This window comes from Tetrao urogallus (genome assembly GCF_951394365.1).
Source record: "Tetrao urogallus genome assembly, chromosome: Z".
Classification (NCBI taxonomy): domain Eukaryota; kingdom Metazoa; phylum Chordata; class Aves; order Galliformes; family Phasianidae; genus Tetrao; species Tetrao urogallus.
In genome coordinates this window covers 35,385,777-35,448,254 of record NC_136816.1, presented here as the reverse complement: position 1 = coordinate 35,448,254, position 62,478 = coordinate 35,385,777, and the positions used below count along the sequence as shown (strand labels likewise).

The window sequence follows — 62,478 nt, the reverse complement described above, 5'->3', positions numbered from 1 at the left end:
AAATTCTGTCCCACATGAGAACCTACAGAAGACTCAGGCTCCTTCTAATAATTAACTCCAGATTTTCTCAAGTACAGACTTCTATTGTAGCCCCAGTATACTCACATATATCAACAGGCAACAATAACAGCATAGCAAAAACCATTACCTAAAAGAATTATTTAAAAGGAATATGACATTTCACTTTTCAAAGATGAAGGAACCAACGTGTAAGCTCATACTGCTCTGTTCAAGTTCACAGAAGTTACAAACAGCATTTCTGACACACAAAGAATTGTATGACATACATATCAGACATTATCCTACTGCACTTCTTTCAAAAAGAAAGAAAGATAGCAAAACCTGGCATATTTTCAGAATAAAACATACTGTGCGACAAATTGTGAATCTACCTGATGCTGACGTTCAGATTCTTTGATCAGATCACAACCACAGACCTAGAGAAAAAAAAATACAAAAAAAAACACAGGTCAAGAGCACCTAACATATAACATCTTGTCATGTTTTAAGTGACAAAAATAGCACAGTAAATACAGATTTTGGGGCACATACATCTGTATGTGTACAAGTATGCAGACATTTAAATATATTTTAATTCTCAGTAACCGTATAGTTATCCAGCTTAGGAGATTAGTTAGAAACGAGAGACTCTGTACTCTTATTAACTGAACATGCAGTAAAATTGGAACCCGAAGATTACAAATGCACCTTCACAGAAAAAAATAAAAATAAAAGGCATCAGAGACAAGTGCTCAGTTGTGCTACACAAAAACTTACAATACTGGATGTTGCTCTTGGCACTAATCAGGTAACACTGAAGACTGCAGACACCTTACTCTATTCGACGCAAGAAAATAAGCTAGTGAAGTACAGTACTCTTCTCAGTAAATGTCTAGAATCTCCAGTCCCTCTCTATTAATTGTGGTATATGTCTTATTTCATGCAAACAGTTAAATGGTACAACACATTATTAAAGTTCACTTTAATAGGCAGCTAGTGGTGGCAGATACATCTGTTTACCCATGCAATCACAAACCATCTCATGTAGATGAAAATCTCCATCATCCTGAAATAGACTGCAAACTCCTTACTCCTTCATCTACAAATACAATACAGTAAGTATACCTTTGCTATCTTAATGTAGTTGGCATGCAGTAAAAGTCCAGCTGACAAGCATATTTAATAAGTACTACCCATGGAATTCTACTGTTACAATTCACTGAAATACAATGGCAATGACAAGATAACAGAAATGTTTATTCCTCAGTTATATTTATTTATATAGAATAGAAATAGATAGAAAAGAGTTTATAAAGGAAACAGCAAACACATGAGATCACTGGTTATTTTTTTAGTTAAGACTAGAAAAGCTGTTAACATTGCTAATTTAGTTAGTAGGACATTTCAATACAACTATTCATATTACAGCAGGATCTAATTACCCCACTTCTGCAACATTTAAAGATAGATACAGTGATTCACTCCAGCCTGCCACCATGCCAGGCTTCAGATTTTAATATCACATCTGCAGATCTGATAGATAATTTAAGTACAGCATTTCAGTTTCAAACTTTGGTTCCCTCTGCCCCCACCTCAGAAAACCAATGGATGGACAACTAAAAAGCTTTCAGCTAATGACAGGCACTTGCTAGCCCACCAACACATCTGTCTGTACCCCTCTCAGTTTCTCCCCAACCCCAGTACAGAACTGCAAGTATTCTTCATTACTATAGACAATCAAAATAAATAAAAAGCACTGCATTCTTGAGCTTGAGACATTGCTTAAAGAAGCTTTTAGATTGCAAAAAGAAAGCGTTCAAGTATCACGGAGAGTTTTGTAGTTCCACAGACCAAGCAAAGAATAGAAACATCACTTTGATTTTTTACAGAGATTCCAAGTAAGAGCCGTGAAGTCTGGTAAAATTTGGGAAGTAACAGTCTGTCACCCAAAGCCTGTTTATCTAAAAACAAGATATTTCCTTTTCCTACTACGTAGATTACAGTGAAAATCTACAAGAGGAGGAAAAGGAAGCAAAACGTGCTTTCAAGCATGTGGTACTGTTTCCACTTGTGTTTTGTGCCAGCAATTATATTGTCACAGATTTCAGAGAAGACTCCAGTGTCTCATAGTGCTATTACTCCTGTACTATTAAGAGATCACTGAGCGATGGATTTCCAAGTTGCAACATCATTATTGCACAGATAGACAGGCAACACCAATTAATAACTCCACTTCAAAGCCTTCTGCTTTGCATATCACTAGCAGACTGAGTCTGTGCAGTCTGTTCCAAACTGCAGGAGTTGTTTGGGACTGTACCCATTGTGCAGTTTTATGCATCACAAACTGAAGATAAGCACTATACATATATACCACATAATTTTAAGGCAACACAGAAGCATATGTTATTACTATCAACCATTAACTTGCTAGCGTTTTATTTATTGGTTATACTCTTCTACAAATCACATCAGTCTCCATGAGCAGATTATTATTACTGTAACCAGAGTTCCAGTAACTTGGAATCCTTACTGTATTGGTGACTCACATTAATCTATAAAGCATGCCAGGCAGCTTATGAAATATTGTAGTTTTAAAGGCTACAGTGAGCTGCCCAGTATACATGCTAAGACACTCACTAACTCAGTTTGAACACCAGCGACTTGCTAGTCTGGGTGCAGCTTTGCATATGAATGCACATATAACTGGTGAGGGTTTGCCCACCACTAAGAATTGAGCAGTATACCACCATCTAGGAGACTCCAGGCCAATTTCAATAGCACGCTTTCAAGCATCTAGGGAATTACAACAGTTTTAAATGTGGTGCTATACTATTCCAAGGAAAACATGCTGAAGAGCTCAAAAACACAGTTTCCTTTTAACCCTCTTTCACTTAATAAAGGCGCATTTTCAGAAACTTAGAAAACAGCATCTTGCTATACATAATCTTCTTGCTTCTTCTACTATTAATACAGTATTTGTGATCATCTGTAATTACTATACAGGCTTAACAAACATGATGAACCTCAGTATTCGCCTGCAAACCTGAGACATCATTAAAACACACAGTACTCGTTGGTGTAAAGGCATAAGTCCATTCTCCGCCAGCTCAGACCAAGTGTTGCTCTTTGTGCTCCTGACCTATTGATCTTTGGCCATTGGTACATTTATTATAACAAGTCCTATATCAACCAGCGCACTTACAGGGAGTTCTGACCCACCCAGCCAGATCACCAGCTTTCCTTTCTTCAGTTACCTTTGTGTTTTATACCAACTGACTATGCAGATACATCAAAGCATTCTAAATCCATGAAGTTACTGAACCCAACTCAAGCCATCCACTTGTCAGTGAGCTCCCCCAGTAACCTCAGTGCCACACAGCCTGCTTCCGAAACCCACACGAAAGCTGCAGCTCCGGCACGCACAGCGGCCACCTATGCACAGCATTTAAAAGGCAAACGGGTTATGGACGAATTTATCACAGCGATTCTCAGAAAGTAGGCGATTTTGAGAGAGGGGGAACGATTTTATAAATCATTCCTTAGGCTCAGGGTGAAAGCGCAGGAGCGACCAGGCAAGTCTGACTTTCACTTCCTTACAGCACGCTGACGAAGCTCGCTCTCCGCAACTTTTGCTCTCCCTTCCCCGAAGAAGTTAACGGAGAGCGAGTTACCGCATTCTGACGGACCCGTGCCCCGCACCCCGGGTGCCGCACGCAGCCGGCACACACCGCGCGGCGCGAGGGGACGGCGGCCGCTGGCAGCGCTCCGTCAAGGACGGGGCAGTCGGGACGGATCGCCGCGGAGTCGCACGGGGCGGCACGGCCGGCGACGGGGCTGTAAACCCGGCCCGGGCCGCCCACCACAGGCGCACGGACGGGACCCGCGAGCTGCCTCCCGCCGCCGCCCAACGCGCCCCGGGACGGACGGAACGGCCGGCGCTTCACCGCCGGGACCCGCTGAGGCCCGCTCAGAAAGAGCCCGAGCTCTCCTTCCACGGCCAGGGGCCCGCCGCGGGCAGAGCAGGACAGGGCAGCCCCGTCTCCGGCCGGCACCGCCGCGGGCAAAGCGGGAGGAACGCAAGGCAGGCAGCCGACAGCCGCGGAGGCAGCGGACGGACGCGACCCGCAGGACACTCACTCCGGTCGCGGCGACGCTGCGAGAAGGCAACAGAGCGACCACAGCCCCTCGGCGGGCGGCTATAACGGCCTGGGGTACGGCGAACGGCAGCCGGACTCGCGCGGCCAGGGGGCGGAGCGCGGCGCGGAGGGGCGGGGCGGGGCGCTGCAGCGCGGGCCGCACGTTTGTTTATCGGCCGCGGCCGCTGGTTGGCCCGGAACTGCGCGGCTGCGTCACGCGCGGCGGCGTTACGGCCGGGCCGGGCCGGGCCGGGCCTCGAGGCGGCCGGGCGCCCTTTACGGGATCCTGCCTGGGTCAAAATAACCCAGGCAGGGTCAAAATAACTCTGCAACGGCAGAGTCGAGGGGGGAGCGGCGCCGGCCGCTAGGCTCGGCCCGGGTGTTGTGGGGCGCAGGCGTGCTCCTGCCGCACGTGTGCCCGCTGCCCGCTTCTCGTGCGGTGGCGGTGAGAGAGGCCTCGGCGCCAGGGCTGAAGTAACGCTAATGGCAGAGAGCCTGGTGCGGGGCTCGAGTCCACTCTGGTCTCCGTAAGCCACGGAGCGATTTACCTGCGCCAGCTGACGTGAAGCGGGAGCCCAAATCCTTGTCCGCTGACTAGCTCCCTCGGAGAGATGTTCTCTGTCAGAGGCATCGCCATAAGAGCGGAGTCGCGGCTGTCCCAGTAGGGGAGGTTTCAACCGCACACAGCGCTGCGCTGTCACCACGGCATCCCGTCCGTCTGGAGAAACAAACCCACCCACCGCCCGAGACCTCCTGCGCCCACGGCCGCGTACCGCAGGGTTTGCCGTTCATCAGTGATGAAAATGTATAGCTAATGGTAGTGCATATGTTGAAAATTAGTGTTTTGTACCTGAGAATTTTGAGAATTTGCTGTATGAAGCAGCGTTCTTGTACTCTTTGGATCTGTTGTACTCAGCATACAAATAAATAGAAAGTATTACTTTTGGAACAATTAATATGTGGCTCAAAACAATTCCTCTTCACTCAGTACTGCCCAGACAAACCAAAAGGTTGGACTAGACCTTTAGCTCTACCGCGTCAGTAGACATCTACTACTGATTGCACTGTACTTTCTTAAATATACCTCTGCTTATTTTATGTTCATCAAGAACAGGCTTTTCATTTTTGGAAACTTCAAAACAAAACAAAATAATATTTATTTGTAGAATAGTGTGAGATATACAATAATATGCAGACTTATCACTAAGCAGAAATGCTTTCACAGTAATTCTTTCAATTAATGTGGAGATGCAGTAAATAAGTATGCATTTTAAACAGTATTTACTTGTTTCTGTTTATTGCTTTTTGTCTACAAACATGGAGTGAAATATACACTAATATTTAACATTAGTAAGACTGTTGTTATTTCCAGGAAAGTAAAAACAATCAAACAAAAAAAGACCCCAGTCTTTATCTCACAACTGAGCTGAACAAGAGAATATAATGCTAACTGTGAATGATGCAATCATTTGACTTGTTAAATGGTTTATCTAACTGATTACAATATAACGTTTTGCAGTCTACTCATAAAATCTTAAATGTGCCACAAGACAATAGGTCCATTTATCATGCTGTTAATATCTTTGTGATACAGACAAAATTGTTCTTTGCTTGCAGCATGTAAAAATGCAGTTCTTTCTTATCTATCGACACATCTGCTATACACAACAACATGCCCAGACAACAGCAGAGTAAAAATTATTCTGCTAAATGTGTCTAATAACCCACATTTCAAACATGACCACTTGAAGTCCACTGCTGAAATAAAATCTATTTTATTTTTAGAAGTTCCTCTTTTTATGCCGGAGAAAGTTATGGATAGAAGTGTCAAATTCATTTAATTGTGGTCCTTCTGTTGTCTGCATTCAAGTCTGTGCAGCTGTTAAGCATATACTTCTCAGTGAGCACAGTACACATACAAAAAAGATTTGCTTTGATTCCTAAGCCGCCTACCAACAACAAACTAATGGACCTGTTTAGTCCTTTCTCTGAAGCAGATAAGAAATCCAAAGATCTGTGTTCTAAATGGAAGGACACAAATAGCGAGGACAAAGAAAATACTGTATTTGTCAATCTAGCTTCCCTAGAAGATGCTGAATTTGGTTTTCTTTTTGTTTCTTTCTTTTCTTTTTTTTTTTTTTTTCCCTACTCTAGTAGTACACAAGCAAATGTCACATATCGAGGTTCCCAAAATTCAATTGTTAAAAAGCCACAACAAACAGCTGTAATATGAAGTAAGCAGTTATCTTCATTTCACAAATAGGCCATAACAACTATTTTGCAAATAAGAATTATTTTTGGAAGGAGGGGAGAGGGACAGGAGGGAGAGTAAAACTTTTATCTCATACAATAAGACTTTTAAATAATAAGACTTTTAAACATCATTTTTTAAAAATCTTTCACATTCAAATAACAAATTTATCTTGAAGCATCAATTTTGATCTTAGGCATGGTTTGCATGAAATGTGTCCATGAAAAAAGCTTAAAGAAGCCAGTCATTATCAATACTGGGCAAGTTTCTGGAAACGGTATCTTCTAGCTATATCTTGAAATAAATTAAGTAATTCACTATTGTTTCTGACACAAGAGAGTAGAACGTTGCTCTAGGAATAGGAAACCTAAATTACACAAGTGCAGTGCACTTCACAGTGCAGTTTTTGAAAAACTGGTTTTTTTTATTTTCCAAATCAGTGAGAAAAAAACTGAAATCATGTAATTTCTACAGTGTTGAAAGGACTTTGAATGATATGCCCATAGATACCATGTTAGTTAAAATCTAATATTCACTGAAACTGTGTGAACATCACATATACCTACTAGCCAGAAGAACCAAAACAGACTTACTGGTTTATCTGCGGCTACTATGTAACAAGATCATCAACAAGGAAATCTAGCAACATTGCTTCAGAAGCAACAGACACTAAAAATGCAATAAAGAGTAACTACGTCTTAGTGGTACTACTTTTTGTCCATTTCAATGGAATCTGGAGCAATAAAACTGACACCAGCCCCAAGGCTTGAACGCCTCGAAGATAATTCAGAGGGAGGGATATGACGTAACTCTCTCCGAGATAGTTTTACAGGGGTTACTCCTTGAAACTGTGTTACAGTCTCTCTTCTCTGGATGACGGAAGGTAAAAGAGAATGAGGCTTCGAAGGCTGAGTTTCCTCTTCTCCTAGTCTGTCATCAGCAATGCTTGACAAGCATTCTTTGTTGCATCCAAATTCTGATACGTCTTCTCCAAGCTTGTACGAATTCTGCCGTGCTCTTAAAACATTTGTTCTCTCTGCTTCTTTTATTTTTCCTGCTTGACTATGGGTTTTCAACTTGAATTCTTCAGATGCAACTTCTGCTTCATCTTGACTGGATGCCTTGTCACCAGCATTGTTATCTAAAATCAAATTTATCAGGAGATACGTAAGTAAAAGTCTGACTTTTCTGAGTACATGACATCAGGAAAAGTTACTGAACTGGTATGGTTTTACACTGTGTGTAACCTGTAGTGTGGTCATCTGAAGTTATATTAATCTCACTTTTTGTCACAGAATAACAGCAGTGCAGAGTTGGAAAGGACCTCAAGAGATCACTGAGTCCAACCCTCTTGCTAAAGCATACATAGGTCACACAGATAGGTGCCCAGATGGGTCTTTAATTTAATCTCCATAGAAGGAGACTCCACAGCCTCTCTGAGCAACCTGTTCCTGTGCTCTACTACCCTTACCACAAAGAAACTGTTCTGCATATTTTTATGGTACTTCCTATGTTCAAGTCTTAGGCCTTTGCTCCTTGTCCTAGGTGACACATCACTGAGAAGAACCTGGCCACATGTACCTGCCTCCCATCTACCTTTAGGTACCTATAAGCATTGATAAGAACTCCCTCCCCTCAGTCTTCTCCACCCCAGGCTGAACAGACCCAGGTTATTCAGTCTTTTCTCATACAGGAGATGGTTCCATCCCTTTATCATCTTTGTGGCCCTCCACTGGAATCCTTCTAGGAGACACCTGTCTTTTTTGAACTGGGGAGCCCAGAACTGGACACAGTGTTCTAAATGTGGTCTCATCAAAGCAGAGTAAAGTCACAGAATCACAGAATCACAGAATTGTAGGGGTTGGAAGGGACCTCCAGAGATCATCGTGATCCCTGCCAAAGCAGGTTCCCTACAGCAGGTAAAGAGGCTGGCCACGATCTGCTGGCCACACTCTTTTTAATGCATCTCAGGATACCATTGGCCATCTTGGCCACCAGGGCACACTGCTGGCTCATGGCCAGCCTGTTGTCCACTAGAACACCCAGGTCCTTCTCTGCAAATCTCAGCTCCAGCAGGTCATTCCCTAACTTACACAGATTGTGTAGTTAATGCTCCCCAGGTGTAAGAGTCTACATTTGCTCTTACTAAACCTCATCAGTTCATTTTTCTTTAAAAGCTTGTTGTCATCTACAAAAACATCACAGGGAATTGCTTTCCTCTTACTCCATTACTTTCCTCTGACTCAATGCTTGTAATACAAGCTTCATGATTCTAACTTGCAATGAACACAGTCTTAAAACAACTCACCCATGACAGTCAAATAAAAAAAAAAAAATTGTGTTTTCAAAAGCAGTCTGCATTTATACTAATAGAACACAGAAAATATATTCTGCAAATGTGACTTTAAGGTACATGGAAGTTTTAAATTATTTTTAAAGTTCACCAACAATTTTTTTAAATTACATTGTATAATGGCTCAAAATATATTCGTATAAAAAGTAACTAAAAATAATTATACAAAAATACAGATCACTCTTTACAAACACTGCAAACATAAGTATTTGTAACAGTTGGAAATTCAAAGGGATCTTCCCTTTCCTTTTGCACTTTGCTACAATTTGGCTAGGATGTGTGTCTCTCCTCAGGGAAACATGTCCAGAACTACACGCTTCTTTGTGAATTAAATACAGAATGATATTTCTCACACTCAGTTATAATCCAGCTCAAGAATATTCGTGTTCACACCATCACAGTGTACTTCAGAGTAATTAACCTTATTTTGCCTTGGGGGCTGAACCTGAGAGCAACATCTGTGATCAATATCTGTGGGCTAGAAGACACAGTATTATCTCAAGTGCAAAACAACAGAAGCATTAGTTGAGAGGAAGACCCAGTTATACTGAGCTTTGAAAAGAAACACAGAGCCATTCTGAGGTGTTTGGTGGTACCATTGTGAGGTGTGAAATATCTAAACTGAATCTTTTTTTCCTCATCATCTCACACAATGTTATTGCTAGTTGTTTTTGTTTGTTTGTTTGTTTTTGTTTTGCTTTTTTTTTTTTGTTTTACAAAGCACAGCTATCACATTAGAAAGGTTATCTTTTCATTACAAATGTCTTTTAGCCTCTATAAAAGTACTTTTTAAGTTTTGAAAGTATGGAGCTCCTCACAGACCATCTCCCAGTAAGTAATTTCTGTGAAATCAAGTGCTAGCAAGAATTAAGTTAATTAAGGTCTTAAAATACTGAGATCTGACGTGTGGCATACTACAAAGCTGTTAACTACCTTGTCATTCACAGACACTCAGGCAGCAAAATACCATTTTCTTCATCACAACAGTGATTAATATATATTAATATATATAACTGCTGAAATTACACTAGAATACAGAGAAAAGTGAACAAGAATGTAGAACACTGATTGATAAATATTACTGCTGCATTTAGAAGCCAGAGTTGTCTCTCCTTTGAAACTGGAGGAGATATAGTATATTCCTGGAGAACAGTTAGTTCAGTGAAAATACAGTTTTTATGTCTGTCTGATGTACATCGTGTTTTCACAAGCCCTCAGGTGGTCTATGGACAATTGCAAAAGCATTTTAAGATAACGTACTTACATTTAGAGGGTGCAAGCAGTTGGTGAGATGACTCGCCAAGGAAGCTTTTCAGTTTCTTCTTCAGCTCTCTGCTGGTTTTCTTGTAGAAAAATAACTCCCTTTCCAGTTGCTGGACTTTCACTTCATACTCTCTTAAGGTTTCTGCAATACTTTCTCCATCTTGTTCTAGGACAAGTAAAATTAGTTTCAGAATGGAACACCTATTCCTCTGTGACAAAAATCAAGATGCCCAGCTAGATAGAATATGTTCTGCATCTTGCTGATACATTGCTTTCTGTGTGTACATGCAAACTAGCACGACACGTGATAAAAAGGCCACGTCAACCTCATTTGCAATTTTAATAGGAGTATTTAGAAAATAAAGATTGATGGGAATTTCAACTTTGCAATATCAGCAAATTCAATACGAAAATATGACAATTCTGATAGTTTTTTAAAAATATTGTTTTTTCTTTTATGCAGGCACCTTGTGTCAGTTCATCAGCATCCTATATAATATCATAATATTAACAGATAAAATGTATCCTTGTACCTCAGATAGGGTTTTTTGTTGTTGTTTTGGGTGGTTTTTTTTTGTCAGGTTTTTTTTTTTTCTAGTGAAAATGCAGTATTTCTCAATAACAGCTAAAGATATTGCTTACTGTACCATCCCTCTGAAAACAAACAAGTAAACACACACCTCTGAAATGATGCAGTATCAACTGTAGTTTTTTCTCATGTTCTTTGTGTTGTAGGGTCAGCTGTCTATCACACTGCAACTTGATGTGTTCAAGTGCAGATTCTAATTCACGTATTATGTTCTCCTGTTCTATGACCTTCATTTCTTGTTCTTCAGTCTGCATTTGTAACTTACGTTCAGTCTCACGCAGGCCAACAATCTAAGAAAGAAACACATTTCATTTATCTAACCATTTTAAGAAAAGAATTTACAGTCCTGCTTAACAGGCTAGTGCATACAAAAGCAATTGTCTCTATAAGCTGTGAGCTTATACTGCAAACAGAGATTTAATACTGAATTTGGAAGAAAAATATATATATATCCATCCCAAAACTAGCTTGAACTTTACAAAGCCTACAGGTGGGAACAATTTTAACATGACACCAATATTTAAGCATATTCATGCTTGAAAAGTGAGCAACACAGAACAGTGGAAAGGAGCAAGGAAATTTCCAGATTTTAAAGACCTTTTTAATCTGGTAACCTCAAAACAAGATACATGAAGTTAACACACAAGCATCCTATTTAAATTAATGTAAAGATTCAAAATACCTTGAGATCACAACAAATGTATGTAACCTGAGTGGACTTTCATGAAGAGCTTGTTAAATTGATTTTTGCTACTTGACACCATTTCATTTCATTAGCTAGAACAGTAACAGATAGTCATAGTCAGATAAAATATTACTCATTAGCCAACTAATACCTTATTAAAATATCTGAAGAGGATAGCTCTAAGTTCAGCAGCAGACAAGGAAACTAGTTTTCCTATTATGTTATCCTCACTCTGTGAAAGGATTTGTGAAGATCTAAGCAAGTGCTGTCGACTCTGAATACTTTCATTCTTGTAATCAATAGCAGCCTCCAGGGCTTCAATTCCTTCTTCTAATTGGAAAAGGATATGTTCCTCCTGCAGAGAAACATGGAGTGAAATCTTCTTAAAAAGTACAAATTTAATCTTTGTGTACATAAGACATCAACTTCATTCTTAAAAGTGAAACGAAATTTCACTGGAATGGGAAAAGTAAGAGGAAGAATAGAAATCTAGAAGTTGTTTTTTCTTCTGCCCTCCAGAACAAATATTTCAAACAATTGCTTCATCACCATAAAAGCATAAATTTTATCCTCCCTTCCTTCCCTCACCACAGTCTGACTTCCACTAATATTTTTTTGGTTGCACCAGTTTTCTGTCAGATTCATGAATGAATCAGATAAGTTAGGAGTTTTGTGACCATGAACTGTTTAGAGAAGTGGTAGAATTGAATAGCCCGAAGCACTGCCGAAGATTCTGTGGAGTGAGATGAACAGGATTCCCTTTAGTACATCATCAGCTCATACACAGGCCCACACTGCTTTTCAAGACATAAAGCAAATCTGTATATTTTATATAAATGTATGCTATACTTTCAACTTAGTTATACTGATAACTCTAGTGTGGAACATCCATACAATAAGGTTTATTTTCAGTGTAATTCTATGGAGGCCTTCAGGTAAAGTTTGCTTTTTCACAACATTCTTTTAAGAGAATCAGGGAATATCACAATAGGAATACTTTACTTTGTCCATGTTCTGACATTATAATCATTGCTTAAGATAAACTGATGTATATCCAGTTCCATTACTTCTAATTTTATAATCCCTAGGGTAGTGGAATTTACCAAAGCACTAGGTAAAGTCTCTCTGAATATAAATTTTATTAACTTGTATGAAAATAGTACTACATAGCAGTATTTTAGCATTATTATTAACCAAAATACCCAACTTCAGTTCCCTGGTTCTAGCTTACCTACTGTTGGGAGACTTAGGCCATGACTGGAACGTTTTGTTACTGCCTAAAACTTCTAAGTTTATTTCATAAATCTATTTGCTTACTTACTTCAGCTGACAACACTTTAGCCTCTTTCAATTTCTCATCCACACTATTTCTTCTTGTGAGCAGCTGATCTCTTTCCTTCTGAAGAACCTGGATTTTTTCCAGAATGTCTGTCCTGTCTTCAGTAGTGCTGCCCTGAAGCTGCATACTTTTATCACACAATTCCTGGTCCAGCATACTTAAGCGAGAAGACAATTTCATGCTATCTTTATTTAAAGCCTAAAAAATACCCAGAAACAATAGGTATAAAATTGAGATACTCCTTCCAGAGGAAACAAGTATGAGTCACTTTCCACAGTGAAAGGCTTGATTCTTGCAATGGGACCCCATACAAATTGAGTAGAGTTATAATAAAATTCACCTAGAAGGTGAAACAAAACCACTCAAATGCATAGTTTCCTACATACATTAAATGAGTTTGATAATGATACTTAAATTTCTATTTCTTTTGCTACTGATAAATAAACAATGTGAAATTTATCTATCTCGTTCTCTAGTATGCAGAAAGATTAAATTATTTTTCGATATAATTATTTAATAATCTGCAAAAACAGTATTCCAGTATTCAATTTTTTGTTTTACTGTTGGAATCTGGGGACAAAATGTGAATACAAGTGATTGTTCTGTATTATTCACATTTAAAATGTTGATTTGCTCAAGCTACACCATAATTTCATGTCACTGCTAGAAGCTCAAGCCACATGGCTTAAACCTCTCCTATTATCTGGTTGCCTCCTTCTATAGTCTTTCAGTCAGCGCTACAATTGTGATGAGTTTCATGTCTTTTTCTTAAAATTACCTGGCTAGATCTCAGTTTCCTGATTTCTAGGTGGCTTTTCTCTTGCAATAGTGCTTCTTTTTTTGCTACGATGGCTTCTCTTTTCTTTAAATCTTCTTCTAGTTCTGCTAATTGTCTGTGCTGTTGGAGAATTCTTTCCATTTCTTCATCCAGCCATTTCTTTTGCTCTTCTAATTTCTGTAATTTAAATAGGGATGCAGAGAGTATTAATGAGGACTTCTTGGGTCAGAATTTTATGATTCTGTTTTCTCATCTTTTAGAGTAACCAATAAACTATATGAGGAAATGGCTTTTCTAATCTTAACATTATATCTGCAACAAAATTTTGATTCTGGATAATACAAAAATTGGGCTGACTTAAAAGGAGGCTCAGCAATGTTATATTGCTACACCTTATTTAAACAATTTTTTACCAGATGCCTTTAATGAAAAATACTCTTTTCCTGTGAAAAAGGTATATAAATAAGTGCCCTATATATAAAGAGACCAACCAGGTTTGGAAGATACCACAAGAATTCAGCTAGCCCTTCCTCCATTATAGTTGTCCCTAGGAAAGACATTTAGTGCAGAATCTAAAATGCTGAAAGACAGAAAATTGAGAGTTCTGATCCTGCTCAGAGAAGTTCCTTCTGAAGTAGTAGTCTATCAGTGGGTATAATACATGTACATCTAACAAGCTACCATTACTTCACTTTGTTTTAAAATTTATTTTCATCTTTAAAGACTTTTGATAATTAATGAAATTCTCATGTCCCAGTGTCCAGATCTGAAATAACGCAGGTAGCAATGTTGCAGAGAGCACCTACTATTCTACCAGAATGATTAGGGATGAATAAAGATTATTTCTTTAATTTTCAGCACCCACACTGGCTTACAGAATATTAGCTACCTCTGACTTCTCTGAAGCTCCTGCAGAATTGTTATTCTTTTTAAATGCAGCAATCTCTTTATCTTTAAGTGTAAGAATCTTCTGTTGTTGCTCCATCTTAAGCTGTAGTTCCTATAAATTAACAAACGGAAAAAAACCACCAAAAAAAGAAACACAAAAAAATTCCTTCTGCCTCAGTCAGTCTGTTTTTAAACATTGTATGTCAGAATCTACGCAAGTATGTAAACTGAAATATCAACCTTAAATTTACCCTTAATTTAAATATATTTAAATAAATAATAATAAATAATTTAAATAAAACTGCAACTCAAAGCTAGACATCACACAATAGCATTTCTTTAAAAATGGTGAGGAAAAGTGTGAATAAAAGATTTCTGTCAAAATATTTATACACAATTTCTTCAGTGAATTTTTCAATGAAGTGATTACATAGAACTACTTAAAATCTGGTAGTATAGTGCATTGTTTTGGGGAAAATAGAGGCAAAATTGGCTGATCTCATTCTTTGTTATACAGAAACAGAAATAGTCCTACTTTAATTTGTTGCTGGTCTCGCTGAATCTCTATTTCTAGTTGCTTCTTTTTTTCATTCTCCTCATGCAGTCTTTTCTCTAGCAAGGTCTGCTGATGCTTCATCTGAACGATGTTCTGCTCAAGTTCTGTTGCTCGTTTTTCACTTTGGTTAGATAACGAAGCCAGTTTCTTAGAGTCTTGCTTCTTTTTCTGTAAGGTCTGAACATTCATGGCAAATTTCATCTTAGTAGCAAGAAAACTTAAAACTGTAATGTGATTCAGGTTTATTCTTTATTTCACTGAGTTCAGACAGTCACCAAGACCAACTAAATTTTACCACAATAATCACTCATTACTTCTGTGGTTTCTAAGCCTTCTGGTAAAATCAGGAAAGAAAGAACTAATTTGAAGCAGCATGAAAAGGCACAGATACAGTTCAGACTTGGTAACATGGTGAAGGTAGTGAACTCCTCCAAAAGCAACAGCTCAGATTAATGTGCAGAGATACGAAGGTTTATCAAGGTTCTGGTCCTGAACTCAGGTGAATATATCAGTTAGAATTTGATGTGCAGTGCTTGTCTGGCCAACCATTCTGGGACCAAAAGGCATGAAGTACTTAAGCTGGCCCACAAGAGAATTTAGAATTAGTTACTGGCTGGTATTGAATCTGGTATTACAAACACATAATCACAAACAATCATAATGACTTGCCCAAAGATAGAATTTATACACTATTTCCAGAAAACAGAAATTTTATTTACAGCAGCTAATAAACTTGTAACCTACTTGTGTACATTCTTGTATGATAGAGTGGTATCTAAGAATTTAATACCATCCATCTCTTCTTACCAGGAATATACCTAACTACATATTTGTTAAGTAGCAATAAGTGTAATTGTACTAACATTTTCATTGGCTACTTCAATCCAACCAGCTTTAGCTGTGTAAGGCTGGTGAGAATCTCACAAGTAGACAGTTCAGATTTTAAGGATGGTATTTAAACAGGTATTTGTAAATATCCTAATGGTCATGCAAAAATACCTGCACTTTCAACTTAGCTGCATCCATCTTCTTCCGGAACTCTTTTTGTAACCTGGCTTTCTCTTGAATATCTCTCATCTCCTTACTCTCCAGCTCTTGAAGCTGCTTTTGTGTTTCAGCCAGTTCCATTTTAGCCTGCTCAGATTCTTGCTCCAGCTCAGATATCTTCAGAGTATATTGCCTGCTTACAGACTGTGCATCCTTACCTTGAACCATATCCAAATCGTTTAAAAACAGCAAGATAATCAGTTGAAATTTCTTAATTAAACATGTAGTTAATCATTATTTACTTCATTCTGGTTAAACTGAAAATTTCTGAGATATTTCTCCAACCCTAATCAAACAATTCCTTTATAATTCTGAGACAGTGATAAACAATGGAATCTTAAATCTGAATTCTTCAATGAGTCATCTGATGTCACCAAATAAAGCATCAACTAAGTGCCAAATAAGGTTCTCCTGCCTATTTCAGTCTTTGACAAACTCTGTATTTCATAGATGATTAATTTTCTTTTTCCCAGAAGATTACGCTATTTATTTATTATTCAACTTCCAACTTGGTAATCAGTAAACAACTTTGGATTGTATTTCTGCCCTCTAATTTTCCCCTAATCTTCCTCATGGTATGATTTTTTGGGGGTACAGAATCTTTCTGAATGCCAAAAGACAGTCTTGAAAGAATTGGTACACAGAAGAAGAGTGTGATTAAAAATAGTAAAGAAAGACCCTTAGGGTCCTCATAATGCTAGTTTCTACCAGGTCAGAGGCTTAATGACATAAGCTCAAAGGGACACTGACCTGTTCCACTTCTGACTCCTGCTTCCCTACTGCTGTGATGGGAATGCCTGCATTCCCTGCACAGTGTCACTTCTTTCCTATCCCAGATACCATGCAACAAATACAAGCACACAAAGCAATCAGCAATTCTAAGCTTACATGGAAAATTACACTGTTAGTGCATAAATTGAATAAGCAGCAAAGCACAAAAAATATTCAACAAAGACATCTACGTATCATAGCAGAATAGGCCATAATAAAAATTTGCAGCCTTCAATGCAGTCATAGCAAGTAATCTATGTAAGTTATGAATTTTCAAGTTACCAGAAGTATTCTTGCATAGAAAAATTATATACAAACTACGACATACAGGATGTCAGAATTTTTTCTACTTTTCTCTTCCTTATTTCTAAATGTCTTCATTTCATGTTGTCCACCCATAGCCACTTACCTGTTCTTACCAATTCCTTAATAAGTTCCTCCTTCATTTTGATATTAAGTGCAAGTTCTCTGATTTTCTGCTGGGCCTCAGTGAGTCTTAACTCTGAATTCTTTAACTTCTGCATGTTAAAAACATGACTTTTCTGGAGGCTGTCAATCTCTTTACCTTGAAATAAACAAAGCAATGTGGAAATGAAGGAAGAAATTGAACATACTGTTTTTCAAAAAGAGAATGTTTTGGAATAGTGTATGTACAGACATCTAGCATATGAAGTGAAAGAACCAAGTGGAAAGAACAGTGCAAATAGCCTTTTCCCTGCCATAGTTCTAACAGAGAAAGAAACAGTAGGATGCATTAACATTTCAAGACCCTGATTAGAAAGTGGAATAGTATTTAAACCTTTTCAGTGCATCTGATAAAATAACAGCAACCTTTCCTTGAATGAGCACTAGAGATTTATATCTAAATAGCTATTGATATGTGAAACACTTTCTGACCATTGAGAATTATTCAAACATTAAGGTGACTGCTGTCAGTTTCAGAAAGAAAAATCTCAAAATACGTTTATGTTGAGCTATAACAAAAGATATTTGTATCAGACATATATTTTATGGGAAAAATAATTAAATGTGATAAACACAATTTTGCATATTACGATGTTATAGTATCTAATTTGACTTACTCTCATAAATTCCATTTTACCTGTGGGTGTGTCATTCTGTAGTGCAGATCTGTTGGACAAACTGGAATTTTCTACTTGACGTTTCATGTCAATTAGCTCAAAGGGAAAGCACATAGAAGCTTGTTTTCGTGTCCATGTACGGTTTATTGAATGCCTAAGGAAGAATGGAAAACATGCATTTCAAACACAAAGGATTATTTTTTTTTTTCTGTTAGCTTCATGCTAAGTACCCAACCTTAAAAGAGAATACCAAACTGAGAAAGCTCACATAAGTATTTTTACCTTCCTCCTCCCCCTCTAGATATTTTCGGTGAATTCTGGCCCAAAACAGAATACACGCAATCTTTATTACATTAAAAAATACATACATTTCTTAAACTAATCTTTGTATCATACCCAGCTCATCTCATAAGTTTACTTTAAATAGCCTCAAAGATGGCCTCACATTCTAGTAGGATTAGGCAGTAGCATTTCATCTGTTATACAGCGGTCTGTAACAAAAAATAAAGAACAAAAAATTACTTAAACGAGCTCTTCTTTTTACTATGTGTATTTTCTTCCTCTCCATCACACTCATCAGAGAGGTGGCAGCGAAGGACTTCATCTTGATCTTCTATGCAGCTCAGTACCATCTGGCTGCGAGCACGGAATCCCGCCATCATCCGAGCCAGGGAGAAGGCAGGGGGACTGGTATATACCTGCCAAAAGCCACCCAAGAAATACTTGTAATAATTTAGTAACTCATTACTGATATTCCAGTAGTTTTTCATTTTGGCAGTCTCTCACTGCCTGAGTTTGTAAACAAGATTACAGATGCTTTCAATAATATTTCTGAATTCCTTTGTAACAGAAGGTTCTTCAAGTGTTTAGAAAAATTGCTCTAAGTGCAGAGGAAGGTGGCAACATCAACTAATTATCCCAAATATTCAATGAATAAATGCAGAATAATCATTCAGTTCTGCTTAGTTTTCATATGTGAAGCCCCAAAAATCCCCAGAAAACACCAGAAAAGACTGCAGTTTTATCACTCTGACAAATTTTGAAAGTTTTCAAAACCAGTTTAGATGGGCTCTGAGCAACCTGAAGTTCTGAAAGATGTCCCTGCCAATGGCAGGGGCTTGGATCAGGTGATTTTTAAAGGTCCCTTTCAACTCTAGTCATTCATGATTCTAAATGCTAGCCCATACATTTTGGACAATTGTGGCATACAATCTGTTGCAATGTTAAAAGTAGTTGTTCAGAGCCTTCAGTAAGGGAAACTGAATAGCAGCTGACTGTAATGTCTAATATAATTATTGAACCATAACCATTAAAAAAAATGTAATATTTAGGCAGATCTTACCTTTCGGCTCTCTGACCCTGAAGGTGGGTGAAGTGAGTGCAGCAGACTCTTTGTAAGTGGGACACTGTACGGCCTCCTTGCAGATGCCACAACAGCAGGCTCATCTTCACAAGCACTTGAGACGTCCAGCGTTTTCACAACTGTAAACTTCTCCAGTTTTTCTTTTAGCTGGTCAATAAGGATCTGCTGTTCCACCATTTTCTCATTCTCATTAGAAAATAAAAGCAAGCAAACAACAACAAAGAAAAGCAAAACTGTTGAGCTGTTGCTGATCATCAGGTTACATCATACTCACCTTTTCAAAATTCATTACAAAGGCCGAGAATCTTGTAAATTATTCATTGACCTTAAATTCTTCTGCAGCGCATAGCCAAATTCTGCAACAAGCTGAAAATTGTCTGGCATATCATTAATGTAATGGATGTAATGTAATAACCTGCTCCCAAACTCCAGTAAATGCTGCTAGAGACATTTTTTTTAGAAGGACCTATCCTAGTTAGGTTAAGTCAGTTTATCCAGTCATCCAGTGAGAAGGCAATGACATGCTTATTAGTCCCAGATTGCTTTATATATGTGTTTATGAAGAAATAAAAAGGTAATTCAAGAAACATGCTCAAAACAAAGATATGGTTCAAGTTTAAATTATAAATTGTGCATAGGCTTCCTCTTCAAGCAGTCTCATTTTAAAGATTATTTTTATTAGTAAACAAAAGCATATATAACCCAAGAGACCAACTACTTCATTCTTTCCTACTCAACTTCAAATGTTTGGTAATGGTAGTTTGAAAAACTTACTCATCTGCCTTTCCTACAGCAGTATCTGCACATTGTTCAAAATTACTTATCTCCACTGAACTAATTCATTCAAGAAGGCCAAGATTGTATCAATTTTCAACTCCCTTTATTCCTTTAAAATCTGGCCTCTAAAATCTGGCCTACCGAAAACAGGGAATCTGAAGAACAGCTGGTGGTAGTCAACCAAATGTATGCATTTGTATTTGTTTTTAACTCTTTTAAGATCCTTTATCCCTGCTACCCTTGTACCTCTCAGCACATATATATACCTGCTATATAAACACGTATGTGTATAAACATTTACAACATGCTACATTCAGTTCTTACTCCACGTATCACTAAAATGCATGTTCCTGTGAATACAACTTTAAACCGTTTGCCCCAAACACTTGCTTTTAATTACAACACTGTTTTTTATATGCTTTTAAATAAAAATATCAGTTTAGTGGATTAAGTACATAAAACTGGTGGCTGGGAGTTCCCAGCATCTCTCTTGTCTCTAGTACTGAAACAGTTGTGACTTTTTTTGCCTAAAATGCAGCTGTTCCTATGCATAAATTCTATCTTGCATAATCGAGAATTAATATTATAAGCATTGTCTTGGTGCAATACACTGACACTATGTTGAGTGGGTTAAAAAAAACAACAAACCTATTCAGATATGACAGAACAAAAAGAGCAAGAAATGGCAGAAAAAAATGATGAGTAGTACACTTACCTTTCATTAATCTACTCTCCCCAAGTCATCAGTAAAGAAGAGGAAAAAGGAGAAGAAGAAGAATAAGGAGAAAAGCACTAACTAGCCATGTTTATGTTTCTCCCTTTCAAAAAGTCAGATCTATCATCCACATGACATGCAGTGCTAGGAGAATATCACAGAATCACAGAATGGCCAGGGTTGGAAGGGACCTCAAGGATCATGAATCTCCAACCCCCCTGCCACATGCAGGGCCACCAACCTCCCCATTTAACACTAGACCAGGCTGCCCAGGGCCCCATCCAATCTGGCCTTGAACACCTCCAGGAATGGGACATCCACAACCTCTCCAGGCAGCTTGTTCCAGCACCTTACCATAGTACTCATAGTAAATGTCCTCCTGACATCCAACCTAAATCTTCCCTCCTTCAACATAAAACCATTTCCTCTTGTCCTGCAGTTATCTACCCTTTCAAAGAATTGATTCCCCTCTTGTTTATGGGCTCCCTTTAGGTACTGAAAGGCTGCAATGAGGTCACCCTGCAGCCTCCCTTCTCCAGGCTGAACAAGCCCAGCTCCCTCAGCCTGTCTTCATACGGGAGGTGCTCCAGTCCCCTGATCATCTTTGTGGCTCTCCTCTGGACCCTCTCCAACAGCTCCTTGTCTTTTTTGTACTGGTGGCTCCAGACCTGGACACAGTACTCCTGATGGGGCTTCACAAGAGCAGAGTAGAGGGGGATCAAGTGTTCTTTCTGTGGTCTCCTAGATCTTTAAGCACTCTGAACTTCCTACCCATTACAATTTTTTTTAGCAAGTGAGGTCAAGAGAGGGAAAGAGGAAAGCAGTGTTTCCACTATATTACTCAGTTTTCTATAATAGTAAACTCAGAAAATAAGGACAAAATTCTGTTTTAGTAAGTACAAAGGCAATAATACTTTACTCTGACACTTAAAGACATAACAAAATATGTTTCTATGCAGCTTTTCAATTAAAGCATTCAGTAGGTGCTTTTCAAGTCTTTTTCATATTCTAAAGAATTTTTGAAGGACTTTCAAAACCTACTCCATTAATTGTCCTGAAACATCTTATCAGCAGTATACATCTGGAGAAAGATGTATGTGGTATGTTTCAAGAAGCACAGAGAAAGAAAATGATTAATGTAAGGTTCTACAGAAAGGCTGTGGCACAGTGAGGCTGAAATATAAACTTTAGGAATCATAATATTGGGCTTCATCCCCCAGAAGACTTGCCTCATTAAGGTATACAGCTCTGATTCAAACAAAGTACTTATAAGATTTGTAGACATATATGTCCCCCAAAATATCCTGAAGGGTCTGTCTTAAAATAATAATTCATTCATACCGTGGAAAGATGGTTCAATATGGATATATGTAATATGTACCAGAGGAAAAATACCTGCAATCTTTGTGTTTCTACAGCCATCTTTAAGGATCCCAGGTGTTCTTCATTTTCCTGTATCAATGCCTTTATCTGATTCTGTAGTATCATTAGTTCATGATCCTTCTGGCTAAATACTTCTTCATCCATGACTAAAGCCTGCTAGATAATAAAAGGAAAGTTCAGCTTGGAAAAAGAAACATTGTTATTCTTGACACTGGAAAATGAAAAATATATACATATTCATTTTCTGTTCAAAGATGTGATTAGAACAGCAAAGTTTTTATGTACGTACACAAACTTCTCCAAACTTCTCCATTCTTCACAGAATGATTAAAGTCGGCAGAGACCTCTGGAGTACATCTGGTCCAGCCTCTCTGCCCAAGCTGAGACATCCAGAGAAGGGAGCCCAGGCCCATATTAAGGCAGTTTTTGAAGATCTCCAAGAATATTCCACAACTTTCCTAAGCAACTTGTGCCAGAGCTCTGTCACCAGTACAGTACAGAAGTGCTTCCTGGTGCTCAGAGGGAATGTCCCATGCTTCAGTTTGTGCCCACTGTCTCCTGTCCTGGCTGAAAGGACTACTGAAAGGAGCCTGGCTCTATGTCCTTTGCATCTTTCTTTCAGGTATTTACGGACATTGATGAGAACCCTCTTCAGCCTCCTCCTTTCTAGGCTGAAAACTCCCATCTCTCACAGCCTCTCTTCAGAGAAGAGGTAGGCGTTCAGTCCCTTCATCATCTTTGTGTTTCTAGATGGGACTCCTTACAGTAGCTCCATGTCTCTCAAGTATTGGTCGCCTCAGAACTGAACAGAAGACAAAATGAATAGAACAGAAAAGTTCATTTGGAAGGGACCTTCAAAAACCTAGTCCAACTGCCTGACTACTGCAGGGCTATCCAACAGTTTAAGCATATTATTGAGGGACTTATGCAAACACTTCCAAAACCCTGCCTCATAGGGCATCAGCAATCTCTCTAGGAATCCTCTGATAGTGTTTAACCATCTTCACAGTACAGAAATGTTTCCTCATGTCCAGACTGGGCCTCTCTTTCCACAGCTTTGTGCTGTTCCCACATCCTGCCATGGGTTCCCAGGAGCAGAGCGTGGCACCTCGCTCTGCTTCCACTCCTCCTTTCCAGGGAGCTGCAAAGGGCCATGCAGTCGCCTCCTGGCCTGTTCTCTAGGCTGGACAATCCTCTACCCTCAGTCATCACAGCACATGTGTGCCTGTTGCCAGCCCCATTGCCAGCTGTGTTACCCTCTAGATACTTGCAAGGACTCTTTTTATACTAAGAGGCCCAGAACCGCATACAATATTCACAGTGTGGCAGCATGAATGCTACATGTAGCAAGAGAATCACCTCTTTTGACTGTCTGGCCATGCTGTGTTTAATGTACCCTACAATGTGGCTTGCAACCACAACTAAAGGCAGTCCTCCAGATACAGCCCCATCAAGAAGGATCACTTGTCTTGACATGCTGGCAGTGCTGGCAAGAATACCATCGGCTTTCTCAGCAACAAAGGCACACTGCTGGCTCATGTTCAGAGGTATCCGCCGGGAGCCCCAGTTCCTTTTCTGCAGAACTGCTTTTCCGCAGAACAGCTGTCAAGATCCCTCTGATTATGATACCGTGGCCCTCTGGAGAAAAAGCTGTTCATCTGTGTTTTCTACCAACTATTTCTTCACTTCTGTTTAGTATCTATTGATTTTCTTCAGACAAATTTCTTTCTCCCAGAGGAAATAATTATTTATTCATTTATTTAATAATTTATTAACATTATGGCGTGCATATTTAAATCCAACTATTTTCTTCAGTGTGCTGTGAGATGTGGCCACAAAATCTCAGCATCAATCAAAGACGCTTCTTGAATGAAAAAATAAGGATGGCCTTCCTCATTTTTATATTAAGGAATCTGCCTACAGGTTAAAGAAACTGTAAGAATACTCTGTCAGGTGTTTTTATGAGAAAATAATTCAATACTGATTGAAGGAGAGTTGTAATGTAGTTAGTCCATGAGAAAACTTGCAGAAACTAAAGACAAAGTACGGAAACATCATATCTCACCATTTTAAAACTGGATTTATCTGCACAACTAGCTTACCTACATCTTTCTTCCACAAAAAGAGAACCCTCTTTTTAAGAGCTTTTTAAGTGTTTCTACGAAAGAACTGAAGAACCAGATTTCTCTTCAGGGGATAGAACTTGTTGCAAAGTGCATGTACCAATACAAATATTTCTACTAAGCTTAGTTGGCAATATCCTGTCTGACAATGGGGCTGTATCATTACTCAGAGCTGAGACAACTGCAGAAGGAAAAAATAAAGGTAGTAGTAAAGAAGATTATACAGAAGATGGTAAGAGAGGGGCAGAATGAAATGATAGAAAAGTAAGCAGCTGCTGTGGTTTAACATTGGCAGTATCATGTGACTGCTCTTTGCTCACCCTCCTCCAAAGGATGGTGGGGTAGAAAATGAAGTGGAGGAAAACTTGAAAGGTTGTTTATTTGTTTGTTTTGTGTGTGTTTTGTTGCTGTTGTGTTTCCGTTCTCTGCTCTGTGTTCCAGAGGATTAGATAAATAAATTGGGAATATATAGTCAAAACTAAATACAGGTTAGGTGTAATTAAGGTTTAACAGTTTTACACGATTCAAAACTGAATTCCAGTTTTAGCAGACTTCTCATAGTTACTGAATGATCAGCTTAAATACCTGGCATTTCTTGAGTTCCCGCTTCAGCTGAAGGACGGTGATATGATGAGGCTCGTGGCTGGTCCCAGTCCTGGTGCCAGCTTGCTGCATGCTGACAGCTTCTTTCCTTACTTCTTGCACCATGGTGATCCAACTCTGCAACCTGTCCCGCTGACTTTTTTTTAAGCTAACATCATCATTCAAGTCAACCAGGAATGGGAAGGCTTCATCTATGCAGTTTTTATAACTGAAGCACTGAACTTGAAGCTGGGTGAGCTGCTCTTCTAGCGAACTGATTCGAATTCTTTCTTGATTTAAGTCATGTGAACACTGATTACTGACTTGCTGGTTCTGCAAAGCTTCTCGGAGCAATCTGATTTCAAGTTCCATTTCATCAATCCGGTCTTGATCAGGGTTGTAGTTTACAACTGGTTTGTTTCTGATGTTTTTGGCTCTGTTGGCATATTTGAGTGAATTTAAAGATTCATCAAAGTCTGATGAGGATGGACTTATACATGTTATCATGACTGTCTTGGCATTTCCTCCTAGGGAGTCTTTCAGAATACGAGTGATTTTAGCATCCCTGTATGGAATGTGCATACTTTTCCTTTTTGGGTCTCCAAGAGCACTGATGACATTTCCCAAGGCCAGCAAACCACTATTGATCTGAATTGATTCTTTGAACCGTTCACCAGTATTTCCAGTCTTTGTCACTCTCTCTGATCCTGCCAAATCCACAAAATGGAACTTCGAAGCAATCATTCTGACCGACTTCCAAGATGGATTCTGCGATACATCAGCACGTTTCTGAGACTCTGCAGATTGTTTCTGACAAATACTGATGGTAAAAATGGCGTGAGATCGACTAGAGTGCTCATTCATTTGTGTTGTGCCTGTGTGACGAGCTGCATTGCCACTTTCCAACAGGCTCATTACTTCATCGGCACATTCTACTTGGAATTCCTTAGCACCAACAATTACTTAAACACCATACCGAAGAAAATAAGAAAAATTATTTTCAGCAACAATTCGTGGCAATCTATAAACACAAATCAAAGAAACGTACAAGCCTGCATTATAAAGTCACAGCACATAGCTAAAGAAAATAGTACATTAACCATGAATTACAGCACATCTGAAGCCCACATGAATTTGTGGTGTGGGTGTATCGCCTCATAGCATTTGTAACAGTACCTTAAACAGAACACACACCTCTAGGCATTTACATGAAGATATATGCAATTTGAAGTGAGCAATCTCACTTACTTTGTGAGTTAAAAAAAGACAGATAAAAGTTCGTAGTAGAAATGATTCCCAGCCTATGTTAGGAGCAGCATATTATGTATAGATCAGGTAGCAAGGCCTTTCAGAGAAGTATCTACCGTTGGAGTAATCTTATAATGTAGAGGTGGTAATTAATGTTCGTAACAGCTGATTTTTTAATCCTTTGTTTTAGTAAAGGATGGAAAATACCACAGCAGGTACACGATCAACTAAAGATGATTCAAATGGTCCTGATGCAGTAGTTTAAATATTACTATGCTTAAATACTACAACAGTATCACACTTGTATATATACATATGTACATGAAGCAATGATACTGTTTGCAGACTAAGGTTTTTACTAACTGCATTTGCATGTAGTGCCTTTTTCCAGCTACAGAGAAGAAAGCCATACTAGCTCAAAACAATAATAATAATAATAACAACAACAACAATAATGTAAAGAATACTAAAATGAAAATATGAAGAATAAAGGAAAAACAAAAACAAAAACGAAATACAAATTACTCAGTTTCAGAATAAAAAGATTCTGTAGTGGATTCTTACAGCATCTTCCTGCAGAGACATGAGAACTATGAGATGTTAATTTCAGAGCTCCTAAAAATATCAGATGATACTATTCTTTGTCCCACTCATTTCAGAGTGAAATGGGTGCTGATATTTACAGTGCAAGTAACTTGACAAATACAACCTTAAAGTGAGAAGGGTTCATTTTAAAATATTTATTCAATTGAATATGTAGGTACCATTGTGTTTCTAGGCAGAATTTGCAGAAGCAGTAACTGTGTTTCTACCATAGCACCTGATGCTATTTCTCTCTTTTCAGGATGGAAAGAATAATTTGGGCATACAACTGAAACCATGTGTATCAAATTTTAGATCCAAAATCCTACCTGTATTCCCCTTTTCATCTTCTCGGATATGCAAATCTTTCACAGAGGTCTCCAACTCCAATAAATCACGAAGTTCTTCCTTGTAGACCTCTATATAAGATACTTTCACACGGAAGTCAATGTTATGGTTTTCAGAAATATGCTGAAATAATTCCTGAATAGCCCGTGGGATTATGCCCTTTTCATCCTCCACAACTGAGGCTAAAATACAAAGAAAGATGCCACAGACACTTGTAGTCATTCTGCTGCATAAATTACAAAGGCTGAAGCTAATGAGAAGTCTGTGATATTTACTACTTGATGGAGTAAGTAATCTGAAGAGCTCAGGGCTCTCTAGGATTTATGAAAATACTTGCTTTTCTGTTGATAAGAATATTTGTTTTAATCCGTTAATAGGACTTAAAGTTAAGTTCTAAATTATTCCAGAAACTTCAATTTAGAGAAGGCTTTGGGAAAAGGCCTTATAGCAGCTTTCTAGTATTCAAAGGGAGCCTAGAAGAAAAATGGGGAAGAATGCTGTCAGGAGGTACAGTGGTAGGACAAGGGGGAATGGTTTTAAATCAAAAGAGGAGAGGCTTAGGTCAGATGTTAGGAGGAAATTCTTTACACATTGTGCAGTGAGGCACCGGCACAGGCTGCCCAGAAAAGCTGTGGGTGCCCCATCCCTGGAAATGCTAAAGGCCAAGTGGGAAGGGGCCCTGGGCAGCCCGATCTGGCATGCGGCAGCCCTGTCCATGGTAAGGAGTTGAAACTGGGTGGACTTTAATGCCCTTCCAAGTCAAACCATCCTGTGATTCTGTGAATTGATTCTGTGAAACTTAAACATGAAATTAATACCTTTGCCAGATTCTCAAAAGAAACCAATAGAGAGTAAACAAACCATTGCCTAAAGCAGATATTTTCTCAGTAAGGTAAAAGCATTGAGAATTTCTAAAGCACTGCATGTAGTCATGGATTTCAGAAAGGAGTTACAGTTTAAGTTGCATGTTAAAATGCAAAAAACAAAACAAAGCAAAAACATAAAAAACCAACCAACAAACAAACAAAAACTCAAATTGTTTCTTTCTCCAGTACTTTTCTTACAGCTTAATGTATACAGAATTTGTGTTTAGAACATTTCAATTGTTTCATACACTTTGGATATTTTTGTGTTTTCTTTTTTTTTTTTTCTATTATACTGATTTTCACGACCCCTTCATTCTCCACCTCCATCCGCTATGCATTAATTACTTAATTTGTACAAGTGCATTGTACACAAGTGAAAAAAAAGGAACACAACAAGATAACGTACCAATGTGACCACCTCCAATGGTGTAAGTTTTCCCAGAGCCTGTCTGCCCATATGCAAATACTGTAGCATTGTATCCCTCCGTTAAAGACAGTAGAAGAGGCTTAATGCAAACTGTATAAACTTCTCCTTGGGTTGAGTTTTTGCCAAATACATAATCAAAAGTGAAGGCACGGTCTTTTCCAATGATAATTTGTTGTGTATTTGGAACTAATCTCACACACACTTGGTGATTATGAAGTACTTCCTTGGAAAGGAGAGGTCGGATCCTTACTGCAACTTTAACTGGGATTTCCTCCATGCCAGCCTCCATTTCTGTGCTCCACACTTGGTATTCACACAGTCACTGCAAATGTCACAGTTTGTGTGCTCATCTCATTCACTATTTCTGCAACTAAAAAAAAAAATGTTTTCTGAGTTATTTAATAAGAATTAATTCCCTACTGAGGTAGAATGTCAGAGTTTCCTAACAATACAAAGTGTCTTTAAATTCTAAAAACTGTGACAGAAAAACAACAATATTAATAACTGTTAAATGAATTAATAACTTAATTTTGTTACTATTAGTTTCTGAGCAGATTTAAGCCTGAAAGTTGCCTGACTTTCTCTATGAACTCAATAAAGCCAAATGAAGAAACAGTATTGCAAGGCCTTATTCACAAACATTGATAAGACAGGTCCTTATGAGGAATCTTACTTTCCTACTGCTACATTCCTGCTGCATAGGCCACAGAAACCAAACAACCCCTTTTTCTCCTGTTATATGTATATACATATATATACACCTTAGAAGCCTCTTCCACTTCAGAAGGATCACATATTTATAACCTGAGAAATGCAGAGCAGGCTGTTGTGCTGCCTGCAAGGCAGGATGGTTTCACACATTGCCAATTACTACATACAAAGCATTCATCTGATTTAATCTGCCTCTTTATGCCTATATGTAATTAACTTCTATTAATTATATATTTTAGCATGCACGCTTCCTGATACCATCCCCTGCATGCTCATTCTTAACATATCAGCACTGCAGAGCAGCACAAAGAAAAGCGTCAAAGAACAGCATTTCCTTAAATCTGTCTGTTGGGAACATTGCTGGATCCTCAGCACAGCTTTTGGTTAAGGCAGTTCTCAGCAGCTTTATGAGGCGAGGGAAACTTGCAGAGCTCCTGCCTAGCAGAACTCATCTGCTAAGCACATGACACTCAGGTTTCCTGATATATTTATAAGTGAGTTTTAGAGACGTGTTGTTTTGTGGTTGCAAAAGGAGGAGCTTTTGCACCTCGCTCAGTCTTATTTAGTTTGGAGCTGAGGAACTCTATCTGGGGGCTGAAGAAAAGCCCCATTTTGTTAATCCGAGCAGCTGGAAGTCAAACAGGCAAAGCTGGGGTTGGAACCGTCCTCGTATCACAAAGGACGGGACAACCAGGAGTGACTGTATGACTGCACGCACAGCCGAGCCACATATTGGCCTACGTCCGCTTTTAACTACCTGGGGGCCCTCCTTTTATCCCCGGCAAGGACAGCCCCACAAAGCTGCCACTCCCCTCTTTAAAGTTATTCTAAAAAAAAAAAAGTAAATAACAGAGGTCACTGCAAGGCAGAGAGGGAGAGCCAGCCACCCTATGCACTACCCCCTAACAACGGGCGAATGCCAGAAGGCGCCGCACGCCAAACCAAGGAACGCCGCGGTGCCGGGAAGCAGCGAGCGGGCGGGCAGCGCTGCGGCAGCGGCCCAGCCTCTTTCCAAACCTGCTGAGCTCGGGACCGGACGCCTCCAGGAGCTCTCACTAAGGAAGAACCGCTCAGCCCGGCGATACCGCCGAGCGGAGAAGAAAGGACGGAGGGCGGCGCGGCCGGGAGGCGGAGACAGCCTGCCAACTCCCGTTGCGGCCGCCGCGCCCGCGCTGCCCGCTGTTGACAGCGCCTCGCTAGGCAACGGCAGCAACGTCCGGCGGCGGCTCCGCGGCACCGCCCGCAGCGCCCCCCTGCGGCGGGAGGCGCGGCGGCCCCGGAGCTCCCCGGAAGGACGAAGGCGGCGCCTGCTTACGCTCTGCACGCTTTATTACAAGAGTTGCGCTGATCGCTTTAATAATAAAGCTTAGGAGTGTAAGGCGAGCTTTTCCCAGACAAAAGGAAGGACAGGTCACTTCAGTGTGGTAAGGTACATTCTGACACGGCATCACTGCCACCGAAGGGCTGCGTACGCACCCATGTGCGTGTACGGGGCTGCTCAAAAGCAATGCATCCTATTTTATTGCACTGGCTCGTGCTATCAGAGGTGAATGCTGGTGGTACAACAGGAGGCTGAACCTTCCCCCCAGCATCCCGTTACACTTTGCTGGTCTGCAACAGATAGGAGCAGAGGGGCAGTCTGACAGAATGGTGTCTGACACAGAAGCGTGCGTTAAGCAAAGGGATGGAAATGAATTCCTCCATGCAGAAAAGGTGGCACCCACCAACATTCACCAACATTTGCTGAACATTTCTGGAGACCAATCTGTGAATGTGGGCACAGTCAGGTGGCAGGTGGTGTGATCCAGCAGTAGAGACAGTGCCAGTGGGCCACCTCCCCTGGTGCAGATTTTTACAGGCCTGGCATGCTGATTCTTGTTTGCTGCTGGCAAAAATGTATAGCTACCTGGGGCCACCTTCTGGAAAAAACAGTACCTTGTTGCTGAGAATCTGATCTGTCAAACAGTGCCGTTCTTTGTACCTGCTATAGTTTTCATGGAAATAAACAGGAGGCATTACTTTCAGAGCAACCTACACTTATACATGTACATATACACGACTGTATGTATGTAGATACATGTACATACCCATACACAAAAGCAAGAGTAATAAAATCTGTATCACTAAAAATCTACAAATTTTCCAGCAGTATTATATTATTAACTCCAACCTCAATCAGCATGTGACTCACAGAAATCAAGCAAATTATTCATATGTCATCAGAAGGTGCTTGTTTGATTTAGCAAGTTCCAAACTAGTACATGATAAATCACTGTACGAAAAAAGGAACTGTAATTGAAAAGGAAACACAACAATACAGTAGCTATCCTGCTGGACTTAGTAATATATACACCGTACTCGGTGAAATGGAATATCTTTCATATCTTCCCTGTGATCCCTGGCATAGTCCCAGAGATAGTAATCCAGTAAAACTGCGTTGATCTGATCACGCATGTCTTGACCCTTCTTCTCATAGAGCTCCAGCAAGTGACTGCAGATCAGCGTGCAGCACCAAATCGAACAACCACGGATCTCCACCTCCTCTCTGTCTCCGGACTTGAAAACAGTTCCTGTAGGACACGAGACAGCAATCATTTACATTCAGGAGACAGAATCCCCAGATGTCCAGGATTCTCCCTTTTTGTTTCACATTTAAGCTACTCCAGGACCACAATTTCCACCCCTTGCACTGCAACTACTATGTTACTGTACATTTTCTGTGGATTACTTTAACATTACTGTATTTGTTAAGTTTGCTTCCCTTTCATCTAAGAAGCCATCCCGAACTCTAAAATACTGAGCTTGGGGTGAGAACAGCTGGCTTGGCTGTACATATATGACTGTTTCATTTCTGGAGTCAAAAGGGATACTCAAACATAATTCCCATCGGGTATTTTCTGCAAGGGGTAATTCTACTCTTCACTGAGATCAAATATCAAGCAGATCACAATATTCTATGACACATTTACCATCACAGAACAATTTATCTTTTCCATTAATCTTGCTATGGTCATTTCCACTGCAGCCATTCAAACATATGGGTCATTTGTTCTATCTTGCTGTGCAACTTGAAAATCACTAACAATAGTCATACCTATAAACACATTCGTTGCGCAGTAGGAAAAGGACTGGTTTATGCTTTTATTCATTCAAGCTCCTAGTTAATAAGTATTATAAGATGGAATCAGGCCTGTGCAATTATCTTCTTTAAAGGCAATGGCTTGTTTTCTTAAAGTGGATGTTTATCTTACTACCTTGTTTGTTGCTCTTGATTACAGCAAGTCTGGTTGAGTACTGACAAACAAGAATCCTCATGCTTTTCCACGTTCTTTGAACTGATGAAGAAATCACTGATTCTACTATCTAAATCTCAAAATCACAACCACAGTCATGCTGGAAAATGCTGCCGTCAACAGTGCCACTTCTGAAACTCTGCAATCAACCCCTAAGAGTCTCTTTATGCATACTTTGCCAGTGTTTAACCCTAGGAATAGACAGATTAAAAACATAAGAGTATTTTACAATATAAGGAAGGAACAAACCTTCACGTAGCTTTTTCATTAGATCTTCAGAATATTTCATGGCTTTTAAATGAACAAGAACTTGAGGAATTCTGTAGTCAGCAAATACAGTCAGGCTAGAAATGTCTCCAAAAAAGCCATCTCCCTTGCCTTCCAATACACTCCATGTATCAGCCACAAGTATTTGTGCCCGTTTGTAGAAAGACACCTTCTTTTTCTGATGAAAAAAAATGAAATACTTTAAGTGCTAGGGACGCTTCAATAAATACAGAAAATGAAAACAGAGGAAAATAGGTAAGTTATGTTGCTCTACAAAACACAACAAAAGATGTATCTTACTAAGAAAATATTAACTAAAGCAATAAAAGTGCAATGCTAAAAGTACCTTAAAATCTAAATACCGAACTGCACACAAGTGCAATCCTCATTAAAAACAGCAGTGGAATAAAAAATTATTTATATTTTAAAAATGCTCAGATAACAGAAAACATTAATGCTGGTTTACTTCTACTTCACAAACAGCAGTCAAAGTCATGCAAACACTTTTTCTGAAGCCCCAGAGCTCGTAGAGCATCCAAGCTAAGTAGCAGGTATCAAACAGTTCACATGTTTCATGTACTTCCTTTAAGAACTCAATATTAAGAAAAAGAATTTTGCTGAAAACTATAGCACATGATGCTCAGTGCTGTCTAGTGCATCTTGCTTATTATAAAGAGGACAGAGAAAAAAATAATTTCAGTAATTCAGTATTCACAAGTATAAGGTTTTCTTTAACACTGGCTGGGTCTATTACTATTACATTCTTTTTTGTGCTGGTGTAATCCCCGCAAAAATTTGCATACTTTTTTGACTACTCACAAGGGGAAAAACTAACAGTGTGCTGAAATCCGTATGGAGTTGAGATTTATTTTATGATAAACATAATGTGAATTCTGTTTTTTTTTTTTTCCTTCATTTTATAGACCAAATTTTCAACTTTTGAGGTATGGTTAACAGTGTGATGTAACTGAAACAGTTAAGCAAAAGTATAGACGGGGATTTTATTTACTTGAAGTTCTGTTCTAGCACACTTCATATAGCCACAATTCATAAATGGAATTTTTAAAGAGTATTTCATTTTATATTACTGCTCAGATTTTACAGACCATTCCTCTTGCCAAGAAATGCTACTGTACAGAAACATTGAAAACAAGATCTACAACAACATTTCACAGAACACCTTCTGCAAATATTCTGAAAACATTCTCTGTGCTTCATTCCCCTCTCGACACAGATGCACACATTTCCTTCTACAGAATTATACATTTCCTCTATTAAATAATGAAATACTGTTCAAAACTCTCTAGGGCAAATAAATAAAATAATAATAATAGACCAAATTCCATCACAGCTCCCAGTATCCTGGAGCTAATGAAAACCAAGGTCATCGCTCTTTTAGTAGTGTTAAGATTTTTCCAATGCAATAAGCAACAGCACCACATCATTTTACAAAAGCAATGTGGAAGAGACACTTCAGATTGAACTTTCCGTCTTGTGTTGCAGTTTAGCTTGGAAGAAAAATACTGTGTAGGACTTCTTATGGATTTATGATCTCATTGGTTCAGTTGGTAGTTTTTACGATGCACAGATCTGAAGTTTGCAAAAATTTTCTATATGGAAAAGACAATCAAGCTTTTATAAATTTTTTTATAAATTTTCCCACCATTCTTTTCAACAGAGAGCAAGAAAAGCACTGGGTGAAAGGTACTACCTCTCAAAGACTGCAATTTCTCCAAAAACTGAACATTTTACCCGATGGTGACAAACCTACACTTATTTTCAACAACTTTTCTGCCCTTACATTCTAAGAAAAGCTACTACTTCTCATTCACCACTCCACTACCTTCACAACCTGATACTTCAAGAAGGAGACAGAGCTAATTTGGGCCTATGGATATTAAAAGAAAGAAGAGATACTGTGTCGGCAAATATATAAACATGATGGCACAACTAGGAAGAAAAGCTGAGAATAGGAAGAGCAAACAAATCTAACCACCTCTATAAAAAATGATGGGAAACAAAAAAGTGCATACACGCAGCATTGATGACTGGAAGCTTGGAAGGACTCAAACATATGTCAGAACATGAAAATCCTGATGCATAATTTTGATTTTAAAGTTCTGCTAGTATTTAAAGTCAGCACAATGTCTAAATACGAAATGCCCATACTAGGACAAAAAGATTTCAGGGGCTTGGGTTTGCACCTCACTGCACTGAAGCAAGAGAACATAGCCAATACGTAATGACATTCAGTAATGTGTGCCTGTGACAAATTTTTAGCATACAGTTTTGGTAAGACATGCAGCCAATAAATTGTCTTTATTTTACACGTTCCTCCAGAAGGTCAGACCATAGGAGAGCTGTAGCAGTCTGTGATAGTATGATTTACTGCAGTACAGAATTTATTCTTACACACGTTTCTATTACAGAGAATAAGTGAAAAACACCGGTATGTTGCCAGATACCTACATTTAGTTCTCTTTGTAATGAAGGCAAATCTTTACTTGTGAGATCTCAACTGGCTGCATAGAAATGGTGTTGATAAAACAATCCATTTCACCTCATATTATGTTTTCTTAAAAAATATATTACAGAACAAATAAAGCGTAAACCTCATCTGTATTATTTCATCCACCTTCAAAACACACAGCTTGCTTAGTGAAAGTAGAAAAACAGCTTCTGTGTTTATGCAATAGACTTCACTACTACGTCAGTGCTTACAGGCTGGAATCATTTTTGGAACAGCTTTTCATTCTGTAGTCTATTGCTGCTTTTAGAGAGCCTTGCTTTATAAAGCACTCAGCACCATCTCATGAAAGACAGTACGTCAATGAATAGTCACTGTAAAGAAAGAAAATACTCTATTTACCACTTGAAAAATGCATCCTTTTTTTGATCACAGAAGTCATTATAAAATGACCTCATATGTAAAAATCTCAATAAATTAAACCAGTAACATCACCGATAAGTTACAGAGAATCTCTGATTTTTCAAGTTAATATGGTATCTTCACAGTAGGAGACAAGGAAGTAAAAAATGATGCCACCTACACAACATCACAGGTAAGTGAAAAAAGCAGTTGGTTCAGAGGCACAACGAACACAGCTGCAGGGCACTACTTCCAAAGGCCTGTACAAGCTATCACTTAGCACAGGCTGCACTGGAGATAGAATAAGGTGTTCTGTTGATGTCATGTCTGAATAGTACCACAGATGGAACAGAGGACAGGAGCAGCTACATGTCACCAAGGTTTAAAAAAAGGTGCTCGCATAGGGACAACTGGAGACACCAAACACACTCTACTTCCCATCTTTCAGAGAAACTGCTGCAAAAAGCTTATGCACTGTTCAACTCTGAAATAAGTGGTGTGACGTTTAGGGTTAATTCTGTCCTGTAGCCATTTCTGCAAGGTCTACTGAACTAACAGCAGTTACAGACTCCTGGTAGTCAGTTGTACATTTTCATAATACTATTGGAGTCTCCATTTTCCTCCGTAAGATGCAACGATCCTCATGGTAAGTGAAGAAAAAGAGAGAGAGAGGTACAAACTTAAGGAAAAAAAGACAAGAAAAACAAAGATTCTGATTTGCTAGGCAAAAATTATGTCACGCATTTATAAGACATAAAATAGAATTGTGCTCAAACTTGGAGTATATCAAAATAGATTACAACAGAGTGAAGAATACAGCCCACAAAAAGAAAAAAAAAAAAAAAAAGAAACAAAAAAACCAAAAACCGGTTCTCCACTACGGAAAGAAAACAAAACAAAACAAAACAAAAACCCTATGATTATCACTAGATATATTTTCCTGGCCAATTCAGTACTTCAGACGATGGAGATTCATTTGCTGTTAATAAATGGTGTGATGTTGTTTTCAGAAATTTAGACTGATAGAGAAATGGGATCTCAATACCTTTACCCTATCTTTAGAAGAACAAACACTTTGGCCCAAGAGTATTTTATCTTCGCCATCTGTACTATTCGTAAGAATTTACATAATTAGATAACCTGCTCCAAAGTCTGATTTTCATTATGCAGACTAATCCCTATACTGATTTGAAGTGGAATATTAAAATTGTGCTATATTTCTCTTCTACTTCCCTTGAATTTAACTTCTAAATTCCACAGAAATCATTATAGAATCATAGAAACCTGAAGCTGGAAAAGACCTTAAAGATCATTCAGTCCAACCACAACCTAACCATACTAGCCTAACTCTAACAACTCTCTGCTAAATCATGTCTCTGAGCACCACATCCAAATGGTTTTTAAACACATCCAGGGATGGTGACTCAACCACGTACCTGGGGAGCCTATTCCAGTGCATAACAATCCTTTCTATAAAGAAGTTCTTCCTGATATCCAATCTAAACTTACCCTGGTGCAACTTGAGGCCATTTCCCCTTGTCCTGTCACCAGTGAGAAGAGACCAATCCCACTCTTTACTGCAATCACTCAGATATTTGAAGAGAGCAATAAGGTCTCCCCTCAGTCTCCTCTTCCCCAGACTAAACAGCCCCAGTTCCTTCAGTTCCTCCTCATTGGGCACATTCTCTAAGCTCTTCACAAGCCTTACTGTCCTTCTTCGGACCTTATGTTCAGTTTCCCTTCTCCTGTACTAGAAGCTGTGATAAATACACAAATTTTGACACCAATTCTTAACTGTTGCTCCAATAAATAACTAACTAAATAAATAAATCACCATCTATCCTTTAAAGCCACAACCAGGAAAAAGTTCAAGTAAGTTCATATCATACAAAATTCAGTGCTGCTACAAACTTACCTCAAAAACAGCTTCATCTCTGTAAGAAGGAAAGTTTTCCACCACAAGACATAGTAGTTTCTGAGCGCTGTTCTCACTCATTTTAACACAGGTGAGGAAAGAGCCTCCAAACTTCTCCATCAGAACCGTCCCGCTTTCATTCAGCACCCGGTGCCTCTCTTCAAGCAGAGGCATGGGCACCTCTGTGTCGGAGCGGAACACCTGTCTGACCTGGTCCAGCGTCATGGTGGCATAGTATGAGGCACTGGTGATAGGTATTCCTTCAGAAGAGCAAAAACAAGATATTAGGCTGCTGCACTACACCCAGAGACATAAGGCACATACCCACCGCAAACGTAAAACGCAGAGAGCCTCAACTCTTAAAACTGACAGCGTGCAGTGAAGATAACACTCAGACAGCTGCTTAACATAACACCACACGCACTTGGTTGGTGCGCTCCCTACTCGGGTAGGAACTTCTGATATGTAGCCATGGTTCGTTTCTTACTTTCTGCGCATGATTTTCCTCCATGGGTTTGTTTCCATCACTCGGCACGGTGCATACACTGTCCTCCAGCCACATACGGCCATTCCTATCAGTCTTTTTTTGCCTGAGCTCCTCACTGTTACGTACTTACAAGAAGGACCTTATCGCAAGCTCTCCTTTAATTAAAAAGGAAATAAGCAGAAAAGTTACTACAGTTTCCCTCTCACATTCTGATTCTTTTTCTCGTTTTCTCCGAACGAGCTCACCCAGGAGCGCCGAACAGCCCTGCGCAGGCACGTGCTTTTCAGACCCACGGGGCCAACCTAGACGGCTCGCAGCTCGGCGCGGCCTCCTCAAACACCCGAAGGCACAAAGCGCTGACTACAGCCACCCCGAAGCCGTTTATACGCGAGCGGGGACTTCCCTTCCCCCCAGGGCAGCCTCCCACCCACGGAGCGCCCCGCCCGCACTGACCGTCGTCCAGCGCGCGGTTGACGGCGGCGCAGAGCGCCCAGTAGCCGCTGTACGCCTTGCCCTTGTAGCGCACCAGGCACTTCTGCTCGGCGCTGTCGGACCAGAAGGAGAAGTTGAGGGTGTCCACCAGGAACACCCAGCTCACCGCCTCTTCGCTGGCGGCCCGCGGGTTCAGCTCGTGCAGCGCCTTCCATCCCGACAGGCCGAACGCCTCCTCCGACGCTTTATCGAACAGCGACTCGGCCACCTTTCTCGCCCCCTCCTCGTCCACCGACACGTCTCGGCTGCGGCCCGCGATGAACCTGGCGGACTCCAGCGGGGACGGGAGCACCTCCATGCCGCCGACTCCCGCGGGTAGGGAACGGGAGCGCTTTCCGACCGCCACGCCCCGCCGGGCCCCACCTCGAGCGCTGCCGGCCCTCCGGCGGCGGAGCGCCGCTTCCCGCTTCGCACTGCGCAGGCGCGTGGGGCAGCGCGGGTTTGGGCCGCCCCCGGGAGGCGAGCGAGCCGCGGCGCTGAACGCGCACTAAGAAGTTAGAGCGACACACGTCCCGCTTCCTTCGCCCTTACTTATCGGACAGTCGGCTTCGTTTCCTGGACACGAAGCCGCCCCGTAATTGTCTCCGAGGCAGGGCCCGCGAACCCTCCCATCCCACCAAGGCAGGAATTACACCCCGATTAAAAAAACCCAAAAAACTAGGAAAGCAAAGTGTCCTACCTGCACCTGAAGGGAAACAAAGAATCCACTCATACGTATATGCAACTCGGTTTGCAGTTTTTAATTTATTTTTGTTATTTATTTAGGAAGTGAAATTTAGACTCAAACTATAAATACAAAGGTATTACACATGAGATATTCAGGAGGCTTTTCTTTTTTTTTTCTTTTTTTATTTCTCACATATTTTCTATGGCATTAAACATACAGCAGGGAAACCAAACAAGGTTAAGTTTTGTATACAATAAAAACAAGTTACAGAGTTATATACTGTCGCTTTGCCAATTCATAAGAACGCCTACCTCATACAAATGGAAGCTCTGAGAACAGCTAATCAACTGCCATTCTAAGTGTTATTTGCATTAAGCGAGCTGTCTAGAACCAGTGTGCTTTACCACTGCTTACTCAGTGACATCACAGTGTTCTTAAATATTTTATTTATGTACTGTCACCAATATATAGAGGTACTGCAAAGATGGCCAAACACTTGCAGAAAGTCATTTTACACTAAGTTCACATGAACATTTTTGCATTTTATCCCCAAGTAGCAAAGCTGAGCCATCGCTTCACACAGTTTCATCGTTAAAAAAATCCCACATAGCTCCATCTATATCAAAGAAGCATAAAGCAAGCTTAACAGCAAATTTCACTTATGTATTTTCTTGTGGGGGGAAATAAAAGGGTGTATTGATTTTAGGTATTACCTTATTTATATCTAAAGAGAGATGACCACCAAGAATAGGTTCACTAAATTTATTGAAAAATCAAAAATGTTTCTTACAAAAGAGCATTACATTCTGCACACTGCTCTCAAAGGATGCCAAGGACACGTGGACTACCAGTATTCTCCCCCTTCAAAAGGTACAGTGTACATGAAAGCAGGGTGTTCACAACAGTTACAAAGAAACGTTACAATTTACCACCAACAGTGAACAAAAAATGATATTCACTCTCTCTGCTGTTTCAAAATTTCAATGTTAGTCTCACGCGCCCTTTCCCTCCCCCAAAATATTTGTAAGGAACTAAAACATTACATCTGGTGGACAGCAAAGATTCCACTACACCTCAAATGCAGAACACCTATGAAGCAGAGGAATGTTGGCTTTTTAAACAGAAGCAGATAAAAAAAAAAGGTTGCAGGACTCCTTCAGTTCTTCACTAGTCTTAGAAAAACTTTCCAGAATACTGCTTCACACTATAAAAAAGAAAAAATAATCTTGCATTAGAATCCTTCAACATCTGCATACTGCTTCACACTATAAAAGAAAAAGAAAAAAGCATGTATTAGAATGATTGACCATACATCTTGCATCAACATTAACAATGACATTCTTAGAACAGATTACGTTTCAAGAACTTGTAACACAGTAAAAAATAGTTACAAAAGATTAACTGCTAGTAATTATATATATGTACACACATATATATGAATATTTTAGGCACACTTATGCATTAGTGATCTGAAGCCAAACAGTTAAGTTAAACATTAAAATCTACTATGATAGCTAACATGTTAATAAAGCGAAACTTAGCAAATTATATCTGAAGCTGTTATTTGCATTTGGCAGAAATGACAAGGTGACACTAGCAAGGTGTGAAATGCTGCTTAACAGCACCAAATTGTCCTGATTTCAACTTGTCCTGTAGAGGCATGATCTGTGCCATATGGCAGACTGCGATTTGTTGTCAATTTAATTATCTAAAAACAACAAAATCACTAGTCTTCCACACAGAACTAGACCAACATCCACTGAATCTTCTACATTTTCTACAGGCTCTATGTAATTTATTACAAGTAGTTTGTTTGGGTTTTTTTGTTTGTTTTGCAGCAGTTTTCACCAGAGAAATCAGAGGACTGCTTGGTTAAGGTGTCTTCCAGCAAATTAGTTTTGAGGGTGTCTTCATTTTAGTTAGAATGGAAAACAGAGGAGAGTCAAGGCAGAACTACTGCTGGAGAAGTTAGTTTCAAACAGTTACTTAAAACCTGCCTTCCAAGAACCTCTATTACAAAGAAGAAACTTAGAATGCACCAGGAAAAAAAAAAATCAATTTAAAACTGACAGTGAGAACAACATTAAACTTCAACTTGCCTGTTCTGCAGTAAATATTGTGCATTTTGTATCTGGTCCTGTGTTCCCGTAATAGTTATAATCCGATCTTCTGAGCCTTCTAGTGGTTCATCAATTTTGATTGAAGCTCCAGACTCATGCCGTATTTGTTTGATTCTCTGGCCTCCCTTTCCAATAATAGATCCTGCCAGCTAAGGGAGAAAGCAAAGCATTCATTTACTGATGTGTCTTGACATAACAACTATTAGAAAATGCCTGTCAGTGTTTGCGCATGAGTTTAATTTTAAGCTTCCTTCTTTACAGTCACAAAACACCTCCACCCCCCCCACAATACCAGGTACAGACATGCATCTGGGATAAAACTGGAGAACTGGTATTTTAAAAAGAAGCTGCGTGGACCATTTTTTATTATTTGATATTAACTACTAACATTGCTCTGAGTGTCTCTGTGACTTCATCTTAAATAAACAAATTAAAAGCAAGATCACTTTACTTACATCTTTGGGAATCGTTACTTGTGTTGTGATGATAGGTCCTCCAAGATCTCCATATGAACCACGTCCCCCTGCATAGGAATAGTCTGATTTAAATGTATGTACCAAGCCCTTTGAAACTTCATAATTAGTTATGTATCAAGGTTCTGTAAAAAAACTTACCATATCCAGAGCCACCCTCAAACTGTAACAGAAAGAGAAAGATACTGTTCATTACTTACACGCTTCATTAACACGTTTACAATTTAAGTAACACACTGCTAACTCTGCCTATTTTATACATAAATCTCAACCCCCCATGTTACTAGCAATTTAAAAGTGCTAAAATATAACAGTCATCTTTCCCCAGTAAACCTCTAATGGCAAAATGAAACAAGAGGTGCAAATCTCATTAACCTCTCGTCCCACCTTGTCAAAAACTTCAAGGAGGTGAGACAGAAAATGAGATTAACAATCCAGACATAGCAGTTTACCAAGCAATCTTTCTAATTTATCTGCTGATGGACAGCTCAATGCTTACGTACTACAAACTTTCAAATCAAGAGATTTGAGAACAGCTTCATTAATACTATCAGTATAGCTCAGGAGAGAAAAAAGCCTCATTTTGTTCACCAAAAGTTTGCCAGTGACTGTCAGCCCTCCTACTCCATTCATCTATATCTTAAAACACAACTTTAAATATACCTCTGTAACTTGCCTCTCAATTATGCTATAGTCCTTTCATTCTTAAAACAAGACAGCCTTTCTTAAAACATGACATGAGTTACTTCTGTCCTGCGAAAACACCATATATCAAATCCAAACCACTGTTATAAGCACTGCTGGCATATTTCAGGATTCAGACTAGTACTTGATATCCAAGTGTTTAATTTCATGTAGTGCCGTTTAAATGCACAAAACCTCATTTTATTCTTTCCCTATAAAAGCATTTCTCTAGAATTTAATTTTTGGAGTGCAGATGCTGAAATGGCTTCTGTGAGAAGAAACCAGAACTGCTTCTGTGCACAGATACAGCCAGTTCCAGCTGGCTCCAAAACACCCACAACCCACTGCTGGCGAGAGCTGAACCTACCAGCAGATTCCATGGCACTTCTGTGATACCATATTTAAGAAAGGGAAGTAGGTAAATAAATAAATGCCATGTACCATCTGTGAGAAAGAGGAATAACAAAGGAAAGATGCGTGAGAGATTACTGCAGACACCAAGGACAGGAGGACTACAGTATGGTAGTATGGGCAGGAAGTGCTCCAGACCACCAGAGCAGGTTTCTCCGCAGTCTGTGAAGGAGATCATCACTTACTTCACTACAGTCTATGGAGGATCACGTGAGAGCCAATACCCAAACTGCAGTTTGTAGAGACATCATGCCACAGCTGGCAGACATGCCCTGAAGGAAACTGTAGGCCACAGAGAGCCTGCACAGGAGTTCCCTCTGGCAGGAACTACTGCTCACGTCAGGAGTTCAGACAGAAACACATTTTTCTGGTAGGAACACGGGTCCAGTAGAGGACCCATACTGGAGCAGACTGTTCCCAAATGATTGGGAAGTCCCATTCTGAAGCAGCTCATGAAGAACTGCAGCCTGTGCAAAGGACCTGCTCTGCTGTAGTTAGGGAAAGATGGTAAACCAGTTGAGGTCCCATATTATGGAGCAAGGAAAAGTGAGAGGAGGAAGGAGTGACAGAGAGGAACTGTTGAAGAACTGGCTACCACCCACCAAAGCCCATCCTCCCTGCACTGCTTGGGCTGAGAAGAAGGTGAAAGAGTCAAGAATGAAGGACTGAAGTTAAGCCTGGAAAGATGATTTCAGAGGGAAATCTCACCATTCTTGCAGTTTCAAGGCAACAAGCAACAAGAATTTTCCCCAAACTGGGTAACAGCACTTGATAATTTGTCTCCTTGTCTTTACCTCATCTCATGAGCTTTTTAATCTTAGTTTCTGCCTTTGTCTTGTTGAGGAAGGAAAGCGAGAGCACAGCTGAGACAAAGCCTAGCAGCCAGCTAAGGTCGACCCATCACAACTGCCAGACTGAGAAAATTGTAATGCAACAACTTTTCTCAAAAAAAAAAATTTATCTTCTACTTTCTTGGAACATTAAAATTAAAGCTGTTTGTACCAAATTCTTCAGCTTATCACAAAATGGCTGAGGTTGGCAGGGACCTCTGGGTCACCGCTTCAGACTTAATTGAGAGAGCAATCAGAGTAGCATGCTGCAGATTTACAAACAGATCTCCGCTGTTGTTTACCCTTTTTTAGGCAAAACTGCTATAAAGAACAATCCTTTATCATTTCTGCTACTCCTCCCAAGACTACGGGACAGCAAATGAATTTGACTGCAGTTAAGTAATACAACTGCAGTGTTTGTGTGAGCTGAGAACTGATATTTAATGTCTGCTGTCACTTTTGACAATTTCTAGTACAAATACTTGATGAATCCTGTCAGAACTTTCCTTCCTAAAACCTGTTGTTCAAACTGAATATGCTCACATACACAAACAATAAGAGGCAACTTTTAATATCTCCTATTTAATATAGGAGAAAGCAACATAACAGAATCAATACAAAATACATATCCTAAGTATTAGCAATTATAATGCATCAGTTATGGATTAAACATTACTGTTTAAAATACCAAAACAGCTTATAAAAGATACAGTGGAATAGAAAAAATTCCTGTCTTCTGACTGTAATGCTACATAGCTTTGTATTTCTGTCAACAGAACATGTACATGACACACTGTTAGGACAAGCTGCCAGAAAGTTCTGAATCAGAAGATTTACTATTTTCAACAGATGGAAACTGCTACTGACTGTATTCAAGCACAAAAAAAACCTTTACCACTTAACCAATTCAATGAAAGTTCTTGGAAAAAAAGACTAGGGACACTCACCAGCTCTGGTGGCTGCATGTCATCACAGGCATCTACATGACACTGCATCATCTTCCAGACAAAACATAAGAGGAAAAAAGGAAGAACAGGTATAAGTCCATGTCTTAGAGACTTAAAGGTTAGTTGCAACCAAATCCAATATAAGCTGGTACCAAGAAACTCTTTTCTGAACTACCTCTATACAACAGAGACAAAGAAAGTATGAGGCTTAGACAAACTACAAGACTTGTTACCTTCTACTTTCAGCATAATGGAACTGCTCACTCTCACCTCTACTGCAGTGTAACGTATTTTCCTCTAACGGAAGTAGACAAACAACGAGCAGCAAAGCATGAACAGACTTATTTTTTGGTTTTGTTTTTTTTTTTCCCCTCTTTTTTAAACCTCTTCTTAAAGTACTAAATTCATACATGAAAAAGTGTTATTCTGATGTAAAAATAACATTTATCCTGTATGTTTTTAAAAAAGGTTTATTAATGCTAAACTATCAGAGATCACCTTGATGCCAGGAGCAGATCAAGGACACTGCTTCTTATGTTCTACTAATTGATTTCTATTTACCTAATATAACCAATATTTTAGCAATACACTGCTTCCTATCTACATTAGAAATTTAGTTATGTTTTTACAACACACAATATATAGAACTTTCAGAATTATATAGAAAAGACTGAAAAAAGATTAACAGGAGATTATAAAAATATAGTTTCTGAACTACTATTAAGGCATAGCCCTTTGCAGAGTTAAGAATGACGCAAGACACAGAAGATAAGCAGCATACAGACAGAAAGTTCACCTCATAATTTAAAAACAGCTTCTAAAACCCTAGCTGCATGTCTTAAGACACATAACCAAATCCTCTGGTCTGTAGACTTACTGGTGCTAACAACTACTGGTACCAGAATGGAAATCAGATGAAACACTGTCTGGGCAAGGCAGTGTAAGTGCCATATGAATAATAATGTATTCACTTTTTACAGAAGATGCATGCAGTCCTTGTCAATGTCAAAATCTGTTAAAATTATTTTAACTTTCATCCATCCTATAAATTTTCATTTTTTCCCTATGTAGGTAAATTAAAGAGATGTCTGATATTCTTCCTTTACTGATTTTTACATGGTTTGTATTATTAATGTTTAAGACATTTGATATTTGCAATCAGAATTGTATGAACTTTTACTGCAGTGTCTATACAGGAATATACATATATATGCATGCCTAAGTTTAAAAAAAAAAAAAAAAGAACTAGGAATCATATGAAGGAGCAAATTATGGAAATACATGCCATGAAAGTTTTCTGAAGATGCACCCCATTTAAGAGATGTACTTCATTTTAATTCTCTATAAACCTCAATTTATAATGTTTACTACTGTAAAAATTATTTTTAAGCTAAAAGGGGGAGGAGAGAAAGTAGAGCAAATAAAGTGGCTCATTTTTCTACCAGTTTGAGCTGAGATGGAGCTAATTTTCTTCACAGTAGCTTGTATGATACTATGCCTTAAGTTTATGCTTTAGATTTTTGATAAGAACAACCTGATAACTCTGTATTTTTTAGTTACTAATGAGCAGCGCTTACAGAGTCAAGGTCTTCTCTGATTTTCACACTGCTCCTCCAGTGAGCAGGCTGCAGGTGCACAAGTAGTTGAAATGCAGCAAAACCAAACTGACCAAATGGAAGGATATTCCACACTATACAATACTGCGCTCAGCAACAAAAGCTGGGCGCGGATGGAAGGAGCATTTCCCAATGTCCTCCTACAGGTTTGTCTTCCCAAGAAACCATTAGGTGTGTTGGAATTCTGCTTTCCTGGAAATGGCTGAGTATCTGCCAGCCATTAGGAAGCAGCGAATGAATTCCTTAGTTTGCTTTTGCTGTGTGCAGGTTTTGCCTTACCTACTGAACTGTCTTTATCTTGATCCACAAGTTCACATTTTCACCCTCCCAATTTTCCACCTATCCACAGCAGAATGGAAATGAGCGAGTGGCTATGTGCTGCTTCCCTGCCTAGGGGGTTCATCCACAACCACTGCTGATAGTTTTGTGTGCATTTATGTATTTGAAAGAGCCACGGGAATTGAGGTGTTAAAAAAAAAGAAAAAACATATTCAATTTTTTTTCCAGTTGTCTGAATAGTTCTCATGGTCCACAGGCATTTGATCTGGAGTAGTTACAGCCTACAATGTATAGCTGTTTAGGAGAAACAATATAGATCTGTTTTTCAGAAAAAACTTTCAGAACAGAGAAAGTATGCCAAATGAACCCTTGCAAAAAGCAGCACACAATTACAACTGTAAGCCAGGCAAAGACAATTAACATTATTTTAAAATGAAAATTCTTTCATCTCAAAATTTACAAGGCCGTCAATGTCTTCTCTCAGCATCCCAAAAATGAATGGTTCAACATTCAGCCTCAGTGGTCTTTTTACTACTGCAAATTTACTCCTTTACAAGAAAATAAAACTGGCAAAACAGGACGTTTTATCTCTAAGATTTTGGAGATGTCTGCCTGAGAAAAGCATCTACTGTTGCCTTTTTGTTTTATCTACATAATGCACAAAGCAGTGGTTTTGGTCTATGAAAATGAACACGTGATTACACTTTCTTATGGACATTCAAGTCAAGAAAGTAAAGGTCAACTTTCAGATTAACAGACCAAACAGGAATCCACACAATTTTTCTATTCTAGCTGGAAGGGAACAAAGCTAGAAGACATTACCACTTGGGAATAAAGCTAAGCGAGACTGCTGAACCAGATGCACAAGAAAGGGCAAGCTGCTACATTTGTGATCAGCTTCACGAACTGTAAATATGAAAACACAAAAACTTGGCTTTGACAACCTATGAATACATGTAAATAATTAGTTTGGTATATTTCTTGATTCTTCCAGTTTATTAGGATATTAAGTAGTGTAGGCAACGCTTCTTAGTATCTGTTACGTGCAAGACTTTAATTTCAACACTTCTAGTGAGTATCCAGCATCCTTGTAATATGTACTTCCAGTAACTCTTACTCCCAGAAGGTAGAGATGTATAAAACCCATTTATTGATACTTCCTCTTTATTTCTTCTTCATTCATTAATTTTAAGAATATTTTTTAAAAATCTGAAAAAAAATCTCATCTGTCATTTTAAGAAAGGTACCCAACAAAGCTAAAGAAAAAAAAATGTTACCACAGACAGCTATGATTTTTCTTCCTATTACAAGTACAGGAATCTATTACAACTACAGATGATTGCTGGAGAAGTTACACATCAGGATAGTTTTAAAAGTTTACATAAACTATGATTCCACTCTCCTTTCCCTTTCCTCCCAAGCAGTTATTAGCACTAATATGGTTAAAAGTACTTAATTTAATATAATAAAGTTCAGTAAAAATATAAATTACTACTGATCTTTAGTTGCCTTTTTAACATGTGTGTTAAGACATCCATGAATAAAATAAGGTAATTGTTTTGACACGTTTTCTTTGTTTGAAAAGCCTAGCATCTCCTGTTTCTGTGATTTTCCCTAAAACAAAAGTCTAAAAGAAAGTCAGTGCATGATAAAGCACAGTAGAACTCGCTGTGACACTGATGGCAGAAGCAGGCAACAGGAGAGGTTAAGGTTATTGTCCTACATAATCCTTATTTTCTAAACACTCCTTTGAAAGAGGGACTGCTTTTATAGAGAAAAGACTATGTAAGTGCTTGTGTTTAACAATAGTACCTTCAGACAGTCATGTGCTGAACTGTGCTTATAAAATATGAGAATGTGAACTTTAAACTCCTACCATTCCATCGTAACGGTCTCCTGGTCTGCCTCTTCTGTCGTAAGACATCAGATCTCTGAAATGAAAAAACATCTCGTAAATCACATCATAAGCCAGTTTCCTACATTCTCATTCACATTTTCACATTCATGAAATGTAACTACTTTAGCAAGGCAGTGAATGACAAAAAGAACTCTACAATGGCCACCATTCTAGCAGCCTCCATGCTGCAGTACGAAAAATAAATTCCAATACATTTCAAAGTGCTTCAGAGGAATATATACACAGTCTTCAAAATGAGCATGGAAGTGTGAAGCAAACACTGGGAACCTGAACACAATTCAATACAACCTGGCTTTTATACAGTGCATTTATGCAACAACTCACCCGCCACGAGGAGGTGGAGGAGGAGGAAGGGGAAGATTACGAGCTCTGCTGCCGCCTCTGCCACCACGACCTGGTGGAGGTGGTGGAGGTCCTCTACGAGGGCTCATGTCGTCATAATCTCTTCTTGATGGAGGCATAGGTCGACCACCACGGCCAGGAGGCATTCGATCAAAACCTCCTCTCCCACGCATAGGAAAACCCACTGGGCGTCCCCTTCTATCATCAAACATAGTAAAGCCACCGTAGTCGTATGTTTCATCATAGAAGTTGGGATCATATGGCTGAGCCCGTCCTTTTATTGGAGACTAAAATAAAGAAACAAGAAGTTAGCACCATTATAATTAGCATATTTAAATATATTACATGTATAGAAGCATTTATCTTATTTTTGATTTCACAATGCTTGTAAGAAAGGAAGAGGTGATGAGTTTCCTGTAAACTTGATAATAGAGGAACTGCTATTACTTATCAGTTGCATTGATTTTCACTTTTTGCATTAATGTTAAGTGAAGCATGAATAATGTCCCACTAGTATAAAAATTGCTTAAGTGCATCCCAATTCTGGAAAACAACAACTATTTCAAAACTTCACATTCCAGCCCTTTGCTACTGGAAAAGTAGGAAGTACTGAATTCAACAGAAACTGAAAGATGTAATGTTCCAACCAAATGATTCCTATTGTTCAGGAATGCCAAAAGAAGAATAAAATCAAATGTAATAAACATTACCTCAGAGATAAGATCCAAAATAATCTTGATACATTCAACAACTCTATCAGGTTTTCCACCAATAAGCACCACTCTGTCAGTTGAATGAGGACAACACTCTTGGAAGAGCTTAATGGTGGTTTGAGTGTTCTATTGAAAAGAAAATACAAGACTCTGAAATATAAACTTTATAAATTCCTTGACAATAAAATGGTTAAAATGCCCACTGAAGTGCTTTTAAATAAACAATTCCAAAGGCAACTGAATTTCCAATTATTTTAAGTACTTTCTTACTTTTGAGTTCTCACAATAAATTTTATTTTAGAAATGTATATTTTAAAGCTCTGTAACTATATATTTCTCTATTAAGAGGAAAAATAGTTCATTATTTTCCCTTTGTTATTTATGGCTAATGTATACTACTGTTAAACTAAATGCTAACATAAGGATCACACATCCATTGCAAGCTTACAGGTTTTATTAACTTTCACTTGTCAGGAAAACATGCTTTGGATACAAGACACCAATGCTGCTAGGATTACATGCCTAGCCACCTTGTCTTTGTCAACATACACAGAAGATTGTCAGCTTATACATGAACTGATCTGAAATTGCCTCTCACACAATACCAAGAAAGGACAGAGAACAAAGGTCTTTTAAGTTCACAGAAACCATTAGCTGTTTTGAACAAAACCTTCATTCCTGTACTGAAGGAAAACAACGGTCTTGAAGTTTTAGATAGATATTCAAACATCTACTGCATGATCTTCAGGATTGTGTGGAAATGGATTCGCCTTAAATCATTCTGCATGTCAAGCCACTCACCCCAAGGAATCTAAGCCAATACAGTAGATCCTTCCAGGAGTGATGAACTTTTTAAATTTAGAAGCGTCCTTTATAAACGCTACCCTACCAGAAACATTGCTTAAAAGCTTGAAGAGAAGTACGAGCCTCTATTATTAATCATCTCTTTACTCCTGAATGTTTCCAATAAAAATTCATCTCAGGGTACAGAAATCACACACACTGTGGTAACAAGGAACTATCCAACAGAGGATACCCACATTTGCACTTTATGAACACAAAACACACAGAACAAAAGCCAAGTCTTGGAAGAAAAGGAAACAGTACCTCTCTGAGTTCTTTGATTTTAGCACCCTTGACACCAATAATTCCTCCTGCCAAACTCTGGTGAATAAGAAGTCTTAACTCGCAGTCAAAGTCGCTGCCTTTGTAGTGTTGATACTGTCAGAAATATATGTTAAAGAAGGAAATAACAGACAATTTTTTTCCTCCAAAGATAATAGCATGATTTAGTCAACTGCAGAATTGTAACTCTTTATTTCCTTTCATATGATAGCATCTTGCCTCAACATCAACTGCTGTCAAGATCATCTTCTTTACTTCTACTGTGACATTGCAAAACTTTCTGTAACAATTTCAGAAGATAGCAAACAGTGCAACAAGCTTACAAAACCAAGGCAGGGTACAAATGAGAATACAAGTGCTTCTAACTAGAAACTAAAGAAAGTTAGGAGACAAGTGTTCTGGAAGCAGGAGGAAGGGGAAAGCTACTCCAAATATTCATTTAGTACTCAGAGACCGCTCTTTCTATCACCTATAAAAAAAATATATATACCAACATGTAGTTTGACAGTTGTGCTGCTTCTTTAGAAAATACAAAACAAAAGCCTTTTAATTTAATGTATTAAAAAGCAGCAAATCATCTAGAATTATCTCACTTTAAAAGCCAAACTTGTGGGTATAAAGAACAAAAATGTTAAGAAACTTACCTCTTCTAAAGTAGGGATAATCTTCTTCAAGATTTCTCCAATTGTCTCTATATCTGCACTTATACTCAAGATGCTGTCAGAACCCACAGTGCCAGACAATATGGAGAAGGTGAAAAGAAGAAGCAGAAGTAAATTTTTTATTCATAATGATACTTAAAATTCTAACAAGATTTACTGTACTGAAGAACTTAGTCAATATTCCCCAAATAAAGTAAACCTGTTTTCTGAATTCAGAACACATGCATCTTTGTTTATAACCAATACATATGCATGATAAATTTAAGATTAGGTAGGTCTTGCAGAGAGACAGAGAGAGATAGAAAGAGAGAATGGGCTTTTGGAAGGGCTCAGATTAAGTGGGCAAGAAACTGACGCAGAACTGAAAGCAGAAGTGAATATTCATGTTCCCCGCCACCACTAATTTAGGATACCCTCGCTGTTACATTGGTAAAACTGGCACACCTTCTCGTAGTATAAGTGGGGATATGCAAGTGGTGAACACTGTATCTGGAGTAAGATTATGATACCAGTTAGAAATTAGATTACTAATGGGCTCTGCAAGAAAACAAATACAAATGCAAGACAAAAAAGGACAATACAAATGAGAAGTGAAGGAAAGTGAACCAGAGTTAGCATTTCATCAGAAATAATTATGAACAGGCAATGCTGAGGGAGCAAGGTGGGCCACAAAGACAGAGCGAGAGACTACTTTGAAACAATTTGATTTACAATGCAGCGAATATGCAACACTTGAAGCTGTGCTCCTTCCATTGAAATAAAATTAGTGGATTGTTCGGGTGGGCAACTCACGTAAAAGTTCAGTGACAAAAAGACTTAATGGGGAAAATAAGACAGAAAACTTGAAAAAAAACAATACACCGTCTATAAGGGGATACTATTTAATTATATAAAGGCAGGTAATAAAATACATTTCTCTCTTTCTAATCAGGCAGTGAGGCATAAACTGTTGGGACATACCGCTCGGGGCCACTGCTGTCTGGGACTGAAACACTGGCATTGTACTGCATTGGTCATTGGCGTTCGTGGATGTTGGCATTGGGCATGGGTATTCAATCGGAAGTTGTCAAGTATGGTACCCGTTTGGCAACGAGCACATTTTTGGGCATAGCCAACCAGGGTTTTCACATGGGCGTTCAGGGGCGGATGGGCCAACGTCATGGTGGGCAACGCAGGGGCAAGACGATCCAGTACATGGGCAACGGAGATATATGGCCAAAAAAACAAGGAGAGGGAAAAGGGGGAAAAGCAATAAATTTTAATTTAATACAAACTATACTCATTACTCTCAATTAATGAAACAAGCTTACGTTGTTCTGAAGACTAACACAATAACGGATTGCTACAATGACTGTGGCTTATCAGTGTGGACCTTAAAAATGAGTCACTATCTGACTGAACTAACTTTTAACATGTGACGTTTCAGTAGCAGGCTGGCTCATGAGGGTAGACACAAAACCTGTCAAGACTGATACTACGAAGACCTTGGGCAAATAGGGAATGTTAGCTTTCCAGACCAGTCTAAATTATCTGGACTTAGGTGATCTACTAATTATTAAAAAAAAAAACAAAACAAAACAAAAAAAAACCAAAAAAGGAAAAAAAAAAGAAAAACGAGAAAACCACTAGCTGCCAAAGAGAGCATATGCATGATTCCTGACCATTTCAGCTTAAAGCTACTTGCTGTATTTATGACCTTAGGTGGAACAGATTTCTACTGAGACATTGCCAAATACTGTGTTGAACAGAGTTTTGCTTGAAAAAATTGTTGAAATTGTAGTTGATGTTAAGTACAGGAGTGTAAACAAACAGAATTTAAGAAGCGTTGCCAAGTTTTATAAATACATAACATTAATGCTGAACACGTGTTTAATCATAAGAGTCAACCCACTGTAAAATATGAGTAAGCATGTAAGTCATGACTGTTGAAAAATGTTTCCAAGTAATACAATCGTGTTTCTCTACTGCTCTATGCCCATACTCTAACCAAGTAAACCTAACATTAATGTTTTTGTGTTTCATGTGCAAGCTGTTAAGGGATGGACAGACAATTTTCATGTTTTGTTGTGTGTGTTTATTCTTGGTTTCTTTTTTTGAAGGAAGTTGAAGAACTCCTCTATCACCAGGTTATGCCAGCCACCTGCAATGGTTTCAGCAGCACTATAATTGATTCACACACATGGGAAATGGTACAATTAAGGGTTTTAAGTTTTATCAGTATTTCTTGTTAGGATGTTAACTCACTTGAAGTGTGTAATTTAGTGGAATTCTACTCAAAGGAAAAGAGGTTTTAATATAAACCTCTTCTGTCATGGGTTGAGCTGGGCTTTAATTACTAAGATTCCTACTCTAACAACCTACAAATAGCTGGTAGCTAGACTACTGGTGTCTAGAGTTGAATTGCTCCCATTTCTAAATATGAATGCAACCAAGCTTTCGATGTAGTGCTCTGAAAGAATTGGTGTTAAATTAGTTTAAACTCGTGTATACTCACGTCTGTACGAAGTGCCTTAATATTTTTGCCACCTTTTCCAATCACTGCTCCAGCGTTCTAAAAAAGAGTTTTCAGAAGTCACATTTTGCCAACAATTCCAAGGTTCAGAATAAGAACTATGAATCTACTTCCATACTATCCTGCTGGGAGGGGTTGAAGGAGCAGGAGTGTAGTTGGGTTTGCTTCTGAAAGGTTTGGATCAAATGGAAACAAACTAATAAGGATTTTTCATAGGAAAAATACCAACAACTCTAATTAAGAATTCTAAGGGAGGAGTATTTAGTTTTACAACTAATATTCAAAATACAACTTCAACATACAACTTCAATTCAAAATCTAAGTCTAGACAATTCTGCCTGTGTTAGAACTATCTCACAGTTAAGATTACAAGTTTGAAAAAGAGGATTCCATGAACATCAGCAATTTCCCTAATTTAACCTTTTTTTTGTTGTTGTTTTAATGTTCACAGATTTCACTCTTGCTCTCCAAACAATTATTGATAATTGTAAGGATTTCCTTTAGTTTACATATATTTAAGTCAACTGACTTTTCAGAGGGGTGCATTTGGCAAAAAGCAAAGGCAAAATTAACAATCACTAACTTTCTGAACATTTCTAAAGAAGCATCAGAAGTAAGTTAGCAGAGCTCAAAGAAGAGTAAATGCAAAATTACATTCTGCTTTTTTCTTTTATTTTTTTTTTTACCAGGTTATTTCAAAGACTACATGCAGATCATACCTGAGGCTAACAGCACACAAACATTTCCACGTAACTTGATTACTGGGCAGAAATGCTGCACGGAGCTCAGATATTTCCCCATGCCAGCACAAAAGATTGAGATGCTTCAGACAACATAAATTATCTTTAACAACTGTAAGCAGTAGAGGAAATTCACATATAGCAAGTTTACAGGAACAATTTACACTAGTGCATGAAGCTATTGCAATCCCTGAAGCGTTATTCCCACATTTTTTCCTGTTGGTGCATTTGAACAGATTTAGGAAATTTGACAGTGAAAGTTAGTAAAATCCCAATAAGCTCTCATCTCAGCTACCACACAATTAACAATCACTGGCTGACCATTCTTTGAACTGCTTCCTTTCTGAAGACTAATGCACAGTCACATACCCCTTTCCCCCTTCTCTGCTCCAAAATGACAATCCACTCAAACACAAGGAAAACAGCTGTTCATTTCTATTGCTTTTTTTCTTCAGAATTTGTCTTCTTTAAAGAAATCAGCAGATTCTCAAGAACTTACCCTTTGAGTTACTGAAGAAAACTCCATCACAATAGTCCTACTACTATCCATGCACACTGAGAAATATTTCTACTTACTTTATATTAAATAAAGCATGTTCTTTCTAAACCTATGTCCCAAATTACACTTTGTCCAAGCTGTCTTGAGCAACACTATAAGCAACAACAGAGCAATAATAAAAAGATAGCATACTTTGCTTTGAAGCAGGATACGCAATTCAACCATCTCATCTGTATTCCGAGATCTCTTGAAGGCCTGTTCTTCCTCCATGTCTTCTGCAGGACGTTTGCCTGTAGAAAGGTCCATAGGGGGGAAATACAAACATTTATTTAACTTTCTAAGTCAAAACAAAATGAAACAAATTCCAAGTTTACCCTCCTCCTCACACATTACTGCTTATCAGCCCACCACTAATTACTGATGTCCAATTTCAGGTTCATAGCAAGTCAACGGGCTTTTACATTACCAGTCTGCATCAGTTATTGAGATCCCATTTAAAAACCCTAGAATCATGACTTAAACGTCAGTATGACACGCTTGTTTGGTAACACATTAGCACCATGCTGTTTCAAACAATACAGCATCACCTACCCAGTATTTCCTCTTACAATTTACAACTGTGAAAACCTTTCAACCAAGAAGTTCAAAGGCAGCTTGTCCAACAGTGAAATAATGGTGAAATAACAGGAAAGCAGCATTTCAAATGCTGTTTGGGAAAACTAGCATGAATCAATTCAGCACTACCTCCCTAACTTCCTGCAATGCAAAAATACTGTTAGGAGACATTACTGTTATTTTTATGTAGTTGCAGCCATTTAGGCAATCCCTGAAGCATTCAAAGAAAAATTATGCTTTCATGCTTCAAAAGTCAGACAGACAGAGCACAGAAATTGGAAGATTTAATGCAGAATGGAAGATGAGAGCTGGTAAATGCTTATTTTATACAATTAAAGCATTACAAGATGTTTAGGAACAATTAAATTATAAAAGGCTGATTCAGAAAAAAAAAAATAGTCCTTGAAAAAATTTACCATTTGTCTCTGTGTTGGTAAAGGTCTCCTCCTGTTGTTCAGTCTCCATCACCTTTTTTTCTTAGGCTGGCAGATAAAACCTGTTGAAGAGTAAGAGTTAGAATACCTACTTCATAAGAAAGTGAATTGTGCATTATATTTAAGAGAAAAAGAAAAGATGAATGCCTGCTTCTGAGACTTACCACTGTTATATATCCTTGTGGAGAAAAACCTCAAGTATTCTGGGCGGGATCAAAATCCAACAGCCTATCACCTCCAAAAACCTATGAAAACAGCACAGATGAGTTTTGACTTGCTTCCTGCTACAGTTCTCACTACAGACAGAACAAAAAAGAGGTCTGACCCAAGTTTTTGCTGTAAAGCTCTTTATAAATGAGAAAACATATGAAGGCCAAAGACACCACTAACAGGTGATATTAAACAAATCTGTAACCTTACAAATAAACAATTATAGTCTTAAGTATCATAGTTTCCAAGCATTTGGTAATATTAAGTAGTTACTGTTATTAACTGTGATTTTCAGATACTTAGAAGAATACAATTCCTCTGCTCCTAGTGTTTAATTCTGAATAATTTCAAATAAAAACCAGGAAATTTCTGGTAACTGTCAACATTATTTTTTATAAGTCTTGTGTCAACTAACTACCAGGCATTTTAACATGCCTACTTTCGTTAAATCCATCTGGAAATACTCACAAGGCCAGACAGGAATAATTTCGTAACTTAATTTCTTCCAAAACATAATTTCTACAGATAGCACCACCACACAATCCACTCGTCTCCCTGGTAACTTATTGTTTAATTTCCAGCAAATGTCTGAGAGTCTGGTTTCACAAAGGAAAGAAGGGAGGAGAGCCCAACTTGTTAAAGGTAGACCCAGCCAGTTGTTAACTTGTTACAACTGCACTGTAAGGGACAGGTGGCAGCCGTGGAGCAGCGCCTTCTCATCAGAGGTTGGCCTTTGCCTTGCGTGAACTAATGAGTCTCAACCAGACACTGCCAAAACGCTATTATGCGGTGAAAGAGATTTTTACAAGGTTCAATCAGCCCATCTGAACACCGGTTATTCCACTTCCGACCATCCCAAGAATTTCAGCACCGCAGGGAAGGGAATGAAATATAATATCTTGGTTCAGGGCTTAATCTCCCCCGGCCTCCTTTACTGATCACCCACAGCAAATCTCCCCTGTCACGTGTACTTAAGGTGCTCTGCGTTACAGTGCCCGCTCTGTAAACCGAGCCAGTGGCATTAATGTGACGAAGGCAACATTCTTACAAGCACCAGGAGGACAAAGCGCCCTCGAGCGGCCGCAGCCCCGAGAACAGCACAGGGAAAGGCAGGCACGGTTCTGTTCCGCTCTCCCCTCGCCGCCCGCTTCCCGGGCAGCCGCCGTTACGTAACCCGCAGCACGAGCCGCAGCTACCGGCGGCGTCGGCGCGCAGCAGAAATGGCGGCGGCTGCAATGGCGCCTGCCCGCTGCTAGGCGGAGCCGACGGCGGAGGAACCTCCACCATGCGGCCGCACGGAGATCTCCCCCCTCCCGCCCGGGGGAACACAAAGAAGGCGGCCGGCGGCTCTCGCCTCGCCGTCTGGGACGGCCCGGCGGCAAGAAGGGCTCCGCGAAGAGGCAGGCGCGGCGCGGGACACACCGCTCCGTGCCGGCGCAGCCTCTCGGCGCAGGCCGCGGCCGCCAGCGCCCTCCCCCCGCCGCCATAACCGCCGACAACTCGCCCCGGGCGCGGAGTTGCCGAGGGCGGGCGGAGAAAGGAGGAGGCAGCGGCCGCTCTCCCGCCCTCCAAAGTAGCCGCTGCAGCACCGCCAGCCTCGGCCGCACCGCTCGTGCGGGGCCCACGCCGCTCTTCGCATCCTCCCCTCCTCGCCGGGGCCGCCCCGCTCTCCTCCTCCTCCGCACAGCCTCACTGAGCTCCCCGCGGGACCCTCCTAAGTCCCGCGATCCACCAGGGCCTTTCTCCTCGCCGTGTCACGGAGGGGTGCTGCGCGGCCCCGCTGCCCCCCCCGATGTGGCCCGGCCTCCCCGCGCCCACCTCCCCTAGCCCGGCTGGCACACTACGCCCCCCCGCTGCACCTCACCGGGGGGCCGAGGTTACCTGCAGCCGCCGCCGGCCCCCGCGCACACAGCAGAGAAAGGGGTGCAGCCCCCAAGGCCGACGCGCACCTCCGCCGCCGGCCGGCGATTGGCTCCGCCGCGCCCCCCCCCCGCGGCCCTGCCGCCGCCCCGTTGGGGAAGAGCGCTGCCCCTCAGCGCTCCGCTCCGCCCTCCGAGTACGCCACGGCGAGGCCGGCCCGGCCGTTTTCGGGAGGGCGATGTCCGCCGTCCCGCGCCATCCCGCCGCGCCCCAGCGGTACGCCTACCTGCCGGGCAGAAAGCCGCCCCTGGAGCGGCGGCGGCGGTGGAGACAGCGGGAAATGGCGAAGGAGACCGACAGCACCCTCGTCGCGCGCAAAGAAAATGGCGCCTACGAAAACCCCGCCTGGCGCTGGCTGCCCGGCGCCGAGGGGGCGGGGCTCTCGCGAGGCCTAGAACGGCGCGCGGATCGCGGCTGTGATTGGCTGCCGCGGCGCGCGGGCTCGGGATGACCCCCCCCAGAGGGGCTGCGGTAAGTGCGGGGCGCGTCGGTGGTGCCTGGAAGTCTCTCTACGCCTGTTGGGAGCCCTCGAGCCTGGTCCAGGCGTTTGCACGTTGGTGGTGCTATGGTGGGGCCTTAGGGAGCGTTGAGGCGGGTGTTCGTTTATGTTGCTGTGGGATATAGCGGCCAAAACCAGGTACTGTGTATTTTGGGTGTTCTGGGGGTGAAGTAGTTGCGGGCACGGTTATACAGCCTGGATGCACACAACTACTCCCTAAGCTAAACAGAAACTGCGGCCTTTTAGCCCCCAGTGATCGTCAGGTACTGACTGCCGTGACGTGTGGCCGTCAAACCCTGCCCTGAGGCTCGAGATATCAGAGGTATTTCCTGTGGTCGGGCCCGAAGCTCAACTCCAGTGCCACAGGAGCGAGCAGATCTGTGTTGTGGATGGGGCCTTCTGCTTCTGTTCACGAAATGGGACAGTGTTATCTCAGGTCAGTTCCTGAAGTAAATTCAATGTTAACAGTGGCACCCAGAAGAAGAAAACAAACAAAAAAAATAAATAGGAGATCCATTTTTGTGTGTAGCTCTGGTCATGAGATTTGTTTTGGTCTGGTCTTTCCACACACAGCAATGGGGAAGCGGTTGCGTACTTCTGATTAAATCATCAGGAAAGAAGGACTTCCCAAGAAGTGTTGGGTGTTGAATACTGTTCCTCCATGAGCAAGCTGCATAGGTTGCTGATGCTAGCTGAGGCTTACTTGTTTAAATGTTGCATATTTATTTTTAGTATCCGTGGAAGCGTTTCTAGTTGAAAATGCTTCTATGTTGTCACACTTAGAATAGCTGGGCTTCTAAATGAGAGAAAATTGCTGAATTGTAGGAGTGAAAGATATGTCACAAATTCAGCTGTTGTCAGAAGTGTAAGTATATCTTTCTGGATTTTGTTTTAGCTTGAAAGAAAATGTCTACACCTAATGTCACAGCAAGAGTGGAAACTTGGCTTTCATCTACATGGCACATTAAAGTTCCTTTGACATGGCTAGAAGCATGTATTAATTGGATTCAGGAAGAAAATGGTGGTGGCAACTTAAGTCAGGCTCAAATTAACAGGCAGGTATTTGAGCAGTGGCTGCTTACAGACCTAAGAGATTTGGAATATCCGGTTTTGCCTGATGGTATCTTAGATGCCCCCAAAGGAGAGTTGTCTGGCTTTTACTCCTTGCAGATTGACTCATTGCTTGATGTTAGCCAACCAGCATATTCCCAGCTGCAGAAGATAAGAGGGAAAAGTACTGTAAATGAAGAAGTAACAGCCAATACTCAGGCATCCCAAAAGCCCTGGGAAGCAAAGCCTACCCGAATGCTGATGCTGCAGCTAACTGATGGGATACATCAAATCCAGGGCATGGAGTATCAGCCAGTGCCTGTCCTCCATAGCAGCCTTCCACCTGGAACAAAAATCACCGTGCACGGTAATGTTGCATATCGTCTTGGAGTCCTTTTGCTTAAACCAGAAAATGTAAAACTTTTGGGTGGTGAGGTGGATGCTCTTCTGGAGGAGTATTCTCAGGAAAGGGTCCTTGCTAGATTACTTGGAGAAGCTGAGAACCCTGATTCTGTTGGACAATCTGGTCATGAACAAATTGTTCCAGGTCATGTGGATGAATTAGGACAATCTCTAGGCCCTTCGGATGAGGAGCTCTTGGCCAGTCTTAATGAAAATAATGATTTTATTTTAAACAATGAAACATCTTTAGAAAGTGGATACTGCAGTAGAAGCAATAATTTTAGTACAGCCTTAGGCTCACTCACTGCACACAATGAAAATGCTTTGCAACATGAATCAGTAAATCATTCAGATGAACAAACTCCACCTCCTATGGAGTACGACGATGCCTTTTTAAATGACTTTCCTTTGGAAGATGACATTCTTCTGGAAGAAGAGATCCAAAGAGAACTACAAGAAGTGCCATCAGTTGCCAGGAATGGAAATGTAAATTTAGGTACTGAGAGAATTCCACATACATACCGAAGCTGTCGTGGTTCATCTTTAGGTGAAACTTCTGAAAAAGATGATGGATATGAATGGGAGAAGCCTGTAGAAGTTACCAGCCAGCAAAAAAATCTAGGAAGAACAGTATCTACTGGTGATAGAACTAGTACTAGTGGCTTTTTACAGTGTAACAGTTTATCTCAGGCCTGCAGCTCGGCTACTGTTCTTTCGGAAATTCCTCATGAAGAAAGACTGAATGATTTAGGCCTGGGTGAGAGCAGCTGTCAGTCCCGTCATGCTCCTGACAGCAGGCAGTTGAACAAGGATTCTGTATCTTTCTCAAAAACTGTTCCAGAAACAGATCAGCAGGCCATTCTTTGCAGACCAGAAAATGCACATTATCTCGATTTAGATTCTCCACCTTTCACATACATTTCCCTTCTCCTTGCAAAAAAGCCAGAAACTGTTACAGTTGTGAAAGTGAAGTGTTTTATTGTAACTCTCACTGGAAATCTCACAAGCAGTAATGGGTCCTGGGGTATAAAAGCTAAAGTTTCAGATGGCTCTGCTTACCTTGAAGTAGATTTTGCTGATGATATTCTAACAAGTTTGATAGGATTTTCAGTGCCTGAAATGCATATGTTGAGAAAAGATCCAGCTTTACAATCAAAGCTTAAGGACGGTTTAGAAAGATGCCAGAAACAATTGATAGATCTCTGTTGTTTGATGACTATAGAGTTTAATCCATTTCAGTCTAAAGCCACTGTCTTAATACTACAGGATACTGATGCAAGACATCTAGAGCAACTGAAGAAACGTTTAAATAAAGAAAATGTACAAAGCTGACATAACAGAAACATTTAAATTAATATTTCCTCCAAGAGTTGAAAGTTTAACATTTTGAAGTTAAGTGGTGTGCTTTTTCTTTCAGAGAAAGTTGTAGAAAAATGAGAAGAGGGGATGAATTGATGGGAAAGAATTTAGCGCTGTGCTTCTTAAGTGACAGCACTGAGTTACATTTTCATGTAGTTCTGGCTTGATTTAAAACATTCATGTATCCTTCTAATTCAGCAAAATCTTCTGTGTTCTTGACTGGTATTCTGTAGGAGCAGATTTCGTCAGGAAATGAATAATAAAGAACAAACCTGCTCATTCTTACTCTTTCTTAAGGGTGAATTCTTACCTGATATTTAAAAGGTAGCTGAAGTGGAAAGCAATTGAGTAAATCACGATAGAATTATTGTTTAGGTGTGATCACTTCTGAATATGCCAGCTTGAAAATTAGAGTAGATAGTGTTTGTACAAGAGCCTGAAGTATAGAGAAGTGGAAGATTTTCTTCTAAAAATTCAGGTGTAGAAAAACCCAAAAACCTACATATACATAAATGGGATAAAAAAAACCAAAAACCCTGTATTTAAAATACTTGGCAATTTAAAAAATATATTTTATTAGCAGAAAATAATTATTTTAACAAATATGTTTCTATGTTTTGGCATGTTAATCATTGCTAATATTTTTGAACCCAGGCAAACTTATTCGTTAGCTCTTACAATGTTTATTAGTCTAATCTCTCCACAGAGTTGTTAAATACTTATGCTACAAATCTCCCGTACAGTAATGTTGGCCTTAATTTTTGTTTTGTATTTCTGCTTTTAGAGTGTATATAAGTAAACATTAAACTTCTTGTATAAATTTTGGTGAAAGCTGTTCTGTCACCTTCAGAGAAAAATTATAATATATAAAAATCTTTTTGAGTGTATAGAGAATGATAAATATTTTTGTTTGGTTTTGTTCTTCCCTTTTCTTCTTCCCACCTTTAACCTTCATTTTGCTGTTTGAAATGAGTGGAATTCTAAATTCTTCTAGGAGTAGGGTGATAACAGCATAAGTCTGTGCAGTGTTGAGAGAGCGTGTGGAGAAAATTGGTAGTGAAGAGAGGGATTTTTCATTTGGGTTGTCATTATTTAACTTTTTTCATAGCCTTTTCCCTTTCTAAACCATGGCTGCTAGAACTTTGGAAGTTGCTGTGAGACTGTCAGCATTGCTTCCCTGCTTTGCACCCAGTTGAGAGTTTTTCTTCAAGACTCCAAGGAACTTAAAGAAAAGCAGAGGTAATTTGCTAAATAAGATAGAAATG

The 62,478-nt window shown here is 39.7% G+C and overlaps 4 protein-coding genes across 5 annotated transcripts; 1 reads left to right on the top strand and 3 right to left on the bottom strand.

Annotated features, from left to right (window-relative positions):
- Positions 1–7,094: 7,094 nt before the first annotated feature.
- Positions 7,095–28,441, bottom strand: KIF27 (kinesin family member 27; the record flags this gene model as incomplete). The annotated part of the gene is made up of 17 exons (XM_079548902.1): positions 7,095–7,528; positions 10,005–10,169; positions 10,684–10,882; positions 11,429–11,632; positions 12,599–12,814; positions 13,395–13,571; positions 14,284–14,394; positions 14,818–15,015; positions 15,838–16,043; positions 17,066–17,221; positions 17,759–17,892; positions 18,261–18,436; positions 19,081–19,287; positions 21,989–22,132; positions 24,685–25,643; positions 26,841–27,041; positions 28,132–28,441. The coding sequence occupies 17 exons, from the start codon at positions 28,439–28,441 to the stop codon at positions 7,095–7,097; spliced, it is 4,197 nt and encodes a 1,398-aa protein (XP_079405028.1).
- A 2,759-nt stretch (positions 28,442–31,200) lies between these two features.
- Positions 31,201–38,484, bottom strand: QNG1 (Q-nucleotide N-glycosylase 1; the record flags this gene model as incomplete). The annotated part of the gene is made up of 4 exons (XM_079548392.1): positions 31,201–31,433; positions 32,406–32,601; positions 37,208–37,467; positions 38,148–38,484. 4 exons carry the CDS (start codon positions 38,482–38,484, stop codon positions 31,201–31,203), a joined length of 1,026 nt encoding a protein of 341 aa, XP_079404518.1.
- Positions 38,485–40,026: 1,542 nt separating this feature from the next.
- Positions 40,027–55,804, bottom strand: HNRNPK (heterogeneous nuclear ribonucleoprotein K; the record flags this gene model as incomplete). 2 transcript variants are annotated; one of them, XM_079548620.1, is made up of 14 exons in its annotated part: positions 40,027–40,057; positions 40,953–41,122; positions 41,429–41,511; positions 41,588–41,609; positions 44,319–44,369; positions 48,090–48,144; positions 48,456–48,760; positions 49,184–49,312; positions 50,294–50,407; positions 50,956–51,028; positions 51,934–51,977; positions 53,468–53,524; positions 54,917–55,014; positions 55,756–55,804. In XM_079548620.1, the coding sequence occupies 14 exons, from the start codon at positions 55,802–55,804 to the stop codon at positions 40,027–40,029; spliced, it is 1,281 nt and encodes a 426-aa protein (XP_079404746.1). The 2 variants fall into 2 exon arrangements, with proteins under 2 accessions (XP_079404746.1, XP_079404745.1); XM_079548619.1 differs by lacking the exon at positions 40,027–40,057 and adding an exon at positions 40,085–40,118.
- Positions 55,805–59,308: 3,504 nt separating this feature from the next.
- Positions 59,309–61,186, top strand: RMI1 (RecQ mediated genome instability 1; the record flags this gene model as incomplete). Its single annotated transcript, XM_079548257.1, has 1 exon — positions 59,309–61,186. The coding sequence occupies one exon, from the start codon at positions 59,309–59,311 to the stop codon at positions 61,184–61,186; it is 1,878 nt and encodes a 625-aa protein (XP_079404383.1).
- Between the last annotated feature and the right edge of the window lie 1,292 nt (positions 61,187–62,478).